Raw genomic sequence first — 72,089 nt, 5'->3', positions numbered from 1 at the left:
GTGGTGAGATATTTTGAGACAATGTAGATAAACTATTCCTCATCAAATTTTTAGCCGTTAGTTCTATCATTTATTGATGATTCTTATCTAAATCAATTATTACCATGATGGGTATAACATGTTGATTTTTCTAACACCATCATTTTTTCTTCATTTATTAGTTGACATTCTGTTGTAAGGGAGCAGTTACCTGCATCATTAATTATCAGTATGGACTCGTGGATTCTTATTTTTTTCAGTTGGTTATTGTCCATTACTACAATTATTAATCTTGATGCTCCAGTTGTCTCAGATTTGACCAATGGAAGCACCTTTAAGTTGGTTCTTGCATTCATTTGACATGTCTCCATCATTTGTTGAGCACTTGCTTCCTTTCTGACACAAGATAGTCCATATCTTCTTGGACTTTTTCTGGCCATGCTCTGGAATCAGTCATTTCTCCAGGAAACCCTAGTTCCTTTCAGTGGGGAATGGTATTTAGAAACCAAGATTAGGGTGCTGGGTGTCCTTGCTGCTACTGACATATCAAAACTTCTAGGCCCTTTCAACACACAGAATTAAGAAACACACACACCCACCCACACCCCCATACACCTCCATATGTGTGTGTGTGTGGGTGTGTGTGTATATACATAATAAATTTATACTGTATCCAATTTCAATCTAGCAGCACAAGATTTTTCACAGCCTACTCCCTCCTTATTTGTATCTCCCGTCTCTAATAGTGAGAGACCTGGTTCACAACATCCTGAAAATATTTATTTGCCCAATTCTTCATGCCTAGAAAATAATTTCAGAATTATTCATCTATACCACTGTGAAAAATGTACGTGCTAAAGTGTAGTTCACCATTTGTTTGTAGCTCTTTTTGTCTTTAGATCAAGTTTATATAAGCAAAATATTAAGTTCAACTATTATTTAGGGTGTGGACCTATAGTCCCACTGCTCAGGAGGCTTGATCTCTGGAGTTCCAGGCTGCAGTGAGCTATGATGGTGCCACTGCAGTCCAGCCTGGGTGACAGAGCAGGACTCTCTCTCTTTTTTAAGTTATTTAGGTATTTTTCTCCAGTATACTTATTCATTTGGGAATGTAAGGCTCATTTGTATTGTACTTTGGGTTTCTCACCTACCTCCATTTTTGTTGGTTTAACTTTATGGTTTTGAGTAAGTAAAACTGAGTAAATAAAATAGTAACATGCTTTCATAGCCAAAGTGGTACCAGAAAAGTATATTTCAAGATCTCTCACTTCCTCCTCTATCCCTTTTACCCTGTTTTTACTCACACCCTATGGGTAACCAAAGTTAGTTTCTCATTTATTCTTCTTGTGTTCCCTTTTGCAAAAATAAGCAGATACATGCATATTTTCTTATTTAATTTTTATTTGCTTACACAAAAGGTAGCATACCATCTTTACTCTTTGCACTTCACTTTAGCTTAAAAATTAAAGAGTATACTCCACTTTTTAATTTTAGCTTGGGGTGATCTTCTGTAAATCACTCCATATCATCTCATAGAGATCTTCCTCTTCTTTTTTATAGCTGTACTGTACTCCATTGAATGGATGTGCCATTGTTTAATTACTCTCTTTTGTATGAAAATTTAGGTTGCTGCCAAAAGTTTGCAATCACAAATATTGCTATTATGGTTAACTGCTATGTCTTCTCTTATTGTAGAGTTGTAACTGGGTGAAGTCATGAAAGTGGAACTGCCAGTCAAAAGGATAGTTTAGTTGGGTATTGCCAAATTCCCTGCTATAAGTGTTGTACCATTTTTGCATTTCCAGCAGGGATATATGAGGTGACTGTTTCTGCACAGCCTTGCTCACAAAATGTTTTGTTAAGTTTTTTAATTCTTGATAAACTTTGATAGAAAAAAATCTGTTTCAGTATTATTTTAATTTATATTTCACTGATTTTGTCTTGGAACACCTTTTTTTACATGTTATGATTTTAAAATTTTTTTCTGTAAGTTATCTGTTAATATTTTACTATCAAATTTTTAGTCATTTATGCCATTTTTAAGAGTTCTATGTATATTGGGTGTATTTGGTTAACATCCCTAATACATAGAGATCTCTATTATTGTCTTCATCTCCATCTTTATCTCTATCTTCTTTTTTAAAGGACACAATTCTCTTTTACTTTTTTTAACATGTTTTTATAACAACATTGTTTTAGAGACATTTAATGACAAGTGACTTTGCCTGGATAAATTACTGGTGAATAGAGACCCTTGAGAGACGATAGAGGCTAGGTGTGGTGGCTCACACCTGTAATCCCAGCACTTTAGGAGGCCAAGGCAGGAGGATTGTTTGAGCCCAGGAGTTCAAGACCAGCTTGGGCAACACAGAGAGATCCTGCCTCTACAAAAGAAAGAAGAGAGACAGAATAGAAAATTACATTTCACCTTCTACCTTGGGGACTTTGCTAAGCCATACATTGCTTGTCCAGCAGATGGGTAAGGGATAATACCCATTGGAAAGGAAGGAATAATTTGAAACCCATATAACTAGAACACAGACCAGAAAACCTGTCAGAGACCACGCGGTGATCTGGAGAGGAGCCTGTGTTTTCTGTAGCAGTTTGCCTCCTCCGCGTATATCCTCAGGCTGAGTCACAGGCAGGGCTTGTCTTAGGGAAGGACTGGAGGATGTGAGGCCACGAGATTCCGGGCCAATGTCAGCAGCTGGGATCCCTGTGTGTGCATTAGGTAGAGATGGTGAAGTCATACAACCAAATGTGAGACTTACAGGAGAGCCTACAGATCATCTGCACTCAGAAGCAATCTAACCTCTTCAGTTTACAAGTAGGAATTAGAGGCCCAGAGAGGTAAGTGACTTGCCCAAAGTCACAAACCAAATTACATTCAGAGCTACATAAGCCTTAAAGCTAATTCTTAAATATTAATGCTTAAAGACTTAAAACTAATAAGCCCTTTCAAAAGTAATCCATGTTGAAACATCTACATTCAGATGAGTTTTATATTTTAAAGTTGTCATTCTTTTTATATACTTAAGAATGCATTAATATACTTAATTATATTGAGTTACACTTAATTCTAGGAACTGCCACTGCCAGAAGTTTTCTGAAATTCTCTTATCAAAGGGAAGCTGAAAACTTGTTTTGGCTGGTCTGTATAGTCCTTCATTCATTGTAGTAGTACTGATTCATTTTTCTGATTTTTGTTGTTGTTGTTGTTGTTCTTTTAGACTTGAGTCAAGCACCGTACTCTTCTATTAGCCCAGGATTTTTTGTTTTGTTTTGTTTTTAAAAATACATTTCAGTATAAATAAGTTTTTTTTCTTTAGTTATATTCTAGTTTTAAGGATACACCTGAATTAACTTAATTGGACTCCTGTGTTTCGTAAGTCTTTGAGATAACCCATTTCTACCTAGATTAATCCAATCTGTTATGTTAGTATTTCCCAAACTGATAATCACGTGGGGTGCTTGTTAGACATACATATTCAAATCTATTCCAACTTCCAGAATCAATCTCTACATGACTGGAAATGCACAATTTTAACAATTTAACATGAATGCAAATTTTGGAAAATGATTCTGTGTTAGTTTTGGGAGTTTAACTCTCAGCTGGCAGCTTTAACCCCAAATCCTCTTACATGTGGATTATCCCCAGGCTCTGAGGGCAATGCCAATAAAACTTTTTGGTCGATGGTGGAATCACTGGAATAAATGTATAGTTTCCTAACAGAGGCAATTCATCAACACTCTCATGGCTCCTCTGAAAGGGAGAGAGCCCCTCAGAATGATTAGGCTTGTGTATGCCAAATCTGTCACAGTATTTTAGAGTGGCAGCCATTATTTGAGAAAGGAGTGAGGCAATGGTGGTCGGCTGTCAACACTGACATTACAGAGTTAGATGATCAAGGCAGTCATTCCTTCAGTCTCCAAGATCTGCTGACTAGAGCACTTGACCAAGTACCAGGGCTGATTCAATGACACAAATAACACAGGTGCTATTCTGGACAGACTGACATCTCAGTTTGGGCTACTTATCACTCAAGTTGCCTTCCATTACTACCAGTAGTGCTGTCTGTTTCAGCCTCTCATGAATTCAATCTTTTTCTTTCTATCTCTTTGAACATCTTGCTGTTTCTTCTTTAACACTTAAAATTTAATAAATGAGTGATTACTTTGTGCAAATCACCATGGGGTGGAGAAGCAGGATGGAAAGCTACTAAGAAAAATAAATACTCAGCCAAGTTGTCGAGGCTATAAAAATGCTTAACCAACAGTTCCTGCTCTAAAGGAACTTAGGCCCACTTGGGAGATAAAACAAATAAATAACCATTAAAACTTGGCAATGAGAACAGCCCAGGAAAGGCAGGTATAAAGAAAGCATTTTTATGCAGTAATTAAAACAATGTGGTCCTGGTGTAGGAATAGATATGTCAATGAAATATAATTGTGAGCCTAAAAATAGAACCATGTATATAAAAGTCATTAATATTTGATAAAATTTTATTTCATATTGGTAGGGAAAATACAGATTATTCAACAAATCATTTTGGGACAACTGGCTAGACTTTTGGAAAATAAACTGAATTCTTACCTTCTCATACCAAATTAATTCCAAGTGAATTTAAATGTAAAAAATTAAACCATAAATATTTTAGAGAAAACACAGGTAAGAGGCTTTCTAATCTTCAGTGTACAGGCTTTTCCAAGCATGAAATAAAATCTAGAGGCTTTCCTAGAAAAGTAATTTTAATACCTAGAAATCTAAAACATACCATAAGCAAAGTCAAAGACCAACAATGGGGAAAATATTTCGATCACATATGACAGATAAACGGCTAATATTCATGATAACCAAAGAGGGCTCACAAGTTAACAGAAGACAAAGAAGTCAACAGAAGGATGAAAAAGGAGTCATGAATTAGAAATTCATAATAGAAGAAACACAAACGGCCAATAGACAAATAAAAATATTCTTCCATAATTTAAAAAATGTAAAATAAAGCACTTTTTTGCCAGTTTGATCAGAAATGAGATTTTAGTGAGATTTTTTTGCCTATTTGATTGATAAAGTGCCCAGTATTATAAGTGGAGTATAAATTGGTATGTACTTTCAGGAACAACTTGGCAATATTTGTTTAAAATGAAAATATGGATTCTCTCTGATTCAGAAATTCTGTATTTATAAAATTACAGGCTTACTCAAATAACTGTACAAAGATGCACAAAGTTATTCATTGCAGCACTATTCATTATGTGAAGGACTGGCAACAATAAGTTTATTTTATTTTATTCTGTTTTTTTCACTATTCAGCAAGCTCATCCTTAAGCAGTAGGTAGACTATAGTACATCCATACGATGGGATAGAATCAGTGGCCTCTCATCTGTTGAAAACTGCAATGGGTAGTTGTTTAATTGAAAATTTTGTTAAAATTGAGAATCATAAAGATGGATGCATTTTAAATGTAATATTTTGACCTAAACTACCTAAATGTAGAATTAGTCATTAATCTTTCAATGCTAGGACCAGGCTCTTTGAGTAAGGGTTTGCTGACAGAGTCCTACTCACCTTTCTTGCATAAGCCACACCTCCGATGTCTCTGCGCAGCTTCCTAATCTTGTCTCTTTCTTTTCCCTTGTGCTTACACTGGCCTCTGTTGCTCCGGCTTGCCTAACCTCTTTCCTACTTCATGGCCTTCTCACTAGTTATCCTCTCTTCTTCCCTTCTGCCTCTACCTCGTTGGCTCTTGTGTCTTAAATGTGACTTCTTCAGAGACACCTTCCAGAGAGATACCTCATGCCATGTGAGGTAACAGCAAAAAGACAGTCGTTTATGAATAAGAAAGTGGGCCCTTGCCAGATACCAAATCTGCTGGTGTCATGATCTTGGCCTTCCTTCCCTCTAAAACTCTGAGAAAAAAATTTCTGTTGTTTAAGAAGCCAGTCAGTCTATGGAATTTTGTTGTCACAGCCTGAATGGACTAAGACATGGAGCAATAACAAGATCTCAGGTCAACTCTAGCCTTGGCCCGATCTACAGAGGGAGCCTAAGTCACAATGCAGAGTTGGCTCCCTTGGAGGCAACATGGCCTTTTGAACCCACATATTAGTTACCTGCTGTGGGCTACCTTCAGGTGAGGCAGCTCCTGTCAGCCAGGGAAAAAATGAGCAGCTGGAAGCGTTTGCTGTCAATACTCATAGCAGCTGGGGGGTGTGTACTGTGCCCAGTAAAGGGCATCTAAGCTTTTTTAAAGGGCACACAATATCCACCCCACTGCTGGGCCAGAAAGATTGTTGTGCCAGTTGGTTTAAGCTAGTCAAGGCCCACCTTTGGAGCTACGGATTGTGCTATGGTCTGAATGTTGGAGTTTCCCCAACATTCAGGTATTAGGTATAGGAACCTAATACCCAATGTGACAGTATTAAGAGGTGGAACCTTTGTGAAGTGATTACGTCACGAAGGCTCCACTCTCATGGATGGTATTAGTACCTTTGTAAAAGAGGCCTGAGAGAGCTCCCTTGCCCTTTCCTCCATGTGATGATGCAGCAACAAGGTGCCATCTATTAAGTCCTCACCAGACAATAAATCTGCCAATGCCTTGATCTTGGACTTCCCAGCCTCCAGAACTGTGAGCAATGAATTTCTGTTGTTTAACAATTACCCAGTCTAAGATATTTTGTTACAGCCACCTGAACGAAGACACGTAGGGTCAATCCCACCCAACCAATGTTACCAAGAAACTCATGGTAGTGTAAGAATGGGGAGAATGTATGGTGATCAGGCACCCAAGAAGTGTTCATACCTCCTATCCTTAATTACTCAATATTATATTACCCTGTTTATTTCCTTCAGAGTTCTTGTCATAATCTGTAATTATCTTATTTATTTATTCATTTATTATCTGTCTGACTACTAGAATGTAAGTTAAATGAAAACAGGAACCTTATTTCTTCTGCTCACCGCTACAGCCTAAGAACCTATTGGTATGTCTGGTACATAGTATTAACCAATACATTCTGATTGCATTCCAGATAGGACTCTAAATATGCAGAGGCATGGAGATAGAAAGGAAAATAGATATGTAGATAAAGAAGAGAATTCTAGATCAGTGATTCTCAAACTATAGTCCCTGGACCAGCAGCATCGACATCACCTGGGAACTAGCAAGAAATGTAAATTCTTGGGCTCCACTCCAGCCCTAGTGAATGAGAAACTCTGGGATGAGGCTCAGCAATCTTTATTTAACAAGCCTGCCAGGTGATTCTGATGCACAGCCGAGCTTGAGAACCACTGTTCTGGACCAATTTGACTAAAACACGGGACTTGTGCAGGGTAGTTAGTGGTTGATAAAGTGGTAAGGGAAATTCAGGACCACATTATTATGGTAGGGCAATATGTTAAAAATTTTCCTATGGTGATTGCCCTATGTGTTGTGGATTTGTTTTTACTTCTCTGAAACACAAGCAAGACAAGGGAGAAAATGTAATTGGCCCTCCTGTTTTATTGGAAAAGCCATTAGTTCTTTGGATTCTGGATACCCTTGCTGGTGGTTGGGAGAAAGGAGTGGGTAGATACAATGGTGTTTTGATTTTTCAGTCAGGAGAGAAGTGCCATCCTAAGGACATTCCTCGTTATCCCCATCCTCACCCTCATCCGCAACGAGCTCCTTGCCCTGTGCACACACAGTTTTAAAAAATAAACATAATTTCTAAACACAGTTTTAGATTTATAGATAAATTGCAAAGATAGTACAGAGTTCCAATACACCTTGCACCCAGTTTCTCCTAGTATTAACATCTGCCATTAGTATGGTACAGTTGCCACACTTAATAAACCAAATAATGATATAAGTAACTAAAGTCCACACTTTACTCAGGTTTTCTTGGTGTTTATATGATGTCCTTTTTTCTGTTCCAAGATTCACCCAGGATACCACATTAAATTTAGTCATTATGTCTCCTTAGGCTCCTTTTGGCTGTGAGTTTTTGAAACTCTTCTTATTTTTGATGACCTTGACTGTTTTGAGGAGTAATGGTGGGATATTTTGTAGAATATTCCTCAACTTGGATCTGTCCAGTGTTTTCATCATTAGATTTGGGTTATGGTTTTAGACAGGCAGACCACAAATGGTAGCTGCTATTTTCATCACATCATATCAAGAGTACATACTATTCACATGAATTATCGCTGTTGATGTTGACCTTGATCTGAAGCCCAGGCTAGGGTAGCCAAGGAAGGAGGCTACCTTTTCACAGGGTAACATTGTGAAATGTTACACAGGGATTTCAGAACTTGACATTTACTTAGATTTGGGGAGAAGGGTTGGAGTAAAAGGAAAAGCAGAGAGAAGAGTGAAAACTATTGCTGAGGTTTCAAAGGTAGGTGACTGGGCACCTGGCTAGTATAGGACAAATCCAGCTGAGTGTCAGTCATCTCTCCCAGTAGAGAAATCTAGCCTGCGGTTGACCTTCTCCTTTTGGAGCTGGGGAAAGTTTAGGGCAAGGAGGTTCCATGGCTGAGGTTGTCACTGCCCTAGAACATGAGGGTAGAGAAGTGTGATTGGCACACAGTCCCTGCTGGATGCATCAGCCAGTAAGGCCACCTGAAAGAGTTCCTCCCAGAATAATTTGCACAGTCACCTGGAGGTGATGGCAGGGACATCACCACCTTAGATGTCTAAGACCTCTGGCTCTGAGTTTGGGGGTATGATGGCAGGACTCAGGGGGCATTCCTCAGTATTCTCCCAGCTACGTAGTTATTTGGAAAAGCAGTAGATGCTGCCTGAAGTCAATTAGAACTGTAGCGGAAATTTTGCCAGATGAAGGCAACTGGACACCTGTGGAGGCCAAAGCAATTCCTTGGATGCTAATCCACCATGTTGGCTTCTGATTAACCCCAGTTCTGGGAAGGCCTCTGAGATTTCCAGCTTATCTCTTGTCCCTTGTTTAAGAACACCCACTTGTCATAAATCCTGCCCTTAGGGCAAATTCCTAGGCATGTCCTCTGCAGCACTTGTGCCCCTCCCCTACTGTATGTAATCCCTGGGTCTGGGGGATAATGGTGCTGGGATCCACCATGGCTCGAGACGTGGCTTCTGTTCATAAGTCCTTATTAAGGCTGGGTGTGGTGGCTCACACCTGTAATCCCAGCCCTTTGGGAGGCCAAAGTGGGTGGATCACCTGAGGTCAGCCTGACCAACATGGTGAAACCCCATCTCTACTAAAAATACAAAAATTAGTTAGGCATGGTGGCGAAGGCCTGTAATCCCAGCTACTCGGGAGGCTGAGGCAGGAGAATTGCTTGAACCCAGGACGCAGAGGTTGCAGTGAGCCAAGGTGGTGTCATTGCACTCCAGCATGGGCAATAGAGTGAGACACCATCTCAAAAGAAAAAAAAAGTCCTTATTAAATGTTTTTTCCTAAGAAACTGGATTTGTCAGCCTGTTTCTTCAGCCTCTCAGCTTCCTCCGACTTTGGAGTAGGTTTGCATAGACTTGCCCACCCTGAAATGACACCGATTTTATAAGATGCATTTGGCTGTAGAAAGAATTGAAGGACATACATTAAAATGTAAACAGTGTGTAACTTTGGTTGGTGGATTTAGGGGCTGTATCAGTTTTCTAGGGCTGGTTAATAAATTACCACAAACTGAGTAGCTTGGAATTACAGAAATTTATCTCACAATTCTGCAGGCTAGAAGTCTGAAATCAAGGGGTTGGCAGGATCATATTCCCTCTGAAGCCTCCAGGGGAGGATCCTTCCTTGCTTCTTCCTAGCTTTTGGTGGTTTGCAGCAATCCCTGGTGCTCCTTGGTTTGTAGCTGCAGTATTCCATTCTCTGCCTCTGTCATCACCTGGCATTCTGCCTGTGTGCCTGTGTCCAAATTTTCCTCTTCTTATAAGAACCGCCAGTAAAACAGGATTCAGGGTTCACGTTAATTTGATACATCTGCATTAATCCTCTTTCCATTCACAGGTTACATTCACAGGTTCTGGATGGACATAAATTGTGGCGGAGCACTATTCAACCCTGTACAGGAGTGATGATATTTCCTTCTTCATATATTTCTATTTCATTCAAGTTTCTTTTTGCAACCTATATGTATTATTTCTATACCAGCAAAAACGCACATGAAAAATGCAATCTCCACCACTGGTAAAATTTATTCTTCTTTGAAAAATACAACAAACTGCATGTGTTGAAGGGGTTAGTGCTGTCCTGGAACATGCAGGTAAGGTTACTCGTGCCAGTCATGGTGACTTTGCTGGGATCCTCCCTATACTCCCAGCCAAACCGTGTTGAAAGGACAGGGAGGAGTGTTGGGTTGTGGCTGCCTGGGGAAGTGTCTGGACATCTCTGCTCAGGCCAGGGCCAGGGATGGGGGAGTGTTCTGTCCTGCTCTGCGGTGGGCTGCCGGCTTCCTTGATATGGGGCTCACCCGGAGAGATTGCATAGACCGTCTGTGGCAGCACCCCTTCCTGAACCAATACAGGAGGCAACTCAGAAGAGCGTGGCTGTGATAACTGATGCCACATGCAGCCTGGCAGGATAAACACTGCCTGGGAATCAGATGCTGTTTTCCTGGCCTCTCTCAGGTACTGGGGCCCAGTGGGGAGGTGATTTCTCTCATGACAGACACACCCCAGGCTGTCCTCTATTAGTCACAGCACATGCTTAACTCTGTTTGGTTATGTTCCCCTGACGTTCTGCACGTCCCACCATCCAGCAGTGTGTGTTTACCCCTCCCCACAGCTAGTTGGACTAAACAACATCTCTCGTGCAACACGTTCTAAAGGAGCAGCTGGGAATCAGGTTTAAATCTTGGATTTTCAGCATAATTGAGTTAAAAATCCCTGAGACATTTTTTGTCTATGGGTGCCAGGGAGGGAAAGCAAACAAGAGAGAAAGAAGGAATTCTTAGTGTGTTTGACTTAAAAGCTCGGTCGGCTTTTTCAGAAGGCACTGGTGTGTCAGGCTAATTTTTTAAATGTAAGAGAATCCTGTTTGGGGCTTTCAGTGGGTAGTTTTAGCTATTAAGAAACAAAAACACCACTGTTTTTTTTTAAGTGGGGGAGGGTGGGCTTCTCCAAACAACAGTTCCTAGTCAAACTCTTGCAGAATGTCAATTTCAAGCTCAGTCCCACCTCACTGAGAGACACAGGCTTTCATTCTTTTCCTACACAGCTATTTAACCCTTTACTAGGGTAAAGGATAGTTATAGGATAAGAAAAAAAAAATCTCCTCTTTAAAACAGGATCTATCTGTTATCAAAAGATCCCACTTCCTGATCGACACCTAACCACCATTTACTGGGGGATCCCTGGGGGGGCCACTGTACTAAGTGCTTTGCATATATTATCTATTCTGTTCCCCCAGCACCACTGTTATCCCCATTTCACAGAAGAGGAAACAGAGAGTCAGAGAAACTGAGTAATTTGCCCTAAATTGTAGTCATTGGCTACTCGAGCCTAGGTCTGAGTAACTACAAAGCCTCGAATCTTGACCAATACATTGAGCTGCTCCAAAAGAGGGCAACACCTGTGAAAGGGTCCTCCACAGAGGCTGAGAATAGTAGACATTCATAGATATAAGGTGGATATGGTTTCCATTTCCACCTTTACCATTTACTTGCTGCGTGGAATTCAATGACTCAGTTAATTTTCAGAATTGTAGGTGACCCACTTGTACAGCATGGATGGTTCCCTGTTCTCAAGGGTTCTACTATCATCTGGTGTTTCCCCCTCAGGCACCAACCAGAATGCCATATTTTAGGGAGGGTAAGGATTGAAAGAAGAACCTGCAAAGCATGGGTGCCAGTAGCCTCATGCTCAGGACAGCCCTGGTCTGGAAACCCTGGCCAGCCATGGTATTCCAGAGGCACCCAGCCCACCCCAGGGTGGGGTTAGAGCAGAGGGGTCTTGGGCAGCTTGCTCCATTCTCTGTTGTGACCAAAGATTGTGGGTGTACAAGCATAGCCTCACCCGAGACATGCTCTCCAGGCCCATCCCTTTTATACCTTTATCATAGCACTTAACCTGCAAGGTTGTAATTATTTTTAATTTGAATATTCAGAAAAGTACAAATGAAAAACTAATGATTACTCATATTCCAGTAACCCACAATTAGCCAGTGTTGACATGTTTGCTTTTAGTTTTATTTTATATCTATTTCTTAAAATAAAAAACTGCATGATATATAAGCACATTGTTCTTTGAAACAATTATTACAATATGAGAATAAGCTAAATTCCTATGACCACCATTTCAAATCTGAATTCCTCCCTTTCCATTCAAAGACAGCTTTAAGTTTGGTGTGTATTTTTCCAGCATATATATATATATATATATATATCCCATATATATGGGATTTTTTGTGTGTATGTACATTTTCTTCCTATAAATGGCATCATGCTGCATGTATCATTTTGCAACTTGCTGTTTTTCATTCAATATACTTTTGAGATTTTGATACACATAGATGCAGCTTATCCCTTTTAATAGCTGTAATAGTACTCCACTGTATGAACGTACCACATTTATAGATAAGTGCATTTGAATTTTCCATTTTTTCCTATTATGAACTATGCTAAAATAGACATCACTCATACTCAGGACCACCACACTGCACAGTTCCAGAAAGCTCCATTCACTTCTATGAACGTGTCTTCTAGAGTTGTACACAGCATACAGCCTGCTCTGCTGTGCTTGGCAGCCCCTGCCTGTATCTCCTCCATTTATTCTTTTAACAATATTTATTCAGTGCCTACTGAATTCCAGTGCTCTGCTTGTATTAATGTATTTAGACCTCTGAAATGTCCTAAAAAGTAAGTCATTTTCACCATTTTTATTTTCCAAAACAAGAAAGTGAGGACAGATGGGGGTACTCACTTGGCTAAGATCACACGGTCTGTAAATTGCAGAGCCAGCATCAGAACCTGCACAGCCTGGTTCCCAAGTCTGGGTGCTGAACCATCATACTAAGTCTTCCTTATGTTTCACTGTCTACTTAGTTAATATCTCCCACTGATCTGTAATCCTGAGAGCAGGGACCACGGGGAGCCACTTATTTTGCGTCACTGGTGCTCAAATAGTGCCTTATCTCCATGACAGGCCCAATAACCTTCCGTCAGTCACTTTACTCATTACTGCAAGCTCCTTTCCTAATCAACGTTTCCTCTGTCCCTTCCCCTTGTATCTCTTTCCCTTCATAAGCACCCACCTCGTCTCCCTCTCCACGACATTCCAACCCCTGAGCAAGGCTTTGAAAAAGTGACATAGGCACATCACAGATGTGCCTTTGGCTCTAATTTGTGAAAGAACATTTTACCGAGGGGCAAAGGAGGACTTGGAATTTTTTCCTGCCCCCAGGAGGCCCAGACTTGCAACCCTGTAGGTCTAGAACTTAAGCGGAGGTCCTGCTGTGTTCACACATTTAGTAGAGAGTACTTCTAATTCCGTCATTCAGCTGTCAGGCACGTAGGCCACTTCCTTTTATGAAGCTGGTTGTCCTAACTAAACAGGTGCAGATTTGAGGAAATGCAGAGCGACTGGAATGATAAGTCCCACTGCATGTGAGATTAGGTTGATAGAGGACTCGAGTCCCACCCGCCCTTTACTGGCTTTAGTCTCCCCCGTCCGCCCTGGGCGCCACCCGCCGAGGCTGGGCTCTCGCAGCTACATCTCCATCTACCTGCATGACAGCTGCGGGGGCCGGGGGCAACTAAGTCGGGACAAACGTGAGCGAGCGCGTGTGTGCTTCAAAGAAAGGAAACGCAAGGGACAAGGAGAAGGTCGAGCTCCGGCTGAGGAAGAATCACGGGCCGGGCTCGGTCTTGCCCGTCACCCTCGCGCCCCTCCTTCCGGGCGGGCAGGCACCGATGGGGACTCCGCCGAGGGAAGGCGAGACCCACGCCCACGTGGCTTTCGAAGGGGACAACCTGGGGCGTGGGGACACTGCAGGGCACAGGGCGCCCGCGAGTGGAATCACCTAGGCGCCCCCTCCCGCGGTCGGTACGTGCGGGCTGCCGGCGCTGCGCGCGGGAGCCCTCCCTCGGCCCGGGGCTGCGCTGGAACGCGCTGACTCACGCTTGCGCTACGTGAGCTGCGAGCCTGCCGGGCGGGGCTGGCTGTCCAGCCCCGGCCGCCGCCCGCCGCGCAGTGAGTTACCGACTACCTTCGGGGCGGCCGCGGGCGCAGGCACAGTGCGTGTGGCTCGGTGTCCGCCGCGGCGCGCCCTGGCGGGACTTCACCCCGCGCCCCGCCGCCCGCTCGCTAAGGCTGCCCGCCGGGCATTTTTGATCATTTCGATTGTCCCTCCGGCTCGAAAGCTGCAGAGGAGCTGGGATCTTGCATCCGAAGCGAGGGCACCAGCCGGTATCTGCTAGGCAGGAGCGGCCAGAGTCGCGTTAGGGCGGCCTTGGGCAGGGCGCTTCGGTTTGGCCTCTCTTTGGCTCCTGGGGGAGCCTGCGGAGGCCCAGGGCCGGTCTCTGGCTCTGCACTTGATGGCCTCCTATCTAGGGGAAGGGCCAATTAGTATCCCACCCGCTCCCTCGCCATTGTAGCTCAGTTCATCCCCAAAGAACCCCGTGGAGTGGCAAGGGCAGGCATCATCCAATCCATTTGGCAGAGGACATCAAAGCTGAGGTTCAGGTATTCATCTGTTGACAATGATGATGTTTCATCATAACTTTTCTATCTAGAACTTAGCTCTCAGTTTATCAGTTCTAGTGCTAACGTGGCCTGTTTTAGCGGTGTCTCCCATTCTGTGTTCTCTGGAAAGACAAGTTAAAGGGGAAAGTTTGTATTAACAGGTGTCACGTCTTCCCACTCTCGCCATATCCCTGTACCTTCTGGTAGATTTAAATGGACACAACTGTGCTTATAAAACCAATAACTGGCCAGTCTTCCTCAGGTCCATTCAAGACCATTTGAGTGGGTCCTTGGGTGCCATGGACAGAAATCTTGTGGGGACATGGATGAGGGGGGCCTCCAGCCCCTGAGGACTGTCAAGGCCAGGGTCTTGGGGAAGGGCAGCCGAGCTTCATATTGTCCCTACTTAGCCACTTGTCAGGGTTGCTGTGAGGCTCTGGATGAAAATACATGGAGTTTCCATAACTACCGTGGCCCACAGAAATGACACATGAGATTCTTTTCCTTGGTCGTAGGATACTGGGGACGGGGGCAGTGAGAGGCACTGTCCACCTCAGAAAAATCTGTATCACTCTTGTTTGCTCATCTTGAGGAAGCCATGGAGAGCACAGTTTCTATGGAGTCAGCAGAAACAAAAATGAGATTAATTCACATGTAAATTCTGCCTTTAGATACAGAGACCTAAGTTATAGGATCTTGACTGTATACACAGTTAAGCCATTTGTAGAGTTTTCCCTATTTGTGGGTAGTTTTTGTTCTGATTTTTTTTTTCAGAGGGGATGTTTGCCAAATTCTTTCTAGATTATAAAATTAATACAAACTCTCATAAAAGTGAATAAACTAAAATATAAAGAAGAAAAAAAAATCCTGTAATACAACATTCATACACCAATAAAATGTTAGCATTTGAGGTATATTTCTTTCCAAGTATTTCATTTTGTTTTATTTTATTTTATTTTATTTTTGAGACAGGGTCTTGCTTTGTTGCCCAGGCTGGAATGCAGTGGTGTGATTACAGCTCACTGTAGCCTTGACCTCCTGGGCTCAAGTCATCCTCTCACCTCAGCCTGCGGAGTAGCTGGGACTACAGGTGCATATCATCATGCTCAGCTAATTTTTGTATTTTTTGTAGAGACAGGGTGTCACCACGTTAGCCAGCCAGTCTCAAACTCCTGGACTCAAGCAATCTGCCTGCCTTGGCCTCCCAAAGAGCTGGGATTACGGATGTGACCCACCATGATCAGCCACCAAGTATTTTAAAAGTTTATTTTATATAATGTCTAATATAATTGAGGCCACATTCTATGTCTTGAAAATATTATTTGCCTTGCTTAATATTATGTCGTACACATGTCCCATGTCATTAAACCTTTTATAGTCAATTTATGAATGTATTATGTGTTTTTTAAGCAATTCCCTTACTGTTGGAAATTTAGGTTGTCTCTATTTTTGGCGTAAGCAATACTCCAGTGAATATATTTGTGTATAAATATTTGACCAGCTTATTATCTCCTTAACATAAGCTTCCTAAAGTGAAATTTTTAGGTTTAATAATATAAACATTTTCATGACAAGATCACATTACTTGGTGGCAATTTCCATGAAGACAGGAACTATCTCTGCCTGCTTTAGTGCTGTATTACCAGTGTCCAGCGTGGAGATGGTTCTTAGTGTGCATGTTTTGTTTGTTTGTTTTTTGAGACGGAGTCTCACCCTGTTGCCCAGGCTGGAGTGCAGTGGTGAGATCTCAGCTCACTGCAACCTCCGCTTCCTGGGTTCAAGAGATTTTCCTGCCTCAGCCTCCCGAGTAGCTGGGATTACAGGCTCGTACAACCATGCCTGGCCAATTTTTTTTTGTATTTTTAGTAGAGATGGGATTTCACCATGTTGGCCAGGCTGGTCATGAACTCCTGATCTCAAGTGATCTGCCCGCCTGGGCCTCCCAAAGTACTGGATTACAGGTGTGAACCACCGTGCCCAGCCTTAATGTGCATTGTTGAATGAGTGAAGAATACAAGGAAGAAATTTCCCTTCTTGCTTAGGAAATCTCAAAACTAAAGACTGTTTTATCCCAGCTGGTTCTAACCTGCTGAAGCTGACCATGAACTTTAAGGAACCTCCCGGGCCCCACCCACACACAGGACCTGATTGAAAACTCTTTCCTGACCAAAGACAGTGACACTTGTTTAAATGACTGACTGTCTAGAATGCTAGTTGTCAGTGCTTAATTAGAATAATCATCAGGCACTTCTCTCCAGCACTTAAAAAGCAACCCCTGACATTTCCCTAACAGGGATACATTGCAAATTTCTGTTTTGGTTTGTGTTCCCTTGCCTGGTAAATTAGTAGACTCAGCTGTGATGAAACAACAACAACAACGACAACAACAACAACAACAACAAACCTCTAGTCTTATTCTTTGACAAATGAATATTGCCAAAATGAAATACATAAAAGTTGTAGCAATCTGCAGTTCCACCATCAGTTTATATCTCACTGCTCTTTTGGTGCAATGTATCTTGTCTTAACCTTTGTTATTTAATGGATTAAAATGTGGGATAATATTTTGCCTATTAAATGAGGTAGACTGACCTTTTTTTTTTTTTTTTGAGACAGAGTTTTGCTCTCGTTGCCCAGGCTGGAGTGCAATGGGGCAATCTCAGCTCACCACAACCTCTGCCCCCCGGGTTCAAGTGATTCTCTTGCCTCGGCCTCCCGAATAGCTGGGTTTACAGGCACACACCACCACACTCAGCTAATTTTGTATTTTCAGTAGAGACGGGGGTTCTCCATGTTGGTCAGGCTGGTCTCAAACTCCCGACCTCAGGTGATCCACCTGCCTCGGCCTCCCAAAGTGCTGAGATTACAGGAGTGAGCCACTGTGCCTGGCCGACTGAACTTTTAAATACAGATGTGATGATTTACATTTTTTCTTATCTATTGAGATCTTAGTGATTTTCTTATTAGTCTGTATGACCCTTTTATACACTAAGAATATTGCAGAGTAAATTCTTCATAATACTTTTAAAGTGAATCCCAGCCAGGAAGATCTTCCTGCAACACATAATTTTGATGTATTAAATTTTTGAAGCAATTGTGCATTTAAATTACTGCTGGAGGTGTTCTAAGATGGAACGGGTAGTTTCTAGCTACTGGAAATACCTAAGTAGAGACTGTTTGATCCCTTGGGAGGGATTGAAAATATGATGAGAGGTTGGACCAGTGCTCTTTTGGTTCCCTTACAACCTTGAGATTTTGTGATTCCATAACCTGTCCAAAAATAAAAGGCTAATAAGGTTTTTTTTTTGGAGGGGGGTGGTAATTTTCTTTCTATTAATACTCTGTAAGATTGACAGGCTCCTACAGAAGTCTAACAACTAAGAGAACCAAAGGATGATTTTCTGAAGCTACTGCCTTTATTTACACTTTTAAAAAGCCCAGGGTGGTTGAAGAGTGTGAATGTGCTTTGCCTTGCAGCTGTATCCTGGCCCTTTAGAATTTGTTATCAAAAGAAAACATGTATTTCCACTGGAAGTTTTTAGAACATTGATTTTGCAAACTTTTTCTAATTTCACTTTTGGTTTCTTCTGTGTAGTAAAATCTGTAAACTTATATTTTGCATATTTATTCTTTGTCAAGTATCTGTTGTTGTAGATTATTACATATTTCCATACACACAGCAATGCATACTTGTACACGAAAACCATGTATACTCTATTTTATGGATAATTTAAGGGATTTTTTTTAAGTGACTGCTTTCCGTTATGTGCTGACTTTGGAAACTACCACCAACATAAAAATCTGCTCTACTGAGGTATCCGCCTAGATTTTTATTGTGGAAGTGCTTGATTCCTGTGTCTTGACACTTAGCATAAATGACATAGAGCTCATTTTACATCTATTGTGTAATGTGAGAGCTATCTGTGTTCTGACAGCTCCTGTATTTCCCTTATTGGAATGTTCATTGTTCATTTGTAACTGCATATTTAATCTTTAGTCTCCTATATAGGCTACAAGTTTTGGGGGGCCATGGGGAACAAGGGGACCTGATCCTCTGGTATCCCCAGAGTTTAGTGCTTGGCATTCTATAAAATCTCTGTTGAATTGAATTGAATGTAATAAATTACATGTAAAAACTAGATAGGAAAAAGTGCAAGAGGCTGTGGACTTAGTGTGAGGTCAGAAAGCTGGCCGAAAAACTAAATGATCTGAGCACCTCCTAGAAGCTGGGCACTTAGCTGACGTATCACATGCCTTATCTTACTGAATCCTCACAACTTTATTTTGAGAGTTTTTCTGTTTCTGTTTTGTTTTTACAGAGGAGGAATCCATGGTTCAGAAAGGTCAATGAACTTTGTCAACTGGTAAATGGTAGGACTGGGAGTTGCTCTGAGTTTATGGTGGCTTGAAAATCCAGGCTCTTTTCTCTTGAGTAGGATGCCTGCAGTATGTAGTCTAGTCTTGACTGAAGCGGAGTTGGGGAAGGAAGATGTGGCTTTAGGAAAGGACCTGGCTCCATCAACTTAGTTGAATTTTGTCTTTGTAATCGCTCGTCTCCACACCCTTTCCACTTCTCCACGCCCTCAGCTTTACTCCCTTCACCCCGTCGAGAGTCCAGTGCTCTCATGATGCCTCCCCTCCTTACAGTGCGAGCTTCTGACCTTCTCTTCTAAACAAGCCTCAAACTCTGTCCTCCCCATCCAGCTATAGTCACTAGTATTCTACTTCTATTTAATCTAATAAACTCTTCTGGGGAGAAAAATGGGATAATTGTTGTAATGTTTCTCATCCTTCTCATGCGCTTTTTTCTTTCCTTTTTTTTTTTTTTTTGAGACAGAATCTCGCTCTGTCACCCAGGCTGGAGTGCAGTGGCGCAATCTCAGTTCAAGTAATTCTTGTGCCTCAGCCTCCCAGGTAGCTGGGATTACAGGCATGCGCCACCACACCTGGCTAATTTATGTATTTTTAGTAGAGACGGGGTTTCACCATGTTGCCCAGGCTGGTCTTGAACTCTTGGCCTCAAGTAATCCACCAGCCTCGGCCTCCCAAAGTGCTAGGAAATCAGGTGTGAGCCACCGTGCCTGACCTCATGTGCTCTTTTTAAATACAGATGCTTGTTGTAGGACTTTTAAGTTTGCTAGGGGAGCATTTGGGCAACAGGATAATTTGTCTCTTCAAATAAAATCATAGCAGGCAGCTACTTACTATCAAGGCACAAATGACTCTCAGATCTCAGGGACGATAATAAGGGCTAGCATTTCATTCACTGAATACTTTCATGTGAAGGGCTACTGTGTGCTGGTGACTGTTCTAGGTGCTTTGTGTATATTAATTCGGTTAATCCTTCTAATATCCCAATGAGGGAGGTACTAATGTTGCTCATACAGTTGGTGAGGGGAGAGTTGGGGCTGGGAAAGGGGCTAAGAGAAAAAGGGAAGCTTTTAACAGTGGCTTAGGAATTTGACTGGAGATGAAACAAAAAATCAGGTTAGCCAGTGAACTGTTTCTAAATCCATTAAATAAAGACCTAGTTTAGACTAATGAGAGTAAGGAAGAATTTGTGTGAGTGCTTGCGCCAAGCGGGCAGCTGCCAATTGTTGAAGCAGGGCCTGCTCAAGTGTGTGCCCCGAGGAGCAGGAGGACCATTGGAGGGATCTGCTGCTCTGTGGTTCATTACAGGTAGTTTATTATTGGGTAGAACTGGCCGGAAGCTCAGCCAGCCAGGAGGGAGTGCAGAAGAGGAGTCTGCCAAGGGATATTGTGGGGGAAGGTTCCAGGCTGGGAGAGTGAGCCAGAGGTAGGGAGGAAATGAGCTTTTCCTGTTGGGTGGATTCCATCCACATGGAAATCCAAGTATGGGTCTCTAAGAGTGGGAGTGTTGCAGGAGAGGGCCTGGTTTTGACTGGGAATCCCAAAGCCAGGGCTGCTCCTAAAGTGAGTGGGTGTGGATTCCTGGGAAGTCTCCTCATCATTACAAAGCATTTACTGTGTTCTAAGCTGTATTAATTTATCATGAAGGAGTGTTTCTGGAAATGAGATTCATTTTCTGGGTGAGTGGCTGAAGCAGGCAGCATGCTATGATCAACAAGGTCCTGATTTGCCTGGGACTGTCCTAACTTTTGCAATAAAATTCAGTCCCCCCTTCAGAGTACCCTGGACTCGGCTCACATGCCAGATCCCTGTAAAGGCCTTTCCTGACCATTATCTGAGATACTATCCTACCCTGTCCCCAGTGCTCACATGCTATTCCCTTCAGAAGTACTTTCTCCATAACACTTACCCTTCCTTGCAGTCATCTTGCTTATTGGTTTATTGTCTCTTATCCAAAACTAGAATATAAGCTCCAGGAAGGCAGGGACTTTGGCTTTTCACTATTGTATTCCCAGTGCTTAGAACAGGGCCAGGCACACAGAAGGTGCTCGTTGTATGGTTGTTGAGTGAGTAATTTTTTTTTTTTTTTTTTTTAGTTTCAAGCACTGTGCTCAGCTCTGGATATACAATGGTGAGAAAAATCAGAAATGGTCTTTGTACTCATGAAGCATAGTGGAGTAGAAATACATTAATAACATATTTCCACCTACACAAGTAAAATTATACCTGGGATGAAGGAACGGCTGAAGAGGGGCCTGAAGGAGAGGTGCCGATGCTATGAGAAGATATGATGCTGGGTGGAGTCGGGGCCCTGGGGCCAGTGAAGGCTTGTCTAAGGAAGTAATGATTGAGTTGAGTCTAAAGGATGAAGAAGAAAAGGCTTTCTAGGAAGCAGGAACTGCACATGCAAATGCCCTGCAGCAGGATGGAGCAGGAGTGTTTGGAATCCACAAGCAGGCCCTGTGGTTGCAGTGCCCAGAGCAAGATGACTCATGACGCTGAGGGGAAAGGCCGAGGGGCAGGCACAGCCAGGCCACTCAGGACCTTGTACATTGGAGACCTTGCTGAAGATTTGGCTGTTTTTCCTAAGAACGGTGAGAAATCACTGAAGGGTTTAAAGTGTGTGTGTGTGTTGGTTGGGGGTGGTGGGGGCAATCAGTCTTTGACGTGGCTGTTCCGTAGACTACCAGGGTTCCTCCATCCAAGTGGCTAAATGGTTAAAATAGTTAAAATTAATTAGGGAAAGGACAATGAAAATATTAACAATTACAAAAGGTAGCTCTTATAGTCTTAGTTCTCTTCTGTCTGCTGATGGAATAAATGTAGTATTAAAGACAGAAGAGTGGGGAGCAAAATTTATGGCCAAATAGATTTTTGAGGAATCTTTCTAGAAGTTGGTACTCAATAAAGAACATAAACTGCAAAGCCAGTGTATTTAAAGCACTCTTCTAGGCTCTGTGGGCAGAAAAAAAGGAAACCACAAGAATGTTCTTCCCCCTTAGGGAGCTTAGATGTTAAATGAGAGAGCACAGGACAGACCCAGGAACATGTTCAACAAGTACTGCTGCTGAGATATCCAGACAGATGGTAATATGCAACCTTCCCTGAGCAAAGTCCATGTCTGAATCATTTTTTTTTTATTATTATACTTTAAGTTTTAGGGTACATGTATACAATGTGCAGGTTAGTTACATATGTATACATGTGCCATGCTGGTGCGCTGCACCCACTAACTCGTCATCTATCATTAGATATATCTCCCAATGCTATCCCTCCCCCCTGCCCCCACCCCACAACAGTCCCCAGAGTGTGATGTTCCCTTCCTGTGTCCATGTGTTCTCGTTGTTCAATTCCCATCTATGAGTGAGAATATGTGGTGTTTGGTTTTTTGTTCTTGCAATAGTTTACTGAGAATGATGATTTCCAATTTCATCCATGTCCCTACAAAGGACATGAACTCATCATTTTTTATGGCTGCATAGTATTCCATCATGTATATGTGCCACATTTTCTTAATCCGGTCTATCATTGTTGGACATTTGGGTTGGTTCCAAGTCTTTGCTATTGTGAATAGTGCCACAATAAACATACGTGTGCATGTGTCTTTATAGCAGCATGATTTATAGTCCTTTGGGTATATACCCAGTAATGGGATGGCTGGGTCAAATGGAATTTCTAGTTCTAGATCCCTGAGGAATCGCCACACTGAATTCCACAATGGTTGAACTAGTTTACAGTCCCACCAACAGTGTAAAAGTGTTCCTATTTCTCCACATCCTCTCCAGCACCAGTTGTTTCCTGACTTTTTAATGATTGCCATTCTAACTGGTGTGAGATGGTATCTCATTGTGGTTTTGATTTGCATTTGATGGCCAGTGATGGTGAGCATTTTTTCATGTGTTTTTTGGCTGCATAAATGTCTTCTTTTGAGAAGTGTCTGTTCATGTCCTTTGCCCACTTTTTGATGGGATTGTTTGCTTTTTTCTTGTAAATTTGTTTGAGTTCACTGTAGATTCTGGATATTAGCCCTTTGTCAAAAGAGGGAATCCTCCCTAACTCATTTTATGAGGCCAGCATCATCCTGATACCAAAGCTGGGCAGAGAAACAACCAAAAAAGAGAATTTTAGACCAATATCCTTGATGAACATTGATGCAAAAATCCTCAATAAAATACTGGCAAATCGAATCCAGCAGCACATCAAAAAGCTTATCCACCATGATCAAGTGGGCTTCATCCCTGGGATGCAAGGCTGGTTCAATATACACAAATCAATAAACGTAATCCAGCATATAAACAGCATATAAACAGAACCAAAGACAAAAACCACATGATTATCTCAATAGATGCAGAAAAGGCCTTTGACAAAATTCAACAACCCTTCATACTAAAAACTCTCAATAAATTAGGTATTGATGGGACGTATCTCAAAATAATAAGAGCTATCTATGACAAACCCACAGCCAATATCATACTGAATGGGCAAAAACTGGAAGCATTCCCTTTGAAAACTGGCACAAGACAGGGATGCCCTCTCTCACCAGTCCTATTCAACATAGTGTTGGAAGTTCTGGCCAGGGCAATTAGGCAGGAGAAGGAAATCAAGGGTATTCAATTAGGAAAAGAGGAAGTCAAATTGTCCCTGTTTGCAGATGACATGATTGTATATCTAGAAAACCCCATCATCTCAGCCCAAAATCTCCTTAAGCTGATAAGCAACTTCAGCAAAGTCTCAGGATATAAAATCAATGTACAAAAATCACAAGCATTCTTATACACCAATAACAGACAAACAGAGAGCCAAATCATGAGTGAACTCCCATTCACAATTTCTTCAAAGAGAATAAAATACCTAGGAATCCAACTTACAAGGGATGTGAAGGACCTCTTCAAGGAGAACTACAAACCGCTGCTCAATGAAATAAAAGAGGATACAAACAAATAGAAGAACATTCCATACTCATGGGTAGGAAGAATCAATATCATGAAAATGGCCATACTGCCCAAGGTAATTTATAGATTCAATGCCATCCCCATCAAGCTACCGGTGACTTTCTTCACAGAATTGGAAAACTACTTTAAAGTTCATATGGAACCAAAAAAGAGCCCGCATCACCAAATCAATCCTAAACCAAAAGAACAAAGCTGGAGGCATCACGCTACCTGACTTCAAACTCTACTACAAGGCTACAGTAACCAAAACAGCATGGTACTGGTACCAAAACAGAGATATAGATCAATGGAACAGAACAGAGCCCCCAGAAATAATGCCGCATATCTACAACCATCTGATCTTTGACAAACCTGAGAAAAACAAGCAATGGGGAAAGGATTCCCTATTTAATAAATGGTGCTGGGAAAACTGGCTAGCCATATGTAGAAAGCTGAAACTGGATCCCTTCCTTACACCTTATACAAAAATCAATTCAAGATGGATTAAAGACTAAAATGTTAGACCTAAAACCATAAAAACCCTGGAAGAAAACCTAGGCATTACATAGGACATAGGCATGGGCAAGGACTTCATGTCTAAAACACCAAAAGCAATGGCAACAAAAGCCAAAATTGACAAATGGGATCTAATTAAACTAAAGAGCTTCTGCACAGCAAAAGAAACTACCATCAGAGTGAACAGGCAACCTATAAAATGGGAGAAAATTTTCGCAACCTACTCGTCTGAATAATTTCTGTTCCTCCCACAGATGTTAGCCAAGTGCCTTGCCCACAAGATGCGCCAAATGAATGAAGCTGAGCCTGATCGCCTCAGGAGAGGAAAGCAATTAGTCGGTAGGTAAGTCAGGTCTCTAGTGATGCTTCCATTATAAAAAGTCCTTTTAACAGAATGTAAACTCCATGAAGACAGAACTTTGTGTCCATTTTTTGGTTGTTCATTGGTGTGTCTTCAATGCCTAGTACCTTGTCGTTCAATAGTATTTGTTGAGTAAATGAATTTGTTAGCTTAAGTTAGAGCATTTGGAATGATCAGAGGACTTCGTGAGGAATTGGTTAAGTAAATTAATTTTCCCTCCATATGATGGGGGTACTATTCAGCATGTAGAGCATGTCGTGGAAGAAGGCTTACTGATGAGGCAGTGTAGTGAAAGAACAGGGTGTGGAGGCCAAGTGCCTGCAGCAGAAGCCTGGTTCTGCCACTCCCTAGCTATGTGACTTTGGGGAGCTTATTTATTTAATCTCTGTGTAATGCAGTTTCCTCAACTGTAAAATGGGTATAATAGTGTATATCTCCAAAGTCTTTTTTTTTTTTTGAGACGGAGTCTCGCTCTGTCGCCCCAGGCTGGAGTGCAGTGGCATTCACGCCATTCTCCTGCCTCAGCCTCCTGAGTAGCTAGGACTACAGGCGCCCGCCACCACACCCGGCTAATTTTTTTGTCTTTTTAGGAGAGACGGGGTTTCACCATGTTAGCCAGGATGGTCTCGATCTCCTGATCTCATGATCCGCCTGCCTCAGCCTCCCGAAGTGCTGGGATTTACAGGCGTAAGCCACCACGCCTGGCCACATATATTGACTTTTTAAATCCTCACAACAACTCTATGAAGTAGGTATTATCATGATCCCCATTTTATAGTAAGTGATACATAACAGTAATTTCCTTGAATGTGATGGGTAGAAATTGGAGGGTTTTGAGGAGAGGAGTGACATGATCTAATGTATAGTTGAACACAATCACTGCTTCTGCTATTTGAAAACAGACTGAGGAGAGTGGAAGGGAGTGAGGGCAGAACCAAGGATACCACTTAGGAAACTCCAGCAAGAATCTAAGTGAGATTTCATGTTGCCTTGCCTCAGGGCAGTAGTTGGTGATGCAAAAACAATCCAATTTACGTTATCTTTTGAAGACAGAACTCAAAGTTTGCTGATGGAATGGAAGGATGGGAGGTATGAAAGAGATGAGTCATGAATGACTCTACGATTTTGGATCCAATCAACCAGAGGGATGAAATTGCCATGAACTAAACTAGGAAAGACTGCAGGCGAGCAGGTTTAGAATGTATAGTTTGAGGTGCATATTTGGCACCCAAGTTGAGATGATGAATAGGCTGGTAGAAGTATGAGCTTGGAATTCAGAGAATCCTGGGCTGGAGATATGAATGTGGGAGTCATCAGCCTATAGATGATATTAAAACCCATGTGACTGGATAAGATCACCAGTGGAGCAAGGAGAGAAGGAAAGCAGAAGTCCAAGGGTTAAGCCCAATATTCAGAGGCTGGGGAGAGGAGAGGAACCAGCAAAGAGACTGAGGAGGACCAGGTGGTGAGACTAAAGGAAACTGGGAGCATGTGAGATACTGGAGACCACAGAAGAAAAGACTTCTAGTGTTTCATGCGCTTTTAAATCTATTCTTGGCAATGACCTTAGCAATTGCTCCCATGTCCATGTCAGTGATATCACAGGTGAAGGAACTGATGCTCACAGAATTAGGCCCAAAAGGCAGAGTTTGTAGCAGCTATTGAAATGGGGCCCACACCCTCCCCCTCCATGTCCAGTGCTCTTTCACTGCACCACAACAGTCTCTGGTTGGAAGAAGGAGACTTGCCTAAGGCTATGATGTTTATACAAAATTATTCCCCCACCCCCAAAATTGTCTGTTTTAAACTAGACATTCAACTTGGCTGCCTTGGTACAAAAAGCTATTTAAGTAAGAGTGCTATAACAGACCAAAAAGGAAATAGGCTAGGCAACGTCATTGCCAACAGCTGAAGGATATGATAGAATTAGCAGCATCTGCTTAGGAAGTGCCTGACCTCACAAAGGTTGACAGGAATAATTTTGAGCCTGTGTTTGGAGCCACAGAGGATTAGGGGGTGCGTGTGTGTGTGTGTGTGTGTGTGTGTGTGAGAGAGAGAGAGAGAGAGAGAACGATGGAGAGAATGTGAGAGCATGAGCAAAATCACTCACTGACCTTTGGCTTGGTAAACTGTTTCTTGGGTTGCCTGGCCCCTGGTAAGTCTTCAGGACTCTGCAGGGAAAATCCTGAGGTCAGGCAGATGAGAGGCGACTATAATGACCCCATGATGGAGAAAGAGTGCAGGGGCAATGATACATTCTGTGCTTGGTTCCCCGATCCTTATCGACAGGAGGGTGCCATGGGGAAAGCCATTCAGAAATGGAAATGCTCTTTACCTACTCTGTCTTCTGTCCCTGCCTTCTTCTACCCAACAGCAGCATGAACTTGGAACTGTGAAAACAAAACTGAGTTAGACAAATCTCAGTGAGGAATTCCTTAGGATGGCATTGAAATGTCTGTAAGCACTGTGGTGCCAATAGGATGAATAGAAAAATAAATCGGAATCCCAGCACTTTGGAAGGTCGAGGCAGGTGGATCACCTGAGGTCAGGAGTTCGAGACCAGCCTGACCCACATGGTGAAACCCCATCTCTACTAAAAATACAAAATTAGCTGGGCATGGTGGCACATACTTGTAATCCCAGCTACTCAGGAGGCTGAGGCATGAAAATTGCTTTAACCTGGGAGGCGGAGGTTGCAGTGAGCCAAGATTGCGCCACTGCGCTCCAGTCTGGGCAACAAGAGTGAAACTCTGTCTTAAAAAAAAAAGAAAAAGAAAGAAAAATCAGAACAGAATGGAGCAGCAAATATTATACATTAGGTGAAATCAACCAAGTGGTGATTTGGGAGAAAAGCATCAGGATGGGAGGAAGGCTATGAGACAAGGCAACTCGGAAACAGGCCTGAACATGACACCGGGATGGAGGCAGGGATCTGAGATTGGTAGCAAACCTAATACAGCTGCGATGGAACCCATAAAATTGCTTGGGAAGGTAACCCAAGAGTGTTTAAAATGACGTGATTGTTTCCTTATGGGGTAAGCATTTTTAATCCTGCAAAAATTTAGAGAAAAATGAAGAAATGTTTAACAGAATCAAATTCATAATATTTTTGTTATACACATTTGGTTTTTTAAGTATTTGTAATATTTAAGGGAAACTGACCCATTAGAATAACAATCATCCTTTTGATACCAAACAAAATATGTAATTAAGAAATTGATTTAGTTTTCTAATTTTAAATTAAAAGACATTCTAAAATTGCAATCAGTATTGGGATTCTTGAGAGAATATGGTTTTTCACATTTTAAAGCTTAATTTGTTAGAGCTATAAGAAGTTTTTAGACAACTGACATGGGAGAAATAAAACATTAAATATATAAATGATATAAAATATTTGAATGAGTTTTATAAACTAAATTTATAAATGGGACCTAAGATTTAATTAAAAAGCCCCCTTAAAAGTGATTGTTGGCTGGGCACCGTGGCTCACGCCTGTAATCCCAACACTTTGGAAGGCCGAGGAGGGTGGATCACCTGAGGTCAGAAGTTTGAGACCAGCCTGGCCAACATGGTGAAACCCCATCTCTACTAAAAATACAAAATTAGCCAGGCATAGTGGTGGGCACCTATAATCCTAGCTACTCCAGAGGCTGAGGCAGGAGAATTGCTTAGAACCTGGGAGGTGTAGCTTGCAGTGAGTCGAGATTGTGCCGCTGTACTCCAGCCTGAGCAACAGACGGAGACTCCGTCTCAAGAAAAAAAAAAAAAGTGACTGTTAACATTTGTTATATTTATAAAGAGTAATAATATCTCTACATTAAACTTAAAATCCTAAGGCAGACCTAAGATTTTAAATTAGTAATTTACATAGATTGAAGATTAAGTTTTAAAAATTAAAGTAGCTCTTAATAATCTTTTCTGGGCAAAAAAGGGTCCTTGAGATTGGATATGGTTTGGATGTTTGTCCCCTCCAGATCTCATGTTGAAATGTGATCCCAGTGTTAGAGGTAGGGCCTGGAGGGAGGTGTGTGGTCCCTCATGAATGGCTTGGCGCCCTCCCCGTGGTATTGAGAGTGTTCCCACTCTGTGAGTTCACAGGAGAGCTGGTTGTTTAAAACAGCCTGGCACCTTCTCCTCTCTCTCTTGCTTCCTCTCTCATCATATAACACGTCTTCTCTTCCGCCATGATTGGAAGCTTCCTGAGGCCTCGCCAGAAGCATATGCTTGTGTCATGCTTCCTGTACAGTCTGCGGAACTGTGAGCCAAATAAATCTCTTTTCATTATAAATTACGCAGTCTCAGGTATTCCTTAACAGCAATGCAAAACAGACTAACACAATTACCCGCACCCCCCTGCCTGCCCAAAAAGAAATCCTGTTACTCTATCAAGGGCACCATGGGCAGCCCCTGGGCATCTTTTACTCCATATGTGTCAGTGGCTTGTGCTTCCAGGAAGCTTGCTGCTGGGGGACAGCTGGAAGACCAGCACTCCATGGGGGAAGACGAGAGCCATGGGGTTTGGTAGCTGGGGAGGCAGAGGCAGCTCTCCTCTCTTTTTGTGCCTTTAAAATTGGGCCAAAGGACTGAGAGATACAGAGACAGGTGAGTAAGGAAAAAATGAGAATAGACAGGAGAATGAGGAGAAACTCTCGAAAACATCAAAGGAACCACAGATGGCGGAAGCTGTGAGCACGCCTGCAGAAGAGGACGAGTCCTTTAGCGTGAAACCAGCATAGTGACTGCCTTATTTTGTAGATAAGGAAAAGACACAAAGAAGTTAAATGACTTGGCAAGATTGCATGGCTAGCAGAGTTGGAGATAAGGCTGTGGGTTGTGTACTCTAATAACTCCCAGTTCAGGATTCTTCTTGGAGCACTTCTTTGCAGGGCAAGTGGCTTTGATGGTGAGAATGAAGTCATAGCACCAGTTGGTGGTTCAGGCTTTACAATTTGGCTGAGGGGACACTGCTGCATTCCAAAGCTTTGGATGAAAGTTGATTAATTTTTAAATACACTCACCTCCCCCTGCAAACTTTGAAGTCTCTCCTGGATTCTGGTTGTGAATCTTCAGCCTTTCGAAGCAATCTAGTTCTAAGGAAACTGTCCTCAGCACTAAGGTCTCTCATTCTTGGAGATGTCTTTGGAGGAACACATCTTTGAGGCTCTCTCTCTCTCTCTCCCCCAGGCCCTGTGCAAAATCCCAAAAATGCTAGCTTGGCTGCTGACTGTAGTTGAGAGGAATGGGCCTGGGAGGAGGTAGGGGCAAGTCAGTATATCCCAGTAAAAGCAAGCTTTCTGCATAAGGCAGGTGTAGAAGATCTGATTCAGCAAGGCTGCCCCTGAAAGTCAAGAAACAAGAAGAGGCACAAGGGAAGAGTTCTTGAATTTCAATCTCTATCCAGCTCGTGCATGAAGGAGCTTTGGAGGGATTTCCCTGAGGTGGGCTGAAGGAGCGTGACCAGTGAGTGAACACCCCTAGGGAAGAAGGGCCATGATGCCGTTGAAGGTATGCGAAGTACAGAGACTCCCCCATTTTGCGTGTTCTTCTCATGCCCCTTGTCCTATCTAGTATGTTTATATCTGTTTTGTTTGTTTGTTTGTTTTTGCTTTTGAGACAGGTTCCCACTCTGTTGTCCAGGTTGGAGTGCAGTGGCACAATCACAGCTCACTGGAACCTCTGCATCCTGGGCTCAAGCGATCCTCCCACCTCAGCCTCCCCAGTAACCGGGACACAGGTGTGTGCCACTACGCCCAGCTAATTTTTAAAATTTTTTGTAGAGACAGGGTTTTGCCATGTTGCCTAGGCTGGTCTCCAACTCCTGGGCTCAAACTCCTAGGCTCAAGCAATCTACCTGCCTTGGCTTCCCAAAGTGCTGGGATTACAGGCATGAGCCACTGTGTCTGGCCTAGTATGTTTATATCTGGGCAGGTTTGTGCAATATTGCAATAACCCCTCACAGGAAAGAGAATAGATAACAATATTGCCACTTTAAAATTGAGGAATCTAAAGTCCAAAAAGGATAAGAATCAGCCAAGTATAAAAAAACTAGGAAGTAGCAGGGCCTGATTTCTGGACTCAGATCCACTATAGTTTATTTTTTTCTTCTGCTGTTCTCAGTCTTCCTTTTCATTTTAAAAGCTTTATTAATTTTCTTATTTTTCCACAGAGTTAATATATGTATTAAAAAATAGAATAGGCTGGGCGCAGTGGCTCATGCCTGTAATTCCAGCTCTTTGGGAGGCCGAGGCGGGTGGATTGCTTGAGGTCAGGAGTTCGAGACCAGCCTGGCCAACTTGGTGAAACACTATCTCTACTAAAAGTACAAAAATTAGCCTGGCGTGGTGGTGAGTGCCTGTAATCTCAGCTACTAGGGAGGCTGAGGTAGGAGAATCACTTGAACCCAGGAGGCAGATGTTGCAGCGAGCTGAGATCCCGCCACTGCACTGCAGCCTGGGAGACAGACCAAGACTCCATCTCGGAAAAAAAAAAAAAAAAAGGAATAAAAGAAATATACATTTTTTAAAAAGAAAAAAAACATAATCCTATCACTTAGAGGTAGTCATTGTTAACACCTTGGTATATGTTATTTTAGATATTTTTCTATGTATGTAATAGGTAAAAATGTGGTTTCATACAACTTATAATTTTGGTAACATGCTTTCTTTTCTTTCTTTTTTTTTTTGCATTGGTTCAAAGAGAAAAAAAACGGATCTTCTCAACTATACCCTTGTTATAACAATATATGTACATAGTTTACAAAGTCAAAACAGTCCAGTGCAGTAACTCACACCTGCAATCACAGCACTTTGGGAGGCTGAGGCAAGAAGATTGCTTGAGCCCAGGAGTTTGCAACCAACCTAGGCAATGTAGTGAGACACAGTCTTTATAAAAACTCAAAATATTAGCTAAGTATGGTGGTACACACCATAGTCCCAGCCACTTGGGAGGCTGAGGCAGGAGAATCACTTAAAGGCCTGGGAGGTGGAGGCTGAAGTGAGTCATGATTGCACTACTGCACTCCAGCCTGAGCGACAGAGAGAAACTTTCTCTTGAAAGAAAGAAAAAGAAAAAGTCAAAACAGCACTACAAAAGTTACAACAAGAAACATTTGCCATGGCTACCCTGCTTCATACCTGATTCTGTACCCCTGAGGCAACTGCTTCCGAATCCGAAAACCTTCTAAACAACATGCTTATGTTGCTATTTCTTGATTTTGCAGGTTTGGATATTATGCACTAACTTTCTGCTAAGTCAGATGAGGAGTTAGTTTTCTTGTGTTTACATCCCCCTTTCTGTCACTCTCCCCTTCCTCCCTTGCTCCAGATATGGTTATAGCACTGTTTTATGATGTGGATGAAACAAATATTTCAGTGGTCACATTTCTGTAAGTATGTGACGATCATTCACGCTGAGCCATATACTGTGCTAAGATTACTCGTTCTTTCTTATTTAACTCTTTACCTCTGGAATGAATAATTGATTTATTTTTGTTTTAATTGGCTTAGTTGGTTGGTTTTGCATGCAAAGCTCCCTGGCAGAACTGTGTATCACATCCTGATCCATGCACAAACATTATTCCCTCTTTCACTGAGACAGCCCTCCTAAAGACCCCTGTCCTGCCCGTATTTGGGAGAGGTGGTTCTCCAGGGCCACTGTGTTCTCCTTGCCATCATTCTGGAATTCCTCTATCCTGCTCTCCTGGGTTGGATGCCCTGTGTTCTGGCACCTGTGTCTTCCTATGTCTTGGTTGACTTTCTCCAGTTTTTTGCACACATCCCTTTTAGTGGATGAAGAGATAAAAGTTGGTTTTGTTTCCAGATCAACATAAATTAACAAATGGAATTCATCTCATGTGGGATACACCAATTCCCATTTTACTTTGTAGACTCAGGATTATGGTCAGATTTGTTTTTTTCCTCTAGATTCAGTAAGCCTTCTACACTTAAAAACTTTATCTGAAAATCCAAGCTGTGGCCATTGCAGGAAACAATAGCATAAAGTGTGCTCCATTTAAAGAAGAGGATAATTTGAACTGAGAGCCTTCACTCCACTGAAAGGTGAGCTCTGGAGATTCTGGTAGGCCATGTGCAGATTGTCACGTGTGCTGGCCTCACACAGCTCTTTCTCAAACCTCTGCTCTGCATGTGGCCTGTGAGCTGTCGGATGTGGCTCAGAACTTTGTTTGCCACACTTCATTTGAGCACGAAGTATAGGGCTTGGACAGGTGTTGGGGACTTCACGGTGGCTTCTGAAATGGTTTCCCAGAAAGGCAGTGACTCATCACAGGAAATCCTTTTGTTTTCTTTCTGACCTTCCCCCAACTTCCTGCTCCACCTATCTGTGCATGAGTTTTCACATTCCTCACCAAGAGACAGCAGCTCACCTCTAACTTTAGTCAAGAGTGGTGACTGGAGACAGTTCTGGGAGTAAGATAAGGATACCCCTTCTGACAGTAATGTCCGTGAGGGTACTAGGTTTTTTCTCCATGTCTTGGCATCTCCCCTTTAAGGCATGTGTCAGTTTCCATTCCATGACCCTTAGAGAATCCCTTTTCCAACGTCCTTAATCAGAGTAGATTGGAACATTATAAAAGACACAGGTTTGGCTGGGCACGGTGGCTCACGCCTATAATCCCAGCACTTTGGGAGGCTGAGGCAGGAGGATCATGAGATCAGGAGATCAAGACCATCCTGGCCAACATGGTGAAACCCCATCTCTACTAAAAATACAAAAATTTATTTGTATTTTTGTGTGGTGTGGTGGCGTGTGCCTGTAGTCCCAGCTACTTGGGAGGCTGAGGCAGGAGAATCGCTTGAACCTGGGAGGTAAAGGTTGCAGTGAGCCGAGATAGCACCACTGCACTCCAGCCTGGGGACTCCTCCATCAAAACAAAATTAAAAAACCACAAAAACCCCACAGGTTTGCCCTCTTAGCCCTTGCTTTAATGTGGGATTGCTTTTGCACAACACAACTCTTTTTCTAGAAAATATACATCACTATATATTGAGTAACAGATATTCAATATTTTTGGATTGATGTGAGCTAACTGGAGAGGAAGTTTGTAGTTGTTGACCCACTGTGCTTCAGACATAGCCAAGAAGTTTGAGGCTAGCCTGGACAACATAGTGAGACCTCATCTCTACAAAAAATAAAAAACATTAGCTGGGTGTGGTGGGACACGCCTATAGTCCCAGCCAGTTGGGAGGCTGAGGTTGGAGAATCTCAGCCGAGGTCTTCAATGGATATATATTGGCATGAATTATACAATTCAAATTCCTGTATGTTAAAAGGGATCTTAAAGATCATCCAGTGCTGCTTTTCCATTTGGAAGACAAGGATCCTGAGATCTAAAGAAATTGCTTTCTCATGGCTGCCCAGCCATGTCCTTGGCCTTATTGGTCCTGGCCCTTCTAAGGCTACTACTCACACCTGCCTGTGTGCTGCTCTCTCGTTGAACTCCAGTCCCTCCTTCCGTCTGCACTTCTTCACTCTGCACCTCAGGTATAGTTCTCAGGCTGCAAAAACCCCTTGGCAAAGTCTCACCCTTCTTTTGCCGCTGGCTTCCCTGAAGCCCCCTCCCTGGTTCTAGGCTTCTCTCTAGACTGCAGGCAAATTCAGATTGGTGATTTTGGTTTCCTTCTGCTGAGAATCCATGACTTCCCATGAAGGATGTGTTTCAAAATAATTCTTCAAAACTCGAATAGGAAAATGCTCACTAAAGAAATTTTGAAGAAGACACAAAAAGGTGATGTTTAGCTGTTCTGGTATTTCTTTGGACATTTCTCCACTAGATCCCCTTCCTCCTACGCAATAGGTTGTTTGTGTTTTTTATTATAATCCTCACCTTACTCATTCAATTTTGTGTCCTGCTATTTTCCCTTTGTGCCCTTTGAGTGTAACTTTATGACAGATGGATTGGGAACAAACACACTTTTTAAAAGGAAACTTCTGTAGACTACTGCCACCTATTTATAAAAATAGGTTCCAGGCTGGGTGTGTCTGTAATCCCAGCACTTTAGGAGGCCAAGGCGGGAGGATCACTTGAGGCCAGGAGTTCAAGCCTAGCCTGGGCAACATAGGGAGACTCCATCTCTATAGACAAAAAATTTAAAATATCAGCTAGGAGTGGTGGCACACACCTGTGGTCCCAACTACTCGGGAGGCTGAGGTGGGAGGATCACTTGAATCTGGGAGGTCGAAGCTGCAGTGAGCTGTGATCACGCCACTGTACCCTAGCCTGGGCGACAGAGTGAGACCTTGTCTTAAAAAAAGAAAAAAACAAAAAAAGGAAAATAGGTTTCTTTACTTTTTGGTAGCGCAAACAACAATGTGCACATTCAAGGCTAATGTTTGGAGACAGGAGCCATGCTCCACATGCCCCTACATCTTTCAGTCTTCCCCACCGCTCCTTTGGGGGAGTTGGGGGTTGCATTCTCTGTTATTGTCAATGGGGCCTGTGTTTTCTAGTAGTCTATGAGTCAGAATCCTTCCTCTGTCACCATATCCATATTCAATCCTGTCTTCTAGTCTCCGTGATGGGAACTTGAGAGCCTCAGCACCATCTTGACCTGTCTGCCATCTCTTTGATCTCTCATTTACTGTCAGTCTGTTGTAAAACTCTGCAGCCTTGATGCCTGCATACCCCATAACTCTGTGAAAGCAGGAACCAAGTCTTCCTATAAGCCTTAGATCTGTCTCTTTATCCCCAGTGTGATGTCAAGCATAGAGAAGACACTGATACATGTATGGTGACTGAATGAATGAATGCACGAATGAATGATATAATTGCAGTGCAGAGTAGTCTTCCCTTCTAGTGATTCCAAAAGCAAAATCAAAACTGGAATAGTAACATTCTGTTCAGTGCATCTACTACCACAAGTGCAGAAACTAACAATAGGAAATTGAGAATCAGAATGGGTTGAGATTTACCTTGGATGCAAATGATGGTTCCTGGTTTCTCAAGCCTCTTTCTCCCTCCTCACAGCCCACGGTCCCTGGATATTACAAAATTCTTTTTATCATTAAAGAATATTAAATGGCTATTTTTTCTTTAATTAACTGTCCTTAATTTTGAGACCAAAGAAAAGGTTTTTTTCCCAAGATAGCAGCAGCAAGCTCTGCTCTAAGGGAAGGCCCAAATTTTTTATAAACTTTCCTTAACACCGCAAAATTTTAGTCCCAGGGTAACCTTGCTTGAGATGTAAAATTGCTATAAGTGAAAAACTACTTACTCAGCAATATAAAAGAATGAACAATTGATACATACCACAACATGAATGATTCTCAAAATAATTATGTTGAATTAAAGAAGCCAGACCCCCCATTCTCAAAAAGCGTATATACTGCATGTTTCCATTTATATAAAATTATAGAAAATGCAAACAAATATATAATGACAGAAAGGAGGTCAGTGCTTATCTTGTGAGTAGGGAAGGAAGAGCAGGGAGGCAGGGATGATAAAGGGGCACTGGGAGACTTTTTGGTGGTGATGGATGTGCCGGTGATGGTTGATTGTTGTGATAGTTTTGTAGGTGTGTGCCTGTGTGAACACATATCAAATTTTATATTGTAAACACATGAAGTGTATTGGATGCCAATTATATGTCAATAAAGCTATTTTAAAAATTGCTTCTGGGGGAATAGAGTCTTAGTTTAGGCTGCTATAACAAACTGCTATGGACTGGGTAGCTTCAATAACAGAAATTTATCTCTCACAATTCTGGAGGCTCAGAAGTCAGCAGATCCAGTGTCTAGTGAGGGCCCTCTTCCTGGATTAGAAATAGCCATCTTCTCTTTGTATCCCCACATGGCAGAAACCAGAGAGAGAGCATCTCTCTCATGTCTCTTCTTATAAGGGCACTAATTCCATTCATGAGGGTTCCACCATCATGATATAAAAACTTCTGGAGGCCCTACCTCCAAATACCATGACATTGGGGTTTCAACTTATAAATTTGGTGGGGGAGACACAAATATTCCTGCCTCTCACCCTATATGTCCTACCTCATTTTCCAGCTTCCCGCCACTAAAGGATGATCATCCCCGATTTTGTTCCTCAAGTACAATCGGTCTTTTGCTATGGTAGACACTGAGATTTAATTGCTTCCTCTGGAAGTACAGAAACTATTTTAACCGGGCTGCTGTTCCCTCCTGGTTAATTCCCTGAGCCTCCTGAGTGCTGTAGACAAGTTTGTCGTCTTTTTCTATTTCACACCCTTTTAAGGGTTGCCTCCCTCACAGTTCAGTGGCATGTTTTGAATAGACAGCAGCCGATTGGGCACCTGTATTACTGTGTCTCTGGGCCATGACTCACCAGCCCCAATGATAACAATCCTTAGACCTTTGACATGTTTTCAGGATGCTTTTCAAAATACCTATTGGTTCCACAAAGGAAGCCCTGAGACAGTGAGTAACCTACCAGTGTTTGCCTCTTCTTCTCTTGTGTATTTCTTTCATTACTCTCCAAGGTGCCTTAGTATTAGGTAGTTCCAGATCAGCAGTAAGAAGTGCAAACAAATACCCTTCTCAGAAGTTCAGCATTATTTTACTATCTTTGAAATATTTTTAGAACTTAAGGGAGAATCAGGAATGAGTCCCTGGAATATATAGATGTGGGACATCGTTGACCAGCTGAGGTAATGACTGTTCTTCCATCTTGCAGAAGCAACAGGTCAAGGCTCTGAGTGGTTAAGTAAATAGCTAAGACCTTGAACTAGAGCAGGGAAACTCAAACCTGTGCTGGTTTGTGGACAAGGGAAGAAATGGAGAGCAATTGTTTAGAAACGTTCATAGCAATATGATGGAATAGTTTTATGACATAATAACAAAAAAGTTGAGCTTGTATTTTATATGCCTTTTATTTTTAAGTCTTTTCTAATAATTCATTTTTGTTTGTTTTACAAAATTGAGGATTCATAGTAGATTGGAAATTTTAGAAAAAATCAGCGGGCCCTTTACCACAGATTTCTTGACAAGCACTCAACTAATTTCATGGTCTCTGCAGGGCAGTTCTGGGTGCCTTCCTTCCAATGAAGATCATGAATACCTTCCTTCCAATGGAGATGATGGGTGAACTGTGGAGAGATGGAGACAGTGCCAGGGAGGAGGATGTCCCCTTCATCTCTGGTTCCTTTTCCTTTTCCTCCACATGCATCCCTGGAGAAGCACTCCACCAATAGCAAGCAGAGTTGAGACTAGGATAGAGGAGAATGCAGTTAGAGAAGGGCTTGGAAATGGCAAGGGTGGCAGGAAAAGCTTTGTGGTTATCACCTAGCATGCTGACTTAGGCAAATGCCCTGTACTCTGGACCTGAGGAGCAGGTGAAGGAAGCAGCTGAGAAATATCTCACTAGTTTGGAATGAAGCTGGAATTGTGAGTTCCATTATGTTTAAGACGCTCATATAACCTAAGAGGAGGGAAAAAAAAGGCTGGCTGTCATCACCCTGTAGTGTGAGGCTAGACATTGACATATTCCTATGGAGTCACTGATCAGAGGAACTTCCCTTTAAAAACATGGAGGAATCAGCACACTGCACAGGTACATTGTAGTGAAAAGAGATGGGATCAGAAAAGGGCTGAGCCTAAGATGGCCTCATTATCTGTCTTAAAATGGGGAGATCCAAGCAGCTGAAAGGCATCAGGAAGACGTCACCATCTCATTTCACAGCTGTCTCTGCTGGTCCCTGTTTGCTTTTGTTTCAGTAAATCATGGTGTGAAGTAATGTTCATGTTCCCAGGGGACATGGAACAGCCTACTGCCCTGCTTGCCTTTGAAGCAGTTAGCTGACAACACCCTCACTATCACATCTTCTGGAGAGGTGGCAGAAAGAGATGACGCCTTCCTTTTGTTGACTTTCATACATGATTATATATGTCTGGACACTCTTACTGACATCAATGTGCTTGTTGACTGGGAGGACAGGATCAGGTTGAGTGGGTTCAGGCTTTTTACTATGAGAAAAGCTTTTGTTCTTTACTTCGGGAAATAAAGGAAACACCCAGCCCTCTTGCTTTTTTGTTAAATTAGAGGGCGCCTTCTGCATCGTAAACTGCCCTGGAATATATCTTGGCTTTGACTTGGGTAATGATGCATACATGCCTCAGTGTGCCTGCCCTGTGGCCTTATTATTATTTAGTCTGACATGTTGGGATTTGGGAGAGGGTTGAGATTAGAGCTTAGGGCTCATGTTGGTTAGCACCATCGTGGGAGGAAGGGCCTGCAGCATGGTGAGCTACAGTCAAAGAGAAGCAGAATTGGAAACTCAGCTACCTTTCCCTCTTGTGCTAAACCCAAGTTAGTGACAATGCAGTCAGAGTTAGTTACTTTCGGGGAGGATTTGCAATATCTGGACCCAACCGCAGTAGCAGTAAAGAGATTGACAAAGGAGGGCAAGAATAACATGTAAGCTATTCCCAGTGAATGGTTTAGAAACTCGTAAAGCCAAACTGGCACTTTCTAGGGATGAAGTGATGGACCTGTCGCGACTAGGGAGACCAGGCTGTGGTTCTAGGTGTTTAGCTCTCCCAGTTTGTCTGTCCTGAAATAGCCTGAAACAAAGTTCAACCCAGTGTCACTGCCTCCAAAATGTACAATCTTATTGGCTAATAAGACTGGCCCAGCATGAAACAATGGTAATAAGTGCAGATTGTGGCCAAGATGACAGGTAATAGAGTTGTGTCAAAATACAGGGGCTGATGTGGGTCAGAGGAGACAGGGAAGGCTCCTGGGAAAGTTGGGCTTGGATTGGCACTGAGTCCTTCCCTCGTTTGGATTCAGATGGGGTTTGAGTCCTAGATTCACCAAGACTTACTTTGAGCAAGTATACAAGATCTCTGAACATCAGCATTCTCATCTACAAGATGGGGAAAATAGTAACAATGTCCTAGGCTTTTTGTGAGCATTAAATGACATAAAGTACCTAGTGATTAAGTGGTCAGTAATGTTAGATCATCCATTACTTCCGTGGCTACAAAGAATTCCCTCTTTCTGGGACTGGCTCACGAATCTGGCCACAACATTCAAATTTGTAAGGCTGCTATTTCTCCCTGGGGTGAGGTGCCTGGGTGGTGGTGGGGGTGGGGAGTGGTATAAACAAACCATGAGCTGCTTTTCCTATGTACCCAGTTCCCCTAACTGAATTACAAGTGTCTCTTTTTTTTTGGAGACAGAGTCTCCCTCTGTCACCCAGGCTGGAGTGCAATGGCGTGATCTTGGTTTACTGCAACCTCTGCCTCCCAGGTTCAAGTGATTCTCCTGCCTCAGCCTCCCAAGTAGCTGGGATTACAGGTGCCCGCCACCACACCCAACTAATTTTTGTATCACAAGTGTCTCTTAAACTAGAAAATCTGAGGCATAGCTTGCATTAAGAGGGATATTTTGTCCAAGTACTCACTTGGCTAAAAAGACCAGTTTTCATCACAAAGCTGATATCACATTTTTGAGCTGCTTGGCTTCCCTTCCTAGCCTCTCCTAATTTGTAAACATTTCTCAGTTTTACTATACACAAAATAGGAAGTTATGAAATCCCAGCTCTGAGCTTGAGTGCTGTTCATTCTGGAAAAGCAGGCCTAGGAATTGGATGATTTTAAACTAATTTTAATCAGTAAGAACTTGGTCATGAACTGAGAAGCAATATAGCATAATGGTTAGGAGCAGGGACTCTGGGTTCAGACCACATGGACTTGCTTCCTGGCTCTGCCACCTTGCTAGCTGCATGACTTTGGGTAAGGTATTTACTCTCTGTGCCTTAGTTTACTCATGTGTTAAATGGGAAAATAATGGTACACATCTCATAGGGTGGTTGTGATGAGTAAATTAGTCAACATATATGTAAAGTGCTTAGAGCAGTAAGTGGCTGATGTAAGTCCTAAATATGTGTTAGCTGTCATTAATGTCATTATGTCCTGGTGAAAAGGGGAGAGGGAAGGTTTAAGGCCCTGTTGGATGCGGTCCCCCTAAACAAGAGGGCACTAAGAGAGCCAGCACCAGCTGGGGCTGGCAAAAGTGGGAGGCAGGGAAAAGAGTACTCTTAGGAAGGTATGGCCCAACTGCCAGATCCTACTGAGAGAGCCCAGGTTGAATCATTGACAGGAATCTGCCAGCAGAGAGCCCCTTTAGAATTTGACTATCTCCATTCCAGAATTCTGGGCTTCCTGGGACATAGCCTCTCTGCCAGCCTGCCCAAAACATTTTTCAGTAAGGATGACACACTTAGACAGGGCTGACTCAGTAACAGGCCCTTTGTTCTGTCTCCTGGACCTCTGGGTGCCACTGTCTGTACATGTCCAGCTTGGCAGGCAGCTGGCATCCTAAGGATTCAGGTCGTTATCAGCTGGACACTGACTAAACAGAGCCCCTCCCAGCCTCGTGATGTGTGAGGCAGTGCACGTAGGCCTGCATACCTCATATCTCTGCCCGGGCAATTACAACCCAACCACCCTGCCCCATTCCAAGGCAGCTGGAGCCAGCTAGGGCACAGCGTTTGGGGCAGAGGCCAGGTATTTTTCCTCCTTTTATCCTTTTTGATTCGGTAGGCATTTTCTTCTAAGCTCGGGATCTAACTGCAATGTCCCACATGGGAAAACAAACCCGAGAGGCAGGAACTAGGCCGTGTCTGCTCATGATGCTGCCTTTTGCTGCTCTGAAATGGAGCCAAAAAAGGCACAGCCTCTGTCCTCCAGGACAGAAAAGCTAGAAGCAGTGTGTCCTTTCCCCAGCCGCTGTTTGCCTTGTGAGCATGTTGCATATACCCGCACATTAGTGGCGCACTGTCTAGTCTGATGTTCAGATCTATATTTAAATACTACTGTGGGATTCAGAGTCCAAGTGTGTAAAGTGCAAGCCTGGGCTTGGCCAGGCTTCAAGGTTTGCAGCCTACCCAGTGGGTCCTCAAAGCTGGCCTCTTGCATCAGAAGTGATCCCCTGCAGTTCTGATGACGGTTTGTGACAACTCCCTCTGGTTTGGGAAATCTCCCTGTGCATGTTCTCTTATCTCAGCCGAGAGGACCACGTGTGAATATTAACAATTGGTACCATTTATTGGACGCTTGCTCTGCACCAGACAGTATGCTGAAGCTGCTTTCTATAACAATTTCCTGTACCCATCTCCCATCCCCAGTGCTCCAATGGAGGTAGTGTGATCAATTCTGCTTTACAGATGAGGACACTGAGATGCAGTGACATTAGGTAACTTAAGGTCACCCAAGTAGGAAGTGGTAAGGTCAATATATTTTTTTTTTTGAGACAGAATCTCGCTGGGTCTCCCAGGCTGGAGTGCAGTGGGGGGTGCTCTGGGCTCACTGCAACCTCCACCTTCCAGGTTTAAGCGATTCTCCTGCCTCAGTAGGAATAGCTGGGATTACAGGAGTGAGCAACCATGCCTAGCTAATTTTTGTATTTTTATTAGAGACGGGGTTCACCATGTTGGCCAGGCTGGTCTCAAACTCCTGGCCTCAGGTGATCTGCCTGACTTGGCCTCCCAAAGTTCTGGGATTACAGGCATGAGCCACCGCACCCGGCTGGACCAGTATTTGGACAGTTTGATCCAGAGCATGTTCTGCAGCATCTCTCTGCTTGTATCTCTCCAACAATTAGACCAATGCCTGGGAATTATCATCCTCATTGTCATCATCAGTTTTATCAGCCAGCAGGGGTCAGAAGCTTCTATGTGGTGGACGCATTTGGCTAATTTGCTGTGCCCTTGGTGATAGGGAGAATAACACAAAAAAAATCGAGTTATTTCCTTACTGATTTCTATTAGTTTGATTCAACAAATATTTAGTGAGCATTTACATTGTGCAAGGCATTATACCAGAACTAGCAAAGAGGGCTGCTACAAGGTAATTGCTTTCAAAGAGCTGGCACTCTAGAAAGAGAAATGTTTCCAAATTCCCAAGATGGCCCACAAGGCCATCCTCTTCAGTCTCTTAAGGGCTGTCCTCTTCAGTCACATTGCTCTGCATTCCCCTCCTTTGTCTGAAGCCTTCTCCAAGTACTTTTGTTTGGGGAGTTCCCTGCTAGCCCAGGGCCTTGCACCTTCTGTTCATCAGCCTGAAATACTCCACACCTTTGCCTGGTTAACTCCTTATCCTTCAGGGGATTCTCTCCCACTCCCATAGAATAGGTCAGGTTCCCCCTCGCATCTCATCACAGGTCCCTCTACTTTTAATTTTTGCAATTATTTGATTAATCTGTTACTGATGAGGTCACAGATGCTTTTGTTGTTCACCCCTGTATTCCTAGCACATAATAGGTGTTTGCTAAATATTCTTAAGGGAAATGAAGATTACAAATTATTTATTCAAGCAAAAACTGGGGCATGTTAGTCCCCAGTCCCCCAAGAAGCAGACATCAAGACAGGATCAAACATGGCAGGAATTTAGTAGTGTGAAAGTCTATGAGAAAGTGGCAAGGGAGCTAAAGGAAGGTAAGACAGTTGTCACATTGTAAGTCTGATCCTAGAGTGAAGAAAGGAAGGTTGAGTGGAGTGTTGTGTGTGTGTTTTTTTTTTCTTTCTTGAGACGAAGTCTCACTCATCGTTCAGGCTGCAGTTTAGTGGAGTGATCTCAGCTCATTGCAACCTCTGCCTTCCAGGTGCAAGTGATTCTCCTGCCTCAGCCTCCCGAGTAGCTGGGACTACAGGCACACACCACCATACCTGGCTAATTTTTGTATTTTTAGTAGAGATGGGGTTTTGCCATGTTCGCTAGGCTGGTCTTGAACTCCTGAGCTCAGGTGATCTGCCCGCCTCAGCCTCCCAAAGTGCTGGGATTACAGGCATGAGCCACTGCGCCCTGCCTGGGTGGAGTGCTTTATATCTTCCTCTGCAGTCTGAGGAAAGTTTGGCAAGGCTGTGGAGGACTTCAGGCCAGACAAAGTCAACTGAAGGTTGGGAGCCCATAGGAGGTGGGAGCTGGCCCTGGGCTTTCGGAGCTCAGCACCTGAGGCGCTCTGTTAATTACGCACTCCTTGTGGATGGAAGGCTGGGGGCTCATTCTCCTGGCTGCCATGTGGGGGTTCTGAGAGGTGAGAGGAGGTGGCTTCTGGTGTATAGAAGGAGAAAAATGACCAAAGACATGTCTTCTGTAAAAGGGTAGGACATCTTACTTTTGAGGCTTAGTAAGTATTTGTGGAACATGTAGCATTCTTTGACACTGTAGAAGACACTATAGGTTTGAGTACACATGGGCTCACTTCAGAAAACTTATGAGCTAATTAAGAGACAAAGTAAACTCACATACATGCTCCTGAATCTCAGTTTTCTCATTTCTGAAAAGGAGATAACACCACTTACCTCATGTGACATGTGACAGATCCAGTAAATTCTGTGAATAGGGTAGGTGCTCAACAAATAAGATTTGAATATGAGTTTAAAAAAATAATAATGCATTGGCCTCTCCACCTTTTCAGTTTTTCTAGTCACTTCAACAGGGCCGACACCTTTTAAAGTAACTTTTGGGTTAGGAAGTGTGTTTTCCTTGTAATTACTCTAATCAGTAGTCCTCTGAGGCTTTTTTTAAAAAGATCATTTCAAGTAGAAGAACCACAGTTTATGTGATCAGCACTAAGGGAAGATTTAGTATCAAGTTACCACATATAAGGAACTCTTTGGAGCAAAGCTCAGTAGTGTGTGCTTGGCACAGCGAACTTCCGGGGGGTTGGTTTCTGAACCCTTAGCCCTGGGGGAGTGTTCAGGTTGTCCTCTGTGCTGGCACAGTCATTGGGACATTGCTTAGTTGCCATCCTTCCCATAGATGAAGGTGGTGGATCCCTGAGGGAATTTCAGATTTAGTGAGGGGTGGGCCTCCTCCCTTTTCTCAATGCCAAAAAGGGGGTGTGGTTCTGCCCCTGTCCTTCCCACCTCCCCACACACCGCTGTTATTATATATTATGCTTTGGATACACTTGCCCCTGAAGTTAATCTAATCCTGATCTCATCTGTCTCACTGGGCTGTCTTTTTCTAGGAATTGGTTTTCATTCAACAACTATTTCCCAAGCAATTAACTAGTAGATGAAGGTATTGTGCCTCCTCCCTCAGTCCGGGGGGCGGACTGGCTAGAGCATAAAATGTATATGTGAGATGTAAATAGCTCTAAAGAATAAAGCCTATTAAAATATGTATTATGTATTACAAAGTATCATGGGAATGAAGAGGAAACAGGTTTTCCAGGGTAAGGAGGCTAATGTTAATAGTCAGAAAAAGGGATCTAAGACTAATGTTAATAGTCAGAAAAAGGGATGAGGAAGTAGCTTTAGCAAGGGTAGGGTGTGTTTGCCATTTTATACCTTAGACAAGTAATTTGCAGGGGCTGGGAGACAGGGAAGGACCCAAGGACAGATGAGGATAGCAAAATGGGGTTGCAGGTAAACCATGGCTGCCCTTGAAAAACTTGTTTAGGAGCACTGTAGGTCAAGAAGAGCCACTGATTTTTGATAAGCAGGAGGCAATGTTCGAGCTATTTAGGAAACAGTGTCTGGGTGAGACAGAGTGACTGGTGCCAGAATGGTGCAGTCATTTAGGCGAGAGAGAGAATTGTTTCCATAGAAATGAAAATAAGAGGCAGATATGAGAGAGTGGGTATCGGAGTGGAGAAGGTGGCTTTGAAGGTGACACAAGGCTTCAAGCCCCTGTGTGGACAGGGAGGGATACCACGGAGAGGGGGAGCCCCAGAAGAGGGGTTGCTAGGCTGGGAATGGTGATCCCTATGTAGATCACGTTGCATTTGAGGGGCTGGCAGGATGTACATCTGCACCTGACCAATAGGCACTGGAAATTCAGATCTGGAGCTCAAGTACGTGGTAAGGCTAAAGACAAAGATTTGGGAGTTGTCATCCCAGGGATACTAGTTGAAATCGCAAGTTGTTTAGTTTCCTTAACCACCTAAAGAAAGGCTTGGTTTCTGGTTACATGGGTGACAGCAGGTGGATGAGTGTTTTCTGGTGCCTAGATGACCAGTCCTGATTCTCCCAACACAGTCCTTGAATCTTTGAGATTCCAAGAAAGGGACACATTGGTTCTGTCCTCTTTCACTTAGCCCAGCTTTGTCTCTTCTCCCTCAGTTGTCCAGCTTCTAATTCTGCAAACAACAGCTGGAAAACATGAGGGCTGACTCAACAGCTGTGTGTTGGGAATCAAAAGGCATCCAGGATGAAGATACCATCTGGCTACAGCTGCTGCCAAAATGAGTGTGTGTGGGTGTGGGTGTGTGGGTGTGGGTGTGCATATGTGAGTATGACATAGGACGGAGTGGCTGAAAATTTATTGCAAACTGTTTTTAAACATGGTAAATTAAATATGCTTTAAAAATAGTTGAATGCTGGCCGGGCACAGTGGCTCACGCCTTTAATCCCAGCACTTTGTGAGGCCGAGGTGGGCAGATCACGAGGACAGGAGATTGAGACAATCCTGGCCAACATGGTGAAACCCTGTCTCTACTAAAAATACACAAATTAGCTGGGTGTGGTGGTGCATGCCTGTAATCCCAGCTACTCGGGAAGCTGAGGCAGGAGAAGCAGTTGAACCTGGGAGGCGGAGATTGCAGTGAGCGGAGATCGCACCACTGCACTCCAGCCTGGGCGACAGAGCGAGACTGTGTCTCAAAAAAAAAAAAGTTTGAATGCTGTCTCAAAGATTATTTCATTTTATATTTCATTCAAAATCTTGGTGATTAGAAAATCGGAAATCTAGCATGCAAGTTCTGATTGCAGGTGACCACCCTTTGTACACACACTGTAGCCTGACCCTGCACTGGCAGTGGAGTATGCTCAGAGACTCAACTTGGCTAGAAGCTGCCTCCTTTTTTCAAGGAGAGGCACAAGGATCTAAGAATATATGAAAAGATTAAAAGTTCAAGAAAAGGCTTTTGTCCCCAATCCCAGTTAAAGAGAGGCCTCTTCCTGGAAAGTGATTAGGGATTTGTGTGGGTGGTTTTGTTCCTGGCCAAACAAGTCTCGAGCTAGGTAATCTGTTTCTAATCATAATTTGGATTACCCGTCAAACTAACCAAATGTTTGTTTGTCTAAGGAGGCCAATCCTCAGGCAAAGAGAAGCTTGACAAACCTCCACCAAGGAACTGGGAAAGTTGTTCCCCCACCTCCCCAACCCCACCTCCCAGTAGGATCATTTCAAGGTCAGCAGGCTACAACCGCTGCCTCCTTGTGCTGGAAAGCGCAGGAAGTAACTGCTTTCTTTGCACAGCATTCTGGCTTCTTCAGTTTGCGACTGTCCCTTCTTGAACCAAACAAATTGCCATCCCCTCCCCAACCCCTCCCCACCCCCTGGAACATTTGGCAGTGTTTGCGGACTTTTGGTTGTCACCATCGGGGTAACAGGAGTGTGTTATCAGCATCTAGAAGGTAGAAGCCAGGGATGCTGCTAAACATCCTACAGTGCACAGGGCAGCCTCCATAACAAAGAATTAGCGAGGCCCAAATGTCAATTGTGCCCATAGTAGAGACAGCTTTAACTAAAACCTGCCCTCACCTGTGTTTGTTCCTAAACAGAGAGTGAATAAGCCTTCTAGTAGGTAGATGTTGGTAAACCAGCTCTCGGGGGCGGGGAATTCGGGTGGGTGGCGGGGGAAGCCCCTAATTTGTAGCCTTAGCCAATTTCCGTGATTAAACACTCTCACCGTGTTTGATATCAATATCATGTTCTTAACATGGAGTTGGAAAGAGTTGCATTGAATAGGCTCTCGCTAGCTACTACACACCAGCTCCAGATATTCACCTGGGCCCATGGATTCTCAAATCTTAGTAAGAACAAATAAAGCCAGCACGCTCCCACAAATGAATGTGGGTGTCCGTGTCATGCTGTGCCATATTGGAACCTCAGACAAAAGGAAAAATCAGTGATATTGAGCCTGTCTTCATTGAACATTAACATTTTGATAGTTTGTTCATCATGGATTTTTTTACATTAATGTAAAATAATGCGTTAAATATTTGTTTTATTTTTATTTCTCCTCTTTTTTGTCCCTTCCTCTATTTTTCTTTTTTTTAAACAGGGTCCTACCCTGTTGCCCAGGCTGGAGCATAGTGGCACAATTCTACCTTGTTGCTTTCTAACTACTGGGCTGAAGCGACTCTCCTGCCCCAGCCTCCTGAGTAGCTAGGACTATAGGTGCACACCATCGTGCCTGGCTAATTTTTTATTTTTTGTAGAGATGAGGTCTTGCTATGTTGCCCAGGCTGGTCTTGAACTTTGGCCTCAAGTGATCTTCCCACCTCAGCCTCTCCTCCTCCTTCTCATTGTCTTTCTTTTTCTCCATCTCCTTTTCTTTCTTTTCTTTCCTTCCTTGCCTCCTTGTTTTCTCCTCCTGCCTTCCTTCCTTTATAGTGGAATGGTTAAGCCACCAGACGAAAGGTTTCCATTCAGGCCGGTGCCCACCACCACAAAGCAAAGCAAGGAAGTATGGAATTCATTAGAGTGATTTTCATGCTTCCTGAAGAGAGTTATTGAGGATAGTTGAAATCTCTGCCAATGTCATTTTAAAGGCAGAATGGGAGACGAGTGGTAACAAATGTTCTGTAGGGTCACAGTTGCTCAATTATCCTTCCATCAAACTAAAACTTTTACTTAAAAATTCAGGGTTTGTCACTAACTGGCTGTGTGTGCAATTCTGGAAGCTCCATTCATAGGCTGTGATGTGAACGATGCCCCAGAGCTGCGAGGCAGGTGATCTGGCTTCTTGAAGTCTCTTCAAACTCTACAAATCAAAGCAAACGAAGGAGGATGCCAATCCTGATTTCTTTCTGAGGCAAACCCTGAATGACAGCTGCTTTTCTTTTAAGGAATCCTCACCAAACCTGGAAGGCAACTATGAGCAGCACGTTGTGGCTGTGGCACCCACCAGACCAAGCATTCAGGACACATGGCCCGACAAATGCTGTTGCACAAGTGTCCTTCATTATATCGGCCTGTTATGTTCCTTCATGGTGTCCTGTACTCTCCGAAAGCAAGTATCATGACTCTAATGATGCAGCTATTTGCCTGATTGTTTGTCATTTGTCTGCCCTCAAGAGTATAACTCCCAGAGGACAGGACCCATGTTTACTTTGTTCATTACTGTGTCTCCAGCATAAGCCTGTACACACTAGGTGCTCAATAATGGTTACTAAGATGGATGAATGAAAGAAAAACAATGAGACATAATGCATGTCCAAATGAGTGGAGAGACGCCCAGAAGGCCAAAAGGCTTCTTTTGGCTTCTTAAAACCGAGCCAATGAATAACCCTACAATCGCCTCTAAGTGTACAAGTGAAGGGAAGAGTCACGTGTCTCTCACTTTAAATTAAAAGTTAGAGATGACAGTGCTTAGTGAGGGAGGCATGTCGAAAGCTAAGATAGGCTGAAAGCTAGGTCTCTTGCACCAAACAGTTAGTTAACTTGTGATTGCAAAAGAAAAATTCTGGAAGGAAATTAAAAGTACTACTCCAGTGAACACATAAATTATAAGAAAGTAAAACAGACTTGTTGCTGATATGGAGAAAGTTTGAATGGTCTGGATGAAAGAACAAACCAGTCACAACATTCCCTTAAGCCAAAGCCTAATTGAGAGCAAGATCCTATTTCTCCCTCCCCTCCCCTCCCCTCCCCTCCCCCTTCTTCCCCCCTCCCCTCCCCCCTCCCCCTTCTTCCCCCCTTCCCTTCTTCCCCCTCCCCTTCTTCCCCCCTCCCCTCCCCCTCCCCCTTCTTCCCCCTCCCCTTCTTCCCCCTCCCCTTCTTCCCCCTCCCCTTCTTCCCCCTCCCCTTCTTCCCCCCTCCCCTTCTTCCCCTCCCCTCCCCTTCTTCCCCCTTCCCTCCCCTTCTTCCCTCCTCCTCCCCTCCCCTCCCCTCCCCTTCTTCCCCCCTCCCCCTTCTTCCCCTTCTTCCCCCCCTTCTTCCCCCTCCCTTCCCCCTCCCCTCCTCTCCCCCTCCCCCTTCTTCCTCCCTCCTCCCTCCCTCCCTTCCCCCTCCCCTTCTTCCCCCTTCCCCCTCCCCTCCCCCTCCCCTTCTTCCCCCTTCCCCTCCCTTCCCCCTCCCCCTCCCCTCCCCTCCCCCTCCCCTTCTTCCCCTCCCCCTCCCCTTCTTCCCCCTCCCCCTCCCTCTCCCCTCCCCCTCCCCTTTTTCCCCCTTCCCCTCCCCTCCCCCTCCTCCTCCCCCTCTCCTCCCCCTCCTCCTCCCCATCCTCTTCCCCCTCTCCTCCCCCTCCCTTCCCCTTCCTCCTCCCCCTCCCCTCCCCCTTCCCCTCCTTTTCTTTTCTTTTCTTTTCTTTCTTTTTTTTCAAGACAGGGTCTTGCTTTTTCACCCAGGCTGAAGTGCAGTGGCTTGATCTTACCCCACTGCAACCTCCACTTCCCCAGCTCAGGCTCAGGTGATCCTCCCATCTCAACCTCTCAAGTAGCAGGGACTACAGGCATGTGCCACCACACCTGGTAAATTTTTGTATTTTTTGTGGAGACAGAGTTTCACCACATTGCCCAGGCTGGTCTTGAACTGGGCTCAAGCAACCCACCCACCTTGGCCTCCCAAAGGGCTGGGATTACAGGTGTGAGCCACCATGCCCAACTGAAAGTGATTTCTTGATATGGCATGTGCTCTTTATTAAGGTGCTAGAAACATTGTTAAAATGACCACAAAGGATTTAGAGTATTCCATAAGCTTAGTTGATAAAGCAGCAGCAGGGTTTGAGAGGATTAACTCTAATTTTGAAAGAAGTTCTGCTGTCAGTAAAATGTTATCAAACAGCATTGCATGCTACAGAAAAATCTTTCATGAAAGGAAGAGTCCATTGTTGTTGTAACTTCATTGTTGTCTTATTTTAAGAAATTGCCACAATCACCCCAACCTTTGGCAACCACCAGCCTGATTGGTCAGCACCTATCAACATCGAGGCAAGACCCTCCACCAGCAAAAAGATTATGGCTTGCTGAAGGCTCAGATGATTGTTAACATTTTTGAGCAATAAAGTGTTTTTTAGTTAAAGTATGTACATTGTTTTTTTTAGGTATAATGCTATTGCATTCTTTTTTTTTTTTTTTTTTGAGACGGAGTCTTGTTCTGTTGCCCAGGCTGGAGTGCAGTGGAATGATCTCGGCTCACTGCAACCTCCGTCTCCTGAGTTCAAGCGATTCTTCGGCCTCAGCCTCCTAAGTAGGTAGGATTACAGGTGCCCAGCACCATGCCCAGCTAATTTTTGTATTTTTCGTAGAGACGGGGTTTCAAATTGGCCAGGCACTATTGCATTCTTAATAGACTACAGTATAGTATAAACATAAATTTTATATATATTGGGAAACCAAAATATTTGTGTGACTTACTTTATTGTGATAGTCACTTTATTGCAATGGCTGGAATTGAACAGTATCTCTAAGGTATGCCTGTATAGGTGATGGTTCTTGAGATGTGAAGTGCCTGGAAGATGGGTGATGTGAAGTCATGGGCCTCAAGGGGGTCATGACCCTTACAGTCTGCCTTGGAATGAAACACAGCTTCTTCCCTTAGGGACCAACTTGAAATGGCCTGAGATTGCCCCTGTGGCCAGGCTGGGCCATTGGGGCTGGATGTTGGAACTGGAGAAAGGACCCTGAGGAGGAAGCTACAGGGAATATTCAGGCAACAGCAGCTCCCAGGTTTCTCCATGGTCTTGTTTTGACTCAGCACTCCAGGTAGGAGAGAAACCAAAGGGAGGTAGCACAAGGTAAGCAAAAGTTAGCTGAAGATGTAGATTGTCCATACTCATTAAGAAAATTTCCTGGCTGAGCGTGGTGGCTCATGCCTGTAAACCTAGCACTTCGGGAGGCTAAGGCAGGTGGATCACCTGAGGTTAGGAGTTCGAGACAAGCCTGGCCAACATGGTGAAACCCTGTCTCTACTAAAAATACAAAAATCAGCTGGGTGTGGTGGCAGGCACCTGTAATCCCAGCTACTAGGGAGGCTGAGGCAGGAAAATCACTTGAACCCAGGAGGTGGAGGTTGCAGTGAGCTGAGATTGCGCCATTGCATTCCAGCCTGGGTGATAAGAGTGAAACTCCATCTCAAAAAAAAAGAAAAAGGAAAAGAAAATTTCCTAGATTTTGTGGCTCACTCTAATGGGCCAAACATGTTTCATTAATTTTGAAAATAACCCACTTTGAAGAACCAATTTACCCAGTTCTGAAATGCACAGTTCTTTATGGGAGACGCTCAGCACTTCAGGACTACAAAATGGAGTAGGAGATGAGAAAAGCCTGGTTTGGCTAAGAAGTCTCTACTAGTCAGGGTGTGGATGGCTTAGAGAAGAGGGGTTAATATGAGAAGACACTCAACCTCACAAATGGAAGTAGATTCCCACTCATTCTATTAATGGTGTGCCAGAAAACTTTAGGCCCTTATTGACACTTATGGTGTACAGATGACCTGGGCCCCACCTCTGCTGTGAAGATAGGAGTGAAGAATTTCACGGCCTTGCCACCATTTAAAAGATTTTCTTTGTTTCTCTCTCCCCCTTCCTCTACTGTCTGCATGTGGGTGTACAAGTGAGTGTGGGTGTGCGTGTTGGGGAGGTGGCTTAAGGAAGGATTTCAATGAATATGCTGGTAGTAGTTTGAGGAGTAAGTCATATAATTGTTGTGTTTCTACTTCTAGCTTTTAGGAGGAAAACATTCATAGGAGGAGATGATTAATTACTGTTTGAAGAGTGCTTTGAGATCCTCTAATGAAGGGTTTTAGAAGTATGAAACATGTTTCCTGAATGTGTGGTTACAACATGTGATTCTATGTTAGAATGGTGCTAGACTATCAAATATACCCCTCTCCTATGTCCCTGAATAGGAAAGAACATGCTGACCGGGGAGGAGAGGGGAGGAGAAGAGAAGGGAGAAGGGCTGGAAGGAAAGGGGAGGTGTTGGAGAAAGACTAGTGTCTTGTGTTAACCTGGAGGAAGGACGACGTGGGCACCCCAGTGTCTGTGCACAAGTTGCACATCAGTTGCACATCTGAGAGTGAAACAAAGGCTTCCTTTGTTCCCCAGCAGTTTGCTCCCTGTGAAGTTTGTTCCCTACACCTTGCAATCTGGTTTGTTGACTTTCGGTGCGGTCTGTTGGTTCAAGCTTTGCCAAAGGAGTTAATAACTACTGTATTGTTGTGGTGGAAGCTACCTTTAATTTTTCAAGAGAACTGCAGAATTGTTTTCTCTTGTATTATTAATATTATTGGAATAATAAACATCAACCACTAAAATCGTTATTATTCTCTGCATTTATGGAACTGCTCTTCTTAGAAAGTCCGCCTTTATTTTTCCACAAAGTCTTATTCTGAGAGGAGGTGCTTTCTCTAATATCTAATGTCTAGCTGGAGTGCGGGCACCTCTTATACCAGCAGCAAGCAGTCACCTACCGCAGGAACTGACCGGGAGGCAGCAGCGTGTGCTAGTTAAACCTCAGACTCTGGATCCAGCTTGAATTCCTGATCTGCTGCTCCCACTTACGTGACTTTAGGCAAGTTATTCACCTCCTCAGAATCACAACTTCCTCATCTGTGAAATAGGATAGGAATAGTATCTACCTTTCTGTGTTATTGTGAGAATTAAAAGTCTAATTATGTATAATGTTTACAATAGGATGTGATACATAAGAAGCACCAGATAAGTGCTTGCTGCTGCTTCTGTCATCATTATTATTATCTTCTAAGAAACTATAGGCTGATTTAAAGCAAATTATTAGAATTATTTCTGTCATTATTATTAATAAAGCCTCCTAAAGAAACTAAGGTGATTTAAAGCAAAATGCTCAAGAGGATAGAATTATTTCTGGGGCTCTCCTACTTCTGTTCTTTGTTTCTCTCTTTTTCTTTTAGTTTTTCCAAATTTTTGACAATGTACTCAAGGTTATAGTGATGTGGCTGGGCGCAGTGGCTCATGCCTGTAATCCTAGCACTTTGGGAGGTTGAAGCGGGAGGATGGCTTGAGCGCAGGAGTTTGAGACCAGCCTGGACAATATAGTGAGACTCCATCTCTCTAAAAAAACAAAAGAAAAAAAAATTTAGTGATGTGTTAAACATATCCCCTATGAGTGTAACTACTTAAGTCACATATACATACAGGGTTCAATTTATACTTTTAAAGGACACTGGAAGCTTGAATTTTTTTTTCTGGGAAAAAAAAAGAAATAGATCCTCTAGACTTCTAGAACTTTGAAACTGAATTTCAAGGAACATCTAGTTCAACTCCACAGTAGGCAAATGATTCATCCTTAGAGACAGGCATGACTGGTTAGTGGCAGAGTGGGCCTAGAGTCTTGGGTTAAGTTAGACAACTAAGAGCTATGAACATGTGGCAGCTAGAGTGACTTCTTGTACACCTGTTTCCACTGAATTGCCCTGTAGAAATATGCCAGAAAAGGATCAGACTGTCTGCAAACTGATTATTTTATGCACTGAAGAGGGGTGTTGCTAAGGTTGCCATCCTGATCCTCTTTATGAACACCCTTGAGGAGCAGTATTGAAAATAGTTATTGCTTCTGGAACAATTGTTTTTTTCTTTAAATTTTTTTTTTGTTATTTTAGAAAAGTATTATTAATATTATTTTGATTACCAAATCATAGTTATATACATAACCGGTTTGTTTTCATTGGATGAACACCATGAACTTTTAATCTATTAATGTATCACATCTTTGCATTGGCTACTAGGAAGCTCAAGGACAAATTTACATTCTATGTCTATGGTTAGAAGTTAACAGCTACCACAAATTGCAGTTACATATTAGAGCTGAACACCTTGTAGCCAGTTTTCCTAAACTTTGATCTATTAAAAAAGGGAGTTTGGGGCCCCTTTCCATTGCATGCTTTACCTTTTTCGTGGATATTCATGGTGTACACATTAGTGTCTTAAAGGTTCTGAGAAGTCTGACAGTTTTAAATAAATCAAAAGAGCTTTAAAAATTTTGTTTAGCCTTGTAGTGTAAAACTTACTTGATTACATAATCTTTAAAAATATTATCTCAGAAATTTCTAGTTTTATATGAAATACATTTTGGAAAATACTACCTTTCAGTAATCTGTAATCAAATTCTGTTTTTTATTATTATTATTTTTTGAGATGGAGTTTTGCTCTTGTTGCCCAGGCTGGAGTGCAGTGGCATGATCTCTGCTCATTGCAACCTCCGCCTCCCGCGTTCAAGTGATTCTCCTGCCTCAGCCTCCCGAGTAGCTGGGATTACAGGCGCCTGCCACCACACCTGGCTAATTTTTTCTGTTTTTAGTAGAGACGGGGCTTCACCATGTTGGCCAAGCTGGTCTCAAACTCCTGACCTCAGGTGATCCAACCGCCTTGGCCTCCCAAAGTGCTGGCATTACAGGTGTGAGCCACTGCGCCTGGCCAAATCCTGTTTATTAGATTCATGACAGTGCAAAGGTTGGTGAACTTGTTTCTTTCTACTTCCGTGCAGCAGAAGAAAGTCTAGGCTGTGTACATTGGACTAGATAACTGACAAGGCCCTTGCTAGCTCTAAAACTTTTGATTCCCAATTTAAAAAATGAATAAAACTTTTTAAGAATGTCTGTTCCTAGAAGTGAAAATACTAAAATGAATACTAATGTTAGAAATTAAAACATTATATACCATTTCTGGCACTGTTTATCCATGTCTAATCTAAAAGATTGCTTTAAAAATTATGTTTATAGAAACAACCACCAGGAGTGTTTAACAAAGACACAAACTTTCTTTGAAAAGCATCAGAGTAAAAAGATGTAAGATTTTCTTGAAACTCTGGTTTGGTATAGAATTTACAACCCCTCCTTCTTGCTTGATAAAGGCTTGTATAATGAGGTGATGAAACTTCATAGTGTATCTTTGGGAGGCTGTGCAGCTAGATACATTAACTCAGGCATGTGGGCCATTCAGAGGTGACATTGTTCATTCATGGATGCTTTTGCCTGTAAAACCCATTCCTCTCCCTTCTCCATTAAAACTCAACAAAAAACAACAAGGACCTCCAATACATACTTAATTATGTATGGGATATGTACATACCCCAGCCGTATATGTATTCCCTGGGCATGAGCATGAGACTCGCCCCAGATAACACATCCAGCCTCTGGAGTTGTTCATCGCCTTGACCAGTAGGGCTATTTCCAAGGGGAAATAGCAAGGTAAGGTCACCTGCAAAGAGAAGTGACAGGCTGCAGGGAGAAAGGACTGGCTTTCAGGGTGACATTCAGCTTCTTCAGCAGCCTACTGGATGTGTCACCACAATCTCAAGTAGCTCTCATTGCTCTTCTCTTTGTGTATGCCCTTGTGAAGGGTGGGTGGGATTTTGTTGCTTCTCTGGGCCACCTGTCTCGCTGATTTTGTTTGTATGTTGTTTTCTCCCTGTTTGACTTTTATTCATTTAATTCAGATTGGATGCCTACTATGTATCAGGCATTATGTCCCTAAAATGCATATGTTCCCATACTTGCCCTTGAGGAGCTAATGATATAGAAGAGCACATGAACACTGGAAACAGTTTCCATTCAATGTGACAAAGACTCCAAAAGAGCCATGTGTAGAGACCAGGGAAGCAGTAATGGAGGTGACATTTGAGTCAGGTCTTAGAGAATGTGTTGGATGCTGATTTTTCCATTAATATAATTACTTTTTTCTACTTAGTAGCACTAGCCTTGCTAGAAAGAGAAGTAGAAGCCAATAACTCGTTTTGGTTAACTCAGGAGACTGACTGACAGAACCTGTTAGCTAAAGGCTAGGCTCTTATTTCAAGCAATTCAGCAAATATTCAGGCCTTAATCATTTCAGTTATTGGGGGACAGTGCCATCTGGAAAGTGGACTCTCTGTAACTTACCCTCAAGTTTCCCTGATGTAAAGACACTCTAGGAATTGTCTTTGACTTTGGAAATTCCTAGAATTAGCTTTGCTTTATGTTCAATATACCTAATTTCCCAGTCTCATGGCAGACACTCAGAAAATGAACAACATGTTTAAATTGTTGCAAAGATGAAAGCAAAGATGAAAACAAGGATCATTACTGAAAAACCGGTTTTAATTTAAATTTCTGAAGAAATTTTACAAAGTGCAGGAACACGTGAGGTAAGCTGGCTCTTTGAGTTTGCAGTTCCTTGGAGAGCTGATGCTGAAAGCTCATAGCCTTCCTAGTGCCAGGTGGGATTCTGTGGATTTTTTTCACGTTACTTTTATGAGACAAACCCATGGATGTCAACCATGTGACACAATATCCATGACTTTCCTGGCTGTACAAATAGTTCTCTAATTTGATGCTAATAATAGGACATCTTTTTTCCTTGGGAAATACTGTTTTTCAGACTTAACACTTCAGGCACACTCCTCCCCCTGGAAAAAAAAACAAACGCAGTTCAATTTAATAATGATTTTTGTCTGCCTATGTTTATTATATCTGGACCCTGACAGTACATTTATCTTCTGTCATGGAGTTGAGACAGTATCTATTCAGCTGGTTTTTCAGCCCCAAACTTAAGTAGGATCCTTTACCTGCAAAACATGGGGCTGGCCTTGCGTTTGAAAGCAGTACCCATGTTTCAGTTTCCAATTTGAAACTTAGGAACTGCTCTTTCCAGACTTGAGAGTTTTCCTCCTGACCAGCTATTATATACCGCCTCCTGGGACTTTAATACAGATCTGTCATTGCTTCTAGACCTCAAACTCCTTAAGAACAAGGACAGTGTCTCACTTATCTGTGTATTCCATAGTTCATTACGTAAAGGAGGTCTTTAAGAATTATTTGCAAAATCTGTATTGCATTCTTATCCTAAAAGTTTGTAAACTGGACCATCAAATATAGATTTCCCTGTGCAAGGAGTGAAAAAGAGCAAGTACCATGTATGCAAGTCTCAGAACTTGACTTCTCATAATTATTTTTTAAAACGAAGGCAAACCAGGCTGGGCACGGTGGCTCACACCACGCCCAGCCTGGTTTGCTCAGGCAAATAGGGTAAGTAGGTTGCTTAAATTTGTCTAGAAATTAAGTGATGGTTCAGATTCAAGCCATTTGGCTCTAGATCCACATTCATAATCCCTTTGCCGTCTATTCTTAGCTTACCTTGTTCAATTTTCTTTCCTGAGTCCCTCTAATAAGTTCTCAGCTTCTGCTTTTTCTTTAAAATCGGCACTCATCTCTGATGTATCACCTCTCTTCTGTCCCCCTGCTCCTATTCTCTCCCTCCATTTTCCCTTCTTCTCTCCCTTCTAATTCCATTAGTGATGAGAACCACATTGTGTACCTGAAATTTATATTTCAGGCAGCTTTCTATCAGCAACCAGGAGCTTCCTGCACACTTTGCAACTTTAGAGAACAAAATGCAGATGAGAATTATAAATCTCTAAGTGCGCATGTTCTTACTTTTATGATGGGTTAAAAGACAGTTTAAAAATCACCTCCCATTTTGAGCTTTGAATTTGAGCTGAGAAGGATAGTAAAAGCAATATAAAGAAAAGGAAATCAACTTCAAAACCGGCCCCCGCTTTTCCCTTTGAGAAGGCCACTACAAATTGTGGAGATGCTTCTCAAATGCAATTAGATTCTGCCGCTGCCTGCTGCGTCTCTCCACATTGCATCACTGTTCTCGAAATCACTGAAGCCTCCCTTGGGACACTAGGTAATCTGAAGAAAGAATAGAGTGTTCAGGCAACACAAGTTCTACAGAGAACTAAGGCACACTGATTTGCATTTCTGGGTCAGCATGATTTCACTTTCATTTAACCCTTGTACTGACCCTTGTTTTTCAACACGTTGGCTCTTTCTGCTGTCTGAGACTGTATGATGTGCTCAAGCCAAGAAGGTAAGCGTCCCTGACAACCCAAAGCCTGCAAACCTCTCTCCAAGCCCCTCTTCAAACTTCCCACCATCATTAAGGTCCTTTCAGTGAGGAACTGGCCAACATTTTAAGTGTCTCTGGATGCAGGTTTTATTCACGTTTAATAAGGTAGTTTTGTGTGTTAATTGAAAATGAAATGAATATCAGAAATCACGTATTCAGATATGCTTGTGGCTGCCAGAGTTTTGCATTTCCTGCGTGGTTGTTCATCTTTAACGTAATGAGAATAGTAACGGAGAACAATGGATGTTATATTCTCTTTCTCTCTCTCTCTCTGGTAGGAGTCATGCTGAGAATCCCTTGAAAACCCACAGTGTGTCAGAAAGACAGACATGACATATATTTCTCTTGTCTTATTCACAGTATAATTTCCATTAAAAGGGAGCAAAGACCCCCAACAAGACTTAATTGCTTGCAACTTAACAGGTGTAGGTCATTAGTTGTTTATGTGCAATCAGGTCTACTTGGCTAGAAGAACCTTGTGTAAAAGTAAAGGTGCATTGCAAAATTTAAAGTGCTGGATAAATGCTAGCTATGAACCCAATATTAAAATAATTGAGATGAAATGTTGATTAATTATTTGCCCAAAAGAGGTTTACCTCAATCAGTAAGAATAATTTTATTGCTTTTTTTCTTAATTATAAAAGTAATAGCAGGCACGGTGTCTCACACCTGTAATCCCAGCACTTTGGGAGGCAGAGGTAGGCAGATCACTTGAGTTCAGGAGTTTGAAACCAGCCTGGCCAACATGGTGAAAGCCCATCTCTACTAAAAATACAAAACAATTAGCTGGGCATGGTGGTGCACGCCTGTAACCTCAGCTACTTGGGTGGCTGAGGCAGGAGAACTGCTAGAACCTGGGAGGTGGAGGTTGCAGTGAGCTGAGATTGCGCCACTGCACTCCAGCCTGGGTGATAGAGCAAGACTCTGTCTCAAAAAAAAAAAAATTAATAGTTATATGTGAATGACATGTCAACAAAGCTGTTTTTTTTATGAAATTATAGAAAAGACAGGTAAACAATGGGAATAAAATCAAAATCACCAATAATCCCAGTTCCCAGAGATAAACCACCAATAGCATGATTTGTTTTACTATAATTTTCACTGTGTAAATGTAAAACTGAAGTAATGCAATAAATAGTGTTGAAATCTCCCTTTCCTTTTGTTTCTTTCTTTCTTCCTTTTTTTGAGACATGGTCTCACTCTGTCACCCAGGCTAGAGTGCAGTGGCACAATCGTGGCTCACTGCAACCTTGAACTCCTGGGCTCATGCTACCCTCCCACCTCAGCCTCCCAAAGTGCTGAGATTACAGGTGCATGCCACCATGCCTGGCTCCCTTTTCATTTAATGTATTATAAACATTAAATATTCTTCTGCCTCTGCACAGTGTTCTGCTGTATAAATGTTTTATAACATACTTAAGCAACCCTCTATTTTTGGATATCTAGGCTGTCTCCAAGTTTTTGATAATGTTTTTGATAGCTGTCTAATGAGCATCCTTGTAGCTATATCTTTGAGCATATCTGTGATTATTTCTGAATAAATTTCTAGATATCTAGTCATTGAATCAAAGAATATGCACTCTTCTAAGGCTTTAAAACACACATGACTCTGTGTCTGTGTGTGTGTGACTGTGTGTGTATCACATAGGAAATAAATATTAGAAATCACATATTCAGATATGCTTATGGCTGCCAGAGTTTTGCACTTCCTGGTTGTTGTTCATCCTTAATGTAACGAGAATAGTAATGGAGAACAACGGATGTTACAGTCTCTCTCTCTGGTATGAGGTATGCTGGGAATTCCATGAAGACCATTTCTTCATGGTCCATTCCATTTCTTCATTCTATGAAGAACCTTCGGGAACATTCTTCCTTAGATTCTTAATGAAGCTAAACATTGTTTCAAATGATTATTGTCCACTAAATATAAATAAATATAAATATATTTATAATATTTATTATGTATCTAGATAAATACATATACATATATTTGTATATGTTCATATAAATAATACTTATATAATATATGTATATATAATCAATTTGAATCAATACCTTTTAGAAGGTATATATGTAGATGTATATATACACACATGCAAACACTCACACTACATTTGTACTAGCAGTGTATATCCTTGCACTTATTTTTATATACATTCCCCAACATTAAGTATTTAAAATTTTTCTTTCCAATTGCTCTAGTGAAAAATGGCATCTTATACTTGTTATAATTTGTACTCCTTAGATTCTTAATGAAGTTTAATGTTGTTTCAAATGATTATTGTCCATTTCAAAATTATTTATGTCCTTTGACATAATTTTTTTCTTGTTTATCTTTTCATTAATTTGTAAGATTTTAAACAATTGAATACGGCTATTAATTCTTTGTTATCTTTTTGATTTGAGTTAAACAAAAAACTCCACTGAAATGAAAGTGATGCACATTTTTCTTTAAAAGAAGAGCAATTCAATTTTAACTTTAAAAGAAGTTAAAATCAGTTACAGGTAAACAAAGCATACCCCTGACTCCATACACCTGGTGTGTATATAGGTTTAACTTTGTACATTCCTGAGTTGCCTTATGGAAAACACTTCCAAATGAAAAGCCAGATACCATCATCTTTACAAGTAACTGTGATGTTATTTTGAGATAAATTGTTACTTTAAGTTAAACAAAGGAAAATTACCATTTTTGAGCATTAGCCAATCTTATATTCTCCCTTTCCAAAGAAGCTTAATTCAAACTATTTTTAAAAGTTAGTTTATGTTTTCTTTTAATTCAGCGGCTTCATGGGTGGGGTATTTTTTCTCCATTTTAGCAGTAATCTAAATTGAGACAAACATAGGTCAGAATTTTGAACTCAAAGATAAATAAAAGGAATTCCAAAGACTGAATGATCTGCTAGACTGGATACTTGAGTAAATTTTGATGTTTGATACCATATTCCTCTTCTCCAGGAGAATGGCATGAGCCCGGGAGGCAGAGCTTGCAGTGAGCCAAAATTGTGCCACTGCACTTCAGCCTGGGTGACAGAGTGAGACTCCATCTCAAAAAAAAAAAAAAAAAAAAAAAAGGAATTGTGAAATGTATGTGTAATTTTAAAAAATTCTAATAGTAATTACTTCTTTTTACTCACTGGCAGTTTAAGTCTCTTATTAACTAATGGAGATAATGATGGCAACTTCTTAACCCAAAAAGTAATTAAACAGCTCTATTAAGTCCCCCTAATCCGGAAGAGGTCTGCTATCTTTACATAGAGCAACACTGTCACTTGTTTCCAGATTGTGGGGTGAGAGTGAGGATAATTCTTTAAGTGATGAAGTTGGTGTTTCCCATCTGTTGTGCCTCAGACACAGGCCTCCTTCTCTCTATCAATCACAAATATAAAACCTCTGCCCATAGTTTGACCATCTGGATTTCCCGTCATCCCCTGTTTTCACACCTGGAGATTCAGAGCAGTTCTTTGATTGATGTTTTTCAAAATTGCCTCATAAAATCAAAGGACAGACGAACAACATTTTTCTAAAATTGTAAACAGTAGAACCAACATTCAAAACTTTTGTTACTGCTTTTATAATCATGAATAACCTTAGCTTCTGGGGTTTTGTCAGAAGTGCTTTTTTTCTTTCTCTGAAGCAAGCCACCACATTCTCCCGAGCTGCTTGCATTTAACAATGTCAGGACTAAGATTCAAGTAGTGGGCCACGGTAGTCCCAGGAGGTTCAATATCAAGCACAATGAGTTCTGTATTCAACTTTAATTAAAATATCCACATGCAGCAGGGCGTGGTGGCTCACGCCTGTAATCCCAGCACTTTGGGAGGCTGAGGCAGGTGAATCACTGGAGGTCAGGAGTTGGAGACCAGTCTGGCCAACATGGTGAAACCCTGTCTCTACTAAAAATACAAAAAAAAAAAAAATTAGCTGGACATGGTTGTACGAGCCTGTAATCTCAGCTACTTGGGAGGCTGAGGCAGGAGAATCACTTGAACCCAGGAGACAGAGGTTGCAGTGAGCCAAGACGGTGCCACTGAACTCCAGCCTGGGCAACAGAGCGAGATTCCGTCTTCAAAAAAACAAAACAAAACAAAATAAAATCCACATGCTCATGGTTTGCCTTCTCTTAGGGAGCCAAATACTACCTAAGTTTTGTCAGCTGGCAGGCTCTGCTAATAGAATGTCACTTAAAACACCACTTTGAATCTAAGGGCAATGCAATGCATTATTCTGAACTATTACTAAATTAGTTATTCCTCAAGCAGCAATTTGCCTATTTTTGCTCTTACCTAATTTTTAGGAGGAATGATAGACAAACATTAAGCATTGGTTTCTCTCTAGATCCTGTCAGTTTCCTCAAACACAGTAGTCTCCTCTGTTAGCCCCTGGTGTGCTGTTGGGAATTACTGGGACTCACTGGCCAGCTGCTGTCTCTTCTCTGCGGACCTCTTTGCTTTTAGGGAGCAGGAAACTAACTCCTCTAAGTGTTATACACTTGGAGACCCTTTAGCATGAACAACAGTGAAGAAACAGAAGCTCTCATTGCTTTCCTGCATAGACAAAAGGCTGTGGCCACTTAAATACCACATTTTTACTTCCTTTTTAGTTCAGATGAGGGAGCAGGTGCAACCCTGCAGCAAGATAAAGCTGACCCTTGCTAAGATTGTAGTGTCTGCTAAATGTACGCCAGCAAGGCAAGGCCTTGTAAACAATAATTAATAAATTTGAAAGGCCCAGACATGAGAAGAAAATTAAATACAAGATTTGGACCATCCACTTTGACTCATGTGGCATTGCTAATCAGTGTGGTTAAAAAAATTTTCATCTGTTAAGAATGTGGCATTTGAAACACATTGCTGCCTTGTTGGTAGGTTTACTTCCTCCTTTCTTTGTAAAGCTTCACAATGAGTATCCCAGTGTGAAACTGGAACTCAGTGTGGGGAAAGAGGACGGGTGGAGGAACCGTCATGTTATTAAGTTATTGCAAATATAGAGACTGGTGATTTCACACGTACACATTCCACGTTACAGGAAGCTCACACGTCTAGGCAAAATCATCCCTTGTTGACCCCTCACCACCAAATTTTCCATTACCTGCCTCGAAAATCTCAACGTCCCAAATGGCTTGCTTATTTCTATCATGTCAATTGCTTTTCTATAGTAAAGTAAGAATATGGTCACGTGAATTTCAAGAATAAGAAAGCAATCTACATGAATCAAGTAAATCTAAAGGACAAAAGAAATTTTTTCTGAGTCACTTGCAGATTATGATGTTCCTCCTTCACTCCACAGAGCTTCCTTAGTGATTGTCAAAAAACAAAAAAGAAACCAAAGCAACCTTGACGTAGGGCCATGGAAAATTTTACCCACTTCATTTGTTCACAGTTGCTCATTCCTTTTCATTTCATTTTTTTAATAGAAAATGTTTACTTCTAACTTACTTTTCTAGTATAATAAGTAATCTCTAAACAAAAGCTTATAAAAATTCAAACACTGGCCGGGCGCAGTGGCTCATGCCTGTAATCCCAGCACTTTGGGAGGCTGAGGTGGGCGGATCACTTGAGGTCGGACATTCGGGACCAGCCTGGCCAACATGGTGAAACCCCGTCTTTACTAAAAATACAAAAAATTAGCCAGGCGTGGTGGTGCATGCCTGTAATCCCAGCTACTCGGGAGGCTGAGGCAGGAGAATTGCTTGAATCTGGGAGGCGGAGGTTGTGGTGAGCCGAGATCAAGCCATTGCACTCCAGCCTGGGCAACAAGAGCAAAACTCTGTCTCAAAAAAAAAAAAAAAAAAAAAATTCAAACACTATAAAGGTATGTAAATTAAAAACCATCCACTTCCTGCCCCATCCTGCTTGCCTCCCCAGAGTAATCTCTATTGATCTTTCGGTGTGTGTTTTTCCAGCCACGTTTACTTTTTACATGTTCGGTAAGGCAGAGTCTGTGAGGGCTCCTATGAATCCTTGACAACATAGTAAGGAAGGACGGGCAGCTGGGTGGGGTTGCTCATACCTCTCGTCTCAGCACTTTGGTAGGCCAAGGCAGGACTGATTGCTTGAGGTCAGGAGTTTGAGACAACTCGAACAGCCTGGGCAACATAGTGAGACCCCTATCTTTACAAAAAAAAGTTTTTTTAATTAGCTGGGCATGGTGGCATGTGCCTATAGTCCTAACGACTCCAGGGGCTGAGGAAGGAGAATCACTTGAGCCCAGGAGTTCAAGGCTGCATTAAGCTATGATGAATCTCTAGCCTGGGTGACAGAGTAAGACCCTGTTTCTAAAACATAAAAAAAATAAATAAAGGAAACACAGGCAAGGAAGGGACTGACTATGAATGGGCACATTTCCAAAAAAAATTCATGAAGTAAAGAGGAAGGGAGGAAAGAGAGAGTGGAACTGGGGAAGAGAGAGATGAGAAGAAAGATTTACCTGCTTTCTCCTGTCTTGGGGAGTCAGCTCCTTGAGGGTAGGGTTTCTGTCTTAACCACCTTCTTCTTCACACTGGAAGAATACCTACTAACTAGGTGGTGATGAATGAATGAATGAATACGAATGAAGAGCAGGCTACTGTTAGCAGAGTTCACGGAAATAATTTTAGGCTTTCTCAGTTTATCAAAGCCTTGTTAAGCCGGTATTTTCTGTCTTTACCTTTGATTTTTCATCAGTAAGCAGCCAGCATGTGCTGCTTTGAGGGTTAGTACCGCAAGTAGTTGTTGCTATAAATTGAGCTAATATTAAAGATAAAAACCCTTCTAGAAGGAATCTGTACTCAGAAGAGGAAGTTTTAAACCATTAGCTCACTGGGGGATACTACTTGAAACGTCATTAAGACAAAGTAGCTTCCAGGCCCACTGCCTCCTTTTGGGGAAAAGGGACCACAGGGAATTCTCTAGCCTTTGATATCCACTTCCCCCACCATTTTGGCGACGAATGGTTGAACCAGGAATTAACAACTGACCAAAAGACACACTGCTTTAGGCTTTTAGCCCCTAGGAGGTGGCCTAGGGTGGCACTGGATAGGGACTTTCTGAACCAATCAAAGCCTCTCTTGGGGGAATTTGAACTAGGGACAGAGATGAACAGAGAATTAGAGAAAAGCAGACGACTGATAAACAGACAGCAGTCCAGTGTTGACACAGAAACCGAGAGACGTGGAAAGAAGGCAGTGAGCAGACACTATGAAGCAAGTAATGGCTTCAGTAGAAGAGGATATGAATGGAGGCGTAGAAAGGCATCTGCTAGCAGAAGGTTAACAAGAAGAAGCAAGTAGAGAAAGGAATCAGTGCAGGAGATGCTTCAGGAATGGCAGGCTGCTGGAGAAACTGCTGCTTCATCCTGAACCTAGTTCCAGTTCTCCATGAGGCCTCACATGTAGCCCTAGAAATCATTTTCTTTGCTTCCTCAAGCCTCCTAAGTATCCTTATCCTGAGGTAAACGAGAAGGTCTCCATATTTTGCAACTTGAAAAACCCCCGTTCTAAAAAGAACAGGTTGTCTAGAGAGAACCGTGAGCATCCCTTCTGTTATAATTTGAGAGGAGTGTTGTAAAAAGACACATAGACCACCTGTGGGGAGCTTCACGTGGTGGCCAGTGCTTTGCTGGGGTGACCACAATTCAGTTCTTGTTTTTTGCACTGTAGCTCTTGATATTTGATTTAATCTGTGCAGCCAGTGTTGACTTACCCCAACTAGGAGATTTATAGATAATCTAATGTGCAGATGTATAATGTGAGGCCGAACTTTCCAGACATAGGGATCTCTTTCTATAGTTTTTGATACTGTTGAACATCTTCTTATCAAAACTCTCATTAGAGTTTTTACCCTTTTTCTTTTTTTTTTTTTAGCATTACTTCTCTTTTTCCACTTTTGGGACCAAAAATGTATCTAATTCTTGCTGTTTGTCCTTCTTCTGCCTTTATTATCTCCTTGTTCTCCTTGGAAATACCCTCCACTGCCATGGTTCTCCTCTACCCCAGTGATTTCTATCCATACAGCCCTCTCCACTCTAACACCCTGCCATATTTTCAAATCTCCAGGGGACATAGTCACCTGAAAATCTCATCAGCCTCTCAAATTTAATGAGTTCAAAATGGAAATTATTTTCTTTCTCCCCAAAATTCTTCCTCCTGTGTTCCAACCCCTTCTCTAAAAATAGAACCTCAGTGAGCCAGTCCAAATCTCGGGATTCTTTTTACTTCTTTTGCATCTGCATGCCCAATAGCTATGATCGCAAAGTCCTAGCAATTCCACCTATGTAATATGAATTTCATTCATCTCCCTCTGTATTCATTACTCAAAGTGCATAGCAAATTTTGCCAAAACTTGGCAGCTTAAAATATGTTCATTATTTCATACAGTTTGTGAAGGCTGGGAATCTGAGAGTGGCTTAGTTTAGCTGATCTCTCATGAAGTTGTAGGCAAGTTGTTATCTGGGGCTGCAGTCATCTCAAAGGTTGATTATGGATGGAGAACCACTTTTAAGATCACTCATGATCAATGTCATTTTTTATAGAATTAGAAAAACTGGCCAGGCCTGGTGGCTCATGCCTGTAATCTCAGCACTTTGGGAGGCTGAGGTGAGTGGATTGCTTGAGCCCAGGAGTTTAAGACCAGCCTGGGCAACATGGCAAGACCCTATCTCTAATATTATTTTAAAAATTTAAAAAACTATTTTAAAATTCATATGGAACAACAACAACAAAAAGAGCCCAGATAGCCCAAGAAATCCTAAACAAAAAGAACAAAGCCAGCGGCATCACATTATTCAACTTTAAACTACACTACAAGGCCACAGTAACCAAAACAGCATGGTGCTGGTGGAAAAATAGAGACATAGACCAATGGATCAGAATAGAGAAGCCAGAAATAATGCAGCATACTTGCAACCAATGGATCTTCAACAAAGTCCATAAGAAAAAGCAATGAGGAAAGGACTCCTAGTCAAGAAATAGTGCTGTGAAAACTGGCTAGCCACATGCAGAAGAATGATACTGGACCTTTATGTTTCACCATATACAAAAATTAATTCAAATGGATTAAAGACTTTGTAAGACCTCAAACTATTAAAATCCTAGAAGAAAACCTAAGAAATACTCTTCTGGACATTGGCCTTGGCAAAGAATTTATGACCAAGTTCTCAAAAGCAATTGCAACAAAACCAAAAATTGACAAGTGGGACCTAATTAAACTAAAGCTTCTGCATAGCAAAATAAACCATCAACAGAGTAAATAGAGAACCTATAGAATGGAAGAAAATATTCATAAACTATGCATCTGACAAAGAATTAATATCCAGAATCTGTGAGGAACTTAAATCAACAAGGAATAAATAACTCCATTAAAAAGTGGGCAAATCGGGAGTTTGAGGTTGCAGTGAGCCATGATCATACCACTGCATTCCAGCCTGGATGACAGGGCAAGACCCTGTTTAATTAAAAAAAAAAAAAAAAAGTGAGCAAAGGTCATGAGCAGACACTTCTCAAAAGAAGACATACAAGTGGCCAAAAAATATGAAAAAATGCTCAACATCACTAATTATCAGATAAATGCAAATCAAAACCACAATGAGATACCATCTCACATTAGCCAGAATGGCTATTATAAAAAAGTAAGAAAAAGCAAAACCCAGCAGATTCTGGTGAGGCTGCAGAGTGGGAACATAAATTATTTCAGCCACTGTGGGAAGCAGTTTGGAGTTTTCTCACAGAACTGAAAACTAAACTACCATTCAACCGTGCAATCCTGTTAGTGGGTATACACCCCAAAGAAAATAAATCGTTCTACCAAAAAGACATATGCACTCGTATGTTCATCATGGCACCACTCACAATAGCAAAGACATGGACTCAGCCTAGGTGCCCATCAACGGCAGATTAAATGAAGAAAATATGGTATATATACATCATGGAAAACTACACAGCCATAAAAAGAATGAAATTATGTCGTTTGCAGCAACACGGATGCAGCTGAAGGCCATTATCCTAAGCGAATTAACATAGAAACAGAAAACCAATTATCTCATGTCCTCACTCATAAGTGGGAGCTAAATCTTGGCTACACGCAGACAGAAGATGGCAACAATAGACACTGGGGACTTCAAAGGTTGGGGGGTAAGGGCTGAAAAACTTTCTATTGGGTACTATGTTTACTATTTGGGTGACAAGACTAGTAGAAGCCCAAGCAAAATATCCTTGTAACAAACCTGCACATGTACCCCCTGAATCTAAAATTAAAACGGAAATTAAAGAAAAAAAATCACTCGTTGTAAGCAGATCTCAATTCCTTGCTGGCTATTGGCTAGAGGCTTCAGTTCCTCACCATGGACTTCTCTACAGGGCTTCTCACCACATGACAGTTTACTTTCCCCACTTGGGGAGGGGTAGCGGGAGAGGAGGAGGAGTGGGTCGGGGGAGAACGTATGTTTTCAGGGTGGTAGCTGCAGTCCTCTTTAGAACCTAATCTTGGAAGTCACACACTATTACTTTTACCATATTCTGTTTGTTAAAAGGAAACAGCTAAGTTCAGCCCATACTCAAAAAGAAGGAATTAAGTGAGAAGTGTCCTTATGGACATATTTTTGAAATTACCACCCCATCTTCTTCATTTCTGCTTCTGTAATCCTCTTTCAGTCCCCATCATTTCTTACCAGTATTTGTGCTTAACATAAAGACCAAGATCCTTAATATAGCCTACAGGGTTCATGTCATGTCTGTTTCTGCATTGCCACTGTATTCTATTTATCTGTCAGTCTGTTTTTCTCTATTTCTGAGTCTTTATCTCCCTCTCTGTCTCACGTTCAAACTCCCCAAGAGAGAGGCATTGATTGGTTCTGGCAATAACTATCTGGTGTCACTCGACGTCACCTCATGGTGACCTGGCGGAGGAGTCTAAAGGAGCCTTTTTGGTCAGTTGTTGATACCTGGCTCAATCAGTGTGGCCAAGGGGGTGGGTAATTTAACCCTGCCTAACACTTTCTTATCTCAAACCACAATCTCCCAGGCCCCTGGTTCTACCTCCACTGGCCTTTTTCCAGAAGGTGTGGAGTGTCATTTCCCCTCTTGCCACAGAGCCCATGCTCGTCCTGTTCTTCTGCCCAGCAAGCTCTTCTCTCCAGCCCACTCGGCCCACTCCTGCATATCTTTACATCTCAGTCTGGTGTCACCTCTTCAGCGTGACTTCCTCACCCCTCCAGCTACATTAGGTTTCTTACGAGCTCTCAGAACACTCTGCACTTCTCCTTCATAACTCTTATTTGTTCGGTTATTTAACATCTCCTTCCTCCTCTAACCTGAAGCTTCCATGAGGGCAGGGACCATTTTGCCCACAATGTCTGGCACTTGCTATGAACACAGTGATTATTTAAAACACAGGGAATAATTAGTGTTTCTCCAACATTCATGCGTCTCCCTGGCTTATACACTCTTGGTGGTCCTCTAGCGCCTGCAGGACAGAGCCACAACTCTTTGGCTTGGTATTCTTGGCCCTTTGGGTAATCTGGGCCCATCTTGCCTTTCTGGTTTCGGTTCTCAGCACTCCTTTTAACAGACCCAAAAGTCTTAATTGCAGTGGATTAGTTGCTATTTCCAAAGCGCTGTTTATGCTTCACTCTCTGAATCTTTGCTCACATTGTGCCCTGAATCCTGGAATGAATTCTGCCCACTAGGATTATATCAAAATCTCTTTCTAGAAAAACTTTCACTGTGTATTTTGTATATTGCTTGTTTTTTTAAAATATAAACAAAGTACTAATTTTAAGAACTTTTCATACATTAGTTCATTTAATGATTAGGACAGCCTACAAGATAAATCCACTTAGTATTCACAGAAAGCTTAAATAACTGGTACAGATAAACACCTAGTATGTGTCATAGCTGGAATCTGAACCCAGGTGGTCTAGCTCCAGAGTGCAACTCTGGAATCTGCATACTTTCTCTGCTCCTAGACTCTTACTCTTTGAGGGCGGAGGGGATGTCTTATCCTTCGTTTTTTTATCTCCCCTAGGGGCTCACTCCCAGTAGTTTCTAACTAATGTTTAATAAATTAATGACTAGAAACCAGCGCCTCAGGCAGAAAATGATGGAGGAAAGCTGCCTCTGTTCACAAAAAACCACCTCGTTTTTACTTCTTTGTTTTCAAACCCTCAGTCCTTCCTCCCTGGCTTTAAGTATGTAGTTTAATAACTAATGGTATTTTTTTCCTTTTTATGTTCTAAACTTTTTATTATGAGTATTTCCAAACAATGTAAAAATAATAGTATAAGTTCCATACACATATCACCTAGCAGAACAATTAGTAACATTTTGCCATGTCTCCTGTACATTTTGCTGAATTAACTTAATTTGAATCATAGGTATCATGACATTTCACTCTTAAAAACTCGGAAAATGATGAACTTTCCTTACTCAATTACAATACCATTTTAACCTACAAATTAACAGTAATTTCTTTATTGCATCTTTGCTTAGTCTGAATCCTATTTCCTCAATGTCCCAAGACTGTCTACTTAAAGTTGGTTTACTCAAATGAGGATTCAAGCCAGGTCCACACACTGTATTCAGTGTTGATGCTCCTCATTGACTGTACATCACTTATTCTTTGGAACAGTGTTGTTTAGCCAGGTCCCAGGAATGCAGGACTGGCAGGCTTCAGGGCACACCCAGGTTGAGACCCCCCAAGAGGGCCACTGGTTGGGAATTTTGGCTGCTCTGGGGACAAGTTGAGATGACCCAACTCTTTCTTCCTAAGCCCTTCCAAGGGTGGGGTTTGGCCTGATCTTCCACTTCCTTACCGCATTTCCCATGCTCTGACCACACTGAGCTTCTGGCTCTTGTTGGCTGTGCTGAGGACCTTTGAGCAGTGGATTCACTGGGCCAGGTGAATATTGTAGGGTCTCCGTAAGTCTGCATAGTCAGGTCTGCAGAATGGTCAGAGACAAAGACTGCTTTTGGATGAGAGAGGTAAAAGGAAGGTTGTGAGGAAGTTTGAAGAATCTGTTCCATGGCATCAACTTGGCCAAGGGGATCTCTACTTTCTGTGCATTCACTGTTAAAATGTAGAAAGAGTTCTCAAATTCACTCACCCTTGATGACAAATCACAAGGAAATTGGAAAGTCCCTCAGATTTCTGTTTTCCAAAATTTCTTCTTTTTAGATGCAGCTCAGAGACTGATGTTAAGAAAAAAAAAAGCCTTAGATTCCACACTGAAACTTGTAGACTCAACACAACAGTCTGTTACAAGGCAACATTAATCTTCTGTAGGATTTCACTAAATAATTTCCTACAGAGATCGCAGCAGTTCCTTCCACAATTTTCTGAGCAAATGTGTTGGAGCCGCTTAAGCACAGTACTTTCCTCATGATGGCAGAGCCCACAGACACTATTTACATGCACCAATGCCATTTAGACCTTAGCTATAAATTACTGCATAAAGGTTAATAGAACTGAGCTGAGCTTTAGGAAAGACCTTATGCACA

The 72,089-nt window shown here is 42.4% G+C and overlaps 2 long non-coding RNA genes across 2 annotated transcripts; one reads left to right on the top strand and one right to left on the bottom strand.

Annotated features, from left to right (window-relative positions):
* Window positions 1–12,016: 12,016 nt before the first annotated feature.
* Window positions 12,017–37,000, bottom strand: LOC129012778 (uncharacterized). Its single transcript, XR_008493715.2, has 3 exons — window positions 36,811–37,000; window positions 35,737–35,801; window positions 12,017–15,242 (listed from the first exon to the last, which is right to left on the bottom strand). It is a non-coding gene; the product is annotated as an uncharacterized LOC129012778 (long non-coding RNA).
* Window positions 14,104–22,602, top strand: LOC134738139 (uncharacterized). Its single transcript, XR_010123691.1, has 2 exons — window positions 14,104–14,628; window positions 21,096–22,602. It is a non-coding gene; the product is annotated as an uncharacterized LOC134738139 (long non-coding RNA).
* Window positions 37,001–72,089: the final 35,089 nt, after the last annotated feature.

This window comes from Pongo pygmaeus, chromosome 15, assembly GCF_028885625.2.
Source record: "Pongo pygmaeus isolate AG05252 chromosome 15, NHGRI_mPonPyg2-v2.0_pri, whole genome shotgun sequence".
NCBI lineage: Eukaryota > Metazoa > Chordata > Mammalia > Primates > Hominidae > Pongo > Pongo pygmaeus.
The sequence above is the reverse complement of the archived record's forward strand: the minus strand, read 5'-3'. Positions and strand labels throughout refer to the sequence as shown.